At 34.0% G+C, this 66217-nt stretch overlaps 1 protein-coding gene across 1 annotated transcript; it reads right to left on the bottom strand.

Moving 5' to 3' along the window:
* Nucleotides 1-5865: 5865 nt before the first annotated feature.
* On the bottom strand, nucleotides 5866-60679 carry LOC106672723 (dynein heavy chain 10, axonemal-like). The gene is made up of 74 exons (XM_024227370.1): nucleotides 60642-60679; nucleotides 60363-60553; nucleotides 60095-60293; nucleotides 59762-60009; nucleotides 57486-57609; nucleotides 57265-57414; nucleotides 56705-56843; nucleotides 56543-56644; nucleotides 55224-55717; nucleotides 54966-55112; nucleotides 54466-54653; nucleotides 52061-52255; nucleotides 51835-52002; nucleotides 51651-51774; nucleotides 49915-50027; nucleotides 49542-49701; nucleotides 49322-49483; nucleotides 48697-48937; nucleotides 48334-48638; nucleotides 47417-47556; nucleotides 47136-47331; nucleotides 46821-47054; nucleotides 46523-46761; nucleotides 46350-46449; nucleotides 45983-46152; nucleotides 42384-42475; nucleotides 42135-42260; nucleotides 41818-42071; nucleotides 41572-41760; nucleotides 41327-41499; nucleotides 40705-40870; nucleotides 40206-40364; nucleotides 39819-40073; nucleotides 39462-39722; nucleotides 39081-39381; nucleotides 38829-39013; nucleotides 35737-35766; nucleotides 35621-35650; nucleotides 35380-35472; nucleotides 35148-35300; nucleotides 34971-35082; nucleotides 33297-33511; nucleotides 33017-33205; nucleotides 32712-32894; nucleotides 32479-32656; nucleotides 31926-32069; nucleotides 31728-31845; nucleotides 31393-31588; nucleotides 31115-31312; nucleotides 30907-31051; nucleotides 29973-30159; nucleotides 29721-29913; nucleotides 29494-29646; nucleotides 29230-29417; nucleotides 27781-28002; nucleotides 27340-27442; nucleotides 27097-27274; nucleotides 26856-27010; nucleotides 26419-26637; nucleotides 25822-26095; nucleotides 24692-24855; nucleotides 24489-24581; nucleotides 24254-24432; nucleotides 24038-24194; nucleotides 23727-23958; nucleotides 17629-17771; nucleotides 17314-17475; nucleotides 17052-17223; nucleotides 15903-16034; nucleotides 15481-15692; nucleotides 13967-14134; nucleotides 13729-13908; nucleotides 6087-6236; nucleotides 5866-6012 (listed from the first exon to the last, which is right to left on the bottom strand). The coding sequence occupies exons 2-74, from the start codon at nucleotides 60521-60523 to the stop codon at nucleotides 5866-5868; spliced, it is 12807 nt and encodes a 4268-aa protein (XP_024083138.1). The 5' UTR covers nucleotides 60524-60553; nucleotides 60642-60679.
* Between the last annotated feature and the right edge of the window lie 5538 nt (nucleotides 60680-66217).

The following is a 66217-nucleotide window of genomic DNA, read 5'->3' on the forward strand; positions in this document are numbered from 1 at the left end:
CTTGACCAATTAATATATTACAATTAATTAAGGTTTTTAGTTGAAATTAAAAAAAAGTTTAAAAATGGCAAAAAGGAGGGAAAATTCAAAAGGTGGGGTTGAGATGGGAAGTTAGTGTCTGAGTGGATCGAGGTCACCATAGCTCAAGTGGCAGAGCAGCGGCGTATCTAGCCGAAGATCATGGGTTCGAATCCCGCTCGTGCCATTGACTTTTTTATTTCAACTAAAAACCTTAATTAATTTTCTTTATTGTGCCAATGCTTCGATCTTAATTGAAAATTGTTGTATAAATCTCCCAGGCCCTGAAGATGATCTCAATAAAGATCGAAACATTGGCACGATAAAAAAAAGAAAAAGAAATATGCTAAATTAAATAAAAATGGTAAAAATTAATGGAAAATTATCCATCCTCGGTGTTAAATAGTAGGGACAAAAGGAGTCCAAAAAACGGGACTTAAAGGTCGAAAATGAGGCATAGTAAATGGAGTTAGGTAGTTAATTCCAAAGGTTGTAGGAATAGATAAGGAAGGAGCGAACCTAAAAGTGGTGGATTTGTATGAGAGGGGATAAAGTCCACAAGGGCAGGAAAAAGTGTTGCGAGTTTGTATAGAAGCCATAAATGTTAACAGATTATAAATTTGGAAGGGGAATAGGAGGGAAATGTTCAACAGAGAAAGGAGCCTATAAAGTATAGCCTGCAATAGAAGGGGTACAGCCATTTCAAATCATGATACATATTTGACCCATGATATCTCTTTGGGAAGCTAAATATAAACCGAAGAAAGTAGTTCATGATTTTTTTGAGTCTGTTAACAAGCTTGCAGCTGAATCCACCATGGACCAAACAACTGGAGGAGACCAAAAGTTTGTGGGTACTGATTGGGAAGAGTTGGCTTCAAGACGTAATTGTTGGAGGGTGGAGAAACAGTGGCAGGAGATTTGAGAAATGTGGGGTTTACATGATAGGATTTGATCAAGGTTGATATAAAGGTTTTTGACAGATGGTTAAAAGATCAGTTGGTTGTTAATGCAGAATAGAGGAATTGGACATAAGGATTGGAGAAGGGGTGGGATCCATACCCTATAGCTTGGGACTTATTGATATCTAGAGAAAGTCCATTTTCAACGGCCCAGGAGCTGATGGAATTTAGGTCCTTTTGGATTCGTGTGCTTACGATTTGAAGGTTATGAGGTGAAAAGGATAGATAAATGTGGAAGTCATTCTTGTAGAGGTGATAAGTGCAATATTTAAGGATTTTATGAAGATCATTAATGTAACAACAAAAGAGGAAGGCAGATAAACTGGAGCCTTGAGGTACACCAGTAATGATGGGCAGGGGAGAGGAAGGGGGCTGTGTGGGATGAGGATTATTTGCAGATGGGCTGAGAGGAAGGAATGAAACTATCGAAGAACACTGTAGAAGAAGGAAAGGGAATTGAGTTTAGAAAGAAGAAAATAATGGTTTATGGTGTCAAAGGTTTTAGAAAAATCAAGAAGGACAAAAATAGTAATTTCACCTGGATCCATAGCCATCTACACATTGGAAGATAGTTTTAAAATTGCCAAATTCATAGAGAAAAGAGAACAAAGCTCACATTGTAGATGTACAAGTAAGTTTGAAGATTCTAATTAATTGGGAATTTGAGGGTTAACTAATTTTTCAAAAGGTATAGCGAGGTTAGAGATAATGGAAATGGGGCGGAAATCATTGGGAGAGGAGGGATTAGAGACTTTATTTAAGGATTTGACAATTGCTTCCATCATTTGAGAAAAAGGGAATTTTGTAAAGAAAAATTATAAATGTAAAGGAGTACAGGAAGGATGGTTGGAAGACAAGCCATGATCACTTTTACTGGTATGCTGTCTGAACCAACTGTTGGTCTTTATGCTCATGATGGTATCTATTAATGGGGACAGCTAGGGAGGGATATTGAATTATAAAGACCAGAGGATTAATATATTCTTAGATAATATATGAATTTATAATTGAAAACTGAAGTGACTAATATATTCTTAGTAGTGTGGACAGGTCATTGTTCAAGAATACCTCCTCTTTCAAGAAAATATTCTAATAAGACATAATTATTAGGAGTAAACCAATGACACTTTGAGATAAATACTTAGCCAGACCATAATGATCAGAGATCATGCTGTTCGGTCATCACCATACAGACCTCGTCACAATATCTCACATATTAATTATTGGTTGATTCTAGCACAACCAAATGTTTCTAATTATCTTTAAGAGTGAACAATGAATGCAAAAAATCTATTTTTATATTTTGATACAATATAAAATTAAAACACAAACTTGTATGTTTATTTGCAGGTGTGCAAATTGCTTATTTTGCAATAATTGGGACACAGCTCTTTATGGTCGTTCTCAGTATCATTTTGTTAATTGGGATTATTAAAGTAAGTAGGAACATTGATAAAATCATTTATTCTGATTATATTAAATGATGTTTTTATTTTGTTTGGTATTATTAGGAAAAGACAAGCCTGATTTCACCATGGATAGTTGGATTTATAACGTTCATGGCGTTGGAAGCAGTTGCCATGGTTTATTCTAATGTACTGCGAGATCATGTGAATAAGGTAGAATTGCAAATCATATCTTAACTATTAATATTTTGAACGATTTTTTTTTATATTGTTCATGCAAAATGTTCAAGCAAACATTTGAACAAAGCAATAAATAAGTAATACTGTTTCTTTTTACTTTTACCATTTTATTGGTGTTTACTGGATTATTAGTGATTGAGAAAATACCGAACTGATCAACACTGATCGCTTTACTGAGTCCGAGTAAAGAGATCAGTTTTTCTTTTTGTTGTATCAGATTAAAAAAGTTGAAATACACCCGGTTTTTCAAGTTAAGTACGTGCTATTGAGATACTTGTGCCATAGAAAATCTTAAAAGAAAAAAAACAAAAAAACAATCCCCATAAGATCAGACACCCAAGCAGCCTTAAAAGCATTAGCATGTAAAAAGATCATATTATTCAAAATAGTTGGTGAATGCATTCAAGATCTGAACTGAGAAACTAGTTAAAAGTACAATAAACCAAAAGGCTGTAGTACTTGGCTAATCAAACCCCTGCTTTCTAAAATCTTGCTCATCATGTTCATTCAACTTAGTAATAGTAATTTATAATTAGAATGAAAATTATTGCTTATAATGGAAATTATTGTAATCTTTGGTGAACATGACAATCAATGAGAATGTTCAGTCATATTAAATGAAAAGAACAGCCTTGAGAAACATTACCTTTTATGCCTAAATGATTAGTAATTAAGCAATATGTTGTGTTTATAATTAATTGATGGATTTTTTTTTTTACTTTTCTTAGCAATTTGATGCCCTTTGTAAAGCAGAAGTAGCTTTCTACATTTCAAGATCTGTTCTCAATGTAAGTTTTTTAAAATAATTTCTTTTCTGTTTAAATAATTAATAATTCCTAAATACTAAAATACTCATTTATTATAATATTTTAAATTTGAAGGTATATTTGATCACTTATTTTTGTTTGAACTTTTTTCTATTGAATCTAATTGAGGATATTTTCTCCACTTGCTTTAATAATATTATTGCAATAAACTGTTAGCTTGATTAGTTGACAGTTCTTGCTGATATGGACATGTGGAATGGTCATATTCCATCATACATAAAATATTAACATTAATAAAAACATTTTAGCCATAAAAACCTGTCCTTAACCCTATACCTAACTAACTCAACCCTTGTAAGGAAAAATAGTGTTTGAGATTTATTAAAAGAGAAGAAAAATTATGTTAAGAAAGCAATTGGAATTAAAATTTTGCATATCAAAATGTAATGTGGGGCTAGCTGAGAAGAACTGTTTAACAGACTTCTGCATAAAATGAAGTTCCTAATGTGGTCAGTACAAGAGGAAAGAAGTCACAAATGGCCCAGAGGCCTTCTTTTTATGCCAGAGCTGAACTCCCATTTTGTTGTTGGAAAAAGGCCATTGGGTTGTTTTGCGAGTAGTAATTTGTTTGCGTCATGCCTGGTTTATGTCAGTTCAGTATTTGTTTGTTCTTTAGTTACCCAGGATTTCAGTTCATTTTTAATATTGCTATAGTTTATGCCACAAAATGGTTTTGGACCTATGTGTTGTTTTAGCAAGTATATCTAATTCCTCATTGCTTGTAGATCTCAGCTTTTTGTCTAGGGCATTTAGGCAGTTCCAGACAAGTTTTGAGTTGATGTTGTAAGCTTGGAGAGCCTTTAAAGCTGTCTGACTATCTGAAAGTATTACTATTGTTGCACCTTTGAAATGTTTATGATTTATTGCATGTTCTCATGTTTCTAAGGCTAGCAGTTTGGCTTGAAGGAAATGGTCGGGATAGGGCCAAGGGCCATGATGCCCATTCCCATATCATTTTTTATCTTGGAGCCATCTGTACTATAGAAGACCTACAGGTGGTTTTTCTTTTGATTTATTTTTTCAATTAGATCTCTTTTCAATAACAATGTTGAGTTTTTTTTCAAAGTTTAGTATTTTCTGTGATGAGTCAGAGATCGTTCTAATCATGTAAGTTATTTTGACTTTGTGAAGATTTTGATATAGTCAGCATTCGTTAGTGTACTTTCTTTCTACTGTCCAAATAATTCTGAAGTCCTTCATCATCACAGTCCTTTTCAGGCATTAGGGTGCAACTCACAGCTTGAATGTACATTTTATTTCAGCTCTAGGTGTTGTTTTAATAGTATGCCGTTCTTTGGACGTTTTGTAGTTTTCCTCTGCCTTTTTGTTCTATTTTTGACTACCATAAGTACTTTGAATAAGTTATCATGGGTCTGACAGTCTTAAGGTATGGATCATAAGGTTGTAGGATTTAGCTCTTTTCCATAGTCTTTGGCATACCAATGCCTTTAAGGCTCTATGGTCGGTTGTCTTAAGATGTGTATTCATGTTAATTGGTCAATAATCACTCCTAGGTGATTTTTCTATCTTTAATGCCTCAGGTTTGAGAACAATTTCACAATGAGGGTTTGTGATACCTTAATCCTACAAACCTTGTACCTGCTAAGAATACAAAATTGTTCAAGCAAAATAAATTCTGTAATGCATTTATAGAAAATGAAAAAAATTAATGCCCAAGTGATTTCATAAGTGCAATCAATTTACATAGCTATCATTTTTTCTCAATTTATCGTTTGTAAATTATTATACCAAATATTGAAAAATTGTAGATTTCATTTGCCCACTCCCTTCAAAATTGATTATTATTATTATAATTTTTTTATTTGTTGTGATGTTTATGACATTTTTCTAATTGTTATAGGTTTTGGCAATATATGGAGTAATGAAATTTTACAATTTGGTCAGATCCGGAATAACCTGGAAAGGTCCAGAAGCAATAGAACTGTGATGCCTTATACTATCTACACCAATGCTTTGTTTTTACTTAAAGGAAATGCCCTGGATAAATAAATGTTTTCAAATATAAATATTTTGGAAAATATGCATCTCATAACCAAATAGTAGAGTAGCCTTTGTATGTAATAGCTTAGAATTTGGAAATACAAAATGAAAAATGTATAACAATGTGTTGAAAGATAAATTGCTGGAATTTGTATAAACTGAAAATCATTTGTTTTAGTGTTGTATTAATTTGAAATAAAATGTTGCTTGTTTACTCCAGCTGAATAATTATTTTTCATTATCCTATCATTTCATTGTAGTAATTTAATATATCGATTGGCCTAGGAATCAATTTATATCTTCTTTTTTTAAATTATCTTGTCTATAAAAGTGTTTTAGATGGGTGTGATACTCAGTTAAATGAAAATATGCATAATTGCTCAATTTTATTAAAAGAAAACTAATACAAATTTAATCAGGTAGCATAACAAGACAAACCCCTTGAAGTATCCAGAAGCTCTGATGAGAAGTTATGGGCAGTTCAACTTCAAAAATCAAACCTTCACCAGCTGCGTTCCTTCGACGAGGTGTCATATAAACTGGAGTTAGTAGCAATGACTGAATAATAAAAATATTAAATATATATTAATGCATGATCCTCCAGCATAAATCTATTTTTTGTATTCAATTACATCACTTGTAGAATATCTAGGTTTAGCAATAGGCTTAAAATGCAGTAAAGGAAATGACTCAATTAATATTTTGGCATGTGATGGTACAATACATTTTCTTTCCTTATCCCATCTTGCTCCTTCAAGATATAATCCATACAAGTAACACCCCTGTGAAACAGTGAAATACATGATTATACAATGAATCATACTTAGATTTTAACAATCAAATGCTTTTTTGTTATATTTCAGAAGGAACACTTTGTATTGACAAAAAACAAAGTTTAGCTTAATCCAACCACTACTGCAAATATTAGCTCAAGTCCTAGCAAAACTTACACTTCGCAATGATTAATCCTAATTCCCCAGAATTAGTAATCTGCACTTGGAACGCCAAAGGTGTTACCAACAAAATCAATGAGCTTGAGCACTTTCTACATTCTAACCATATAGATATTCTGCTTCTCATAGAAACAAAGTTAGCCCCTCATGTTATACTGGGGATAAAGGGATATTGTGCCTATAGAGCTGACCATCCTTCTGGAGAACGGCAAGCAGGTGCTGCTATCCTCATAAAATCCTGCATATCTCATTATGAACTACCACCAGTGAGGGAAGCAACAGTTCATGTCCAGATCAAAACTAATTTTAATGGCCACTTCTATGTTTTCGGGTACTTCTACTCCACTCCCCAACACCAACTCTTTGCAAACCACCTTAATCACATACTTCACACATCAGGAACACACTTTATCTTGGGAGGAGACTTCAATGCGGAACACCAGAGATGGGGCTCCAACACAGCTAACACAAGGGGAAAAATGGTGCATGACTTTGTTAATCGCAAAAACTTAGAAGTACTTCATCCTATAGTGCCTACTCACTTCCCAATGACAGGTCAAACCCCAGATGTTCTTGACATTTTCCTCGGTAAAAACATCTACCACTTAGGGAATCGCCCAGAAGTACACCATGACCTCTCATCGACCATTTTCCAGTGAGGCTAAACATTTCCATCACACCCCAACATGTCAAAAACCCTTATCCCTAATCCACTATCCTTTCAACTGGGAACTTTATCAAACAACCCTAGAAGCTCTGACCAACCTTAGAGTGCCCCTAAAAACCCCGGAAGACAACGACAAGTCTGTGGCTGAACTGAAAGCTAACATCCAAGCAGCAAAAATTGTAGCAAGTTCCCAAAAGATAGCTCAACCAAGGAACAAATCAAAGTCAAAAACAACACCTCGTATAACACAACTGTGCAACACCAAAAAAGCAGCCTGAAGACAATGGGAGCGCACCAGACATCCAGAAGATAAAACTCGCTATAATAAAGCAACGGAAGAGTTAAAGAAGGCATTGCAAGAAGAAAACAACAAGCGCATGACTGAAGACCTACAGACTAGAACCAACAGATGGATCCCTGTGGAAAAAACCAGACAGCTTACTAAATGCTCGGCCCACATTCCCACCTTTCCTTTGCGGCAATAAATGGCAAATCCTGCCGAAAGAAAAGGCTGAAACATTTTCGCAATGCCTAGTTGACCACTTTAAGCCAAACCAAACCACGTATAACAACAACGATAAGCAAATGGAGGAAAAACTATCACAACCGCTACATCCTTTTTCCCTTTTCGGACTTTTTCTCTCCTGCGCACGTTAAAAGAGTGATTGCAAAAACACCAACTAAGAAATCACCAGGGGCAAACTTGATCACCCAATCCCTTCTGAATAACTTACCAAGGAAAACACTTGTACAGCTCACCCAAATATTTAATGCCATGCTCAGGACCACTTATTTTCCCTCCAAGTGGAAGCTTGCCCACATAGTGATGATCCCCAAGCCACAAAAGGACAAATCAAATCCAGAAAATTATCGGACAATAAGTTTACTTAGCATTGTTGCTAAAACTTTTGAACAGCTTATTCTCCCAACCCTCCTGAAATACCTGAAGCCACTGATCCCAGATCATCTATTTGGTTTCCGAGAAGGACACTCCTGCCCACAACAGCTCCAGAGGGTAATTGACAACATCCTTGATGCCTTCGAACATAAAAAAATCACGCTGGGGTTATTTCTTGATACAGAGAAATATTTTCTTTGGTGTTTGATCAGCCTTCTCAGTTTAAATATACTTTCCTAAAGGTAGATTGGGGATGAGGCCATGAAGACAGAAACAACATTTATTTTCTTGTCGAGCTTTCGGCAGAATATATCGCCTTCATCAGGACTTCGAAAAAAAAAATCGTTATATTATATGAACAGGTACTTGTGTGTAGATAACGGATAGCCGGTAGAGCCCACCTTCGATAAACCGAGGTTTATTTTTTTTTTTTTTTCGAAGTCCTGATGAAGGCGATATATTCTGCCGAAAGCTCGACAAGAAAATAAATGTTGTTTCTGTCTTCATGGCCTCATCCCCAATCTACCTTTAGGAAAGTATATTGATACAGAGAAAGCTTTCGACAGAGTATGGCATATAGGACTATTAGCAAAAATAAAAGACAGCCTACCGGACACCTACTATCGACTTATCCTTTCCTACCTTTCGGAAAGAACTTTCTGTGACAAAGTAAGTCAAGCTAAACCCATATAAATTAAAATTAGTCCAGTTCACTTATCTGAAAAAGCCAATGAACAACAACTGGTACTAAATAATAAGAATATCAGTGATTTGACACACACAAAATATCTGGGTGTTACTCTTGACTGGAAGCTGACTTGGCATCAACACATAAGCGATGTGCTAAAGAGATCACGATGCAGACTAATTGACCTCAAACCATTACTTAAGAGCCCAACTATCAGTCTGAGCAACAAAAGACTAATATATATATGTCCCTCATTCGACCCATATGGCTCGGGTGTTTGGGCCTCAGCGTCGAACAGCCAAATTAAGAGAATCCTTACATTTCAAAACAGGGCCTTACGGATTTTAACTGGAGCCCCCTGGTATGTGCAAAATACCACACTGCACTGAGACCTGGACATTCCTCTAGTGGACCATGCACTAAGAGACAGCTACCGGAAGATGTTTAGCAAGTTCCAGTCCCTCCCAAACATAGAAATCTAAGGAATACCGGACCACCTACCTCCTGCACGTCCACACCGCAGACTCAAGCGCAAGCGACACACCGATATGATAACTAACTATAATTAACTATGATAAACTGTGATTGAATTAGATTAAATCATGTATAAATAATTAATGGGGGGAGCTGCTGAGCTTAAAGATCCAAGAAAGGTTTGCGGAGGGGTTCCTTGCCAAACCGGGACATCCACTTTTGGGTGCCTTAGATGCCAGTTTAGTACAATATACGAGCAACTTCAGACCTGGACACGACCTCTAGGAATACGCTTTGGCGAAGCCTTAGGGAGGGCAGGGATGACACTTGCAATGCTACTCAAGCTGGACAACTGGCCGACTCCGCCTTGGGTCCTTCCAGCCATACTCGTCTGGGGAGACTTCACCATGTTAGCCAAGTCGTCTACTCTGCCATACCTTTACCAAGCTAAGTTCTTGGAGCTTAGATTGAGGTATGCTGGTTTTCGACTCATGAGTCTTCCTCGAGCCGCGGTAGTGTGAACATCGCTCTCCACCGCTCCTCAGCAGAATCCACTTTTGAGTGGTTTAATGAAAGCCTTTTACTTTGAAAATTGGCAGGCATATACAGGTATGTGTTGTGTGCATGTTATCAAGTTTTTGCATGTTTTAATTAAGGATTAGTGCGCTTATGAGAAAGTGTTACCTAATCGGTGAACAACTTCGCGAGTGATCGTGAAAATTTGTCATCGTGTGGGAGACATTGTCTTACGGAGCTGTGTGAAATTTGAACAAATTCTATCGAACAGATTTTCAGTTATAAATAAATATATCGAATCCGCGTGTTCGAATTGGACCACGTGGCCCTCGTCTTTGTCGGCTCACTTCCGCCTGGTTTCCCGCCAGATTTGGCATCTTTTGTCATCTCTGGTGGGCATCTCAGGCTTCTTCTTGTTTGACATCTCTTGACATTCTTTGTCCCTCCCCTTCTCCTCTATCTCATTCATCACTTACTTCATTTTTATATTTACTTCTTGTTGGCATCTTCATCCCCTTCACCGTAATTTTGTTCTTCACCCTCAGTACTTTAGGCATCTTTTCGGTAATCTTTTTTACCTGACATCTTTTGTCCCTCCCCTTCCCCTCTATCCTTTACATTACCTACTTCATTTTTAGCTTCACTTCTTGTTGGCATCTTCATCCCCTTCCCTTCACGATATCTTCATTCCATCCTTTTTATTCCCATTTCCATTGTTCTTGGCCAGTCTTTATTTTCATTTTCATTATCATTTCAGCTGCCGTCCTATTTGGCATCTTTCTTCTTAAACCTATGACATCCTCCCCCTTCCTCAGACGTTACCGTTTACCTACACGTTTGCTCTCTAAATTATCCTTTTAAATTTACAATTAAATAAATTTCAGTCTTAATTTTCATCTTCTACTAAAATTGACGATGACGGAGAATACACAGGAGTTGCCTTCTGATGCACTGGACTCTCCAGAGCGTCACGCGTACGCTGACGCACTGGCACAGGCTAGTGGAATCAGGGGAAAAATGGCGCTTTATGTCGTGGAACCTGCCAATAAATGCCCTAAAGCGGCTGCCTCCATCATTATTGAATTGACTAATAATTTGTATAATATCGCACAAAAGATTGCTCAAGAAAACGCCTTCCTCTGGGGGCGGATTGAGCAATCGAAGTCGAAGAAGGAACAAGAGAATGCAGAACAATCAGCGGTTGCTAAAGCTTTCCCTGTGGTTGTAATGCCATTTCGGCTTTACAAGAAAGCTTAGCCGAATTACGTAACTGCAATGGGCTGAAAATTAAACCTACTACGGAACACAGGAAAGACATTAACCAGGCTAATCCTCTTGCCTGGAATGTGGGAGTAAAAAAGAATAAAAAACTTGACGACGCAGTAAGCACACATGACACCCCTAACAGGATCAAAGGACATAGGCGCAAAATAGGGAGTGGCGAGAGATTTGTTGGAAGCGAGGCTAGAGTGGATCCAGACAGGGTTAGAACCAAAGACCATCCTAAGACTAAGAGCCGAAACCAAATAATAACGAGCGACCAGATACTGAGATCCACAGAAGAACAGCGCAAGCTGATTATGGTGGACCTCCCGGAGGGCATGCAAACCAACGACCTTCTAACCAAGGTTAAAATGAACCTAAACCCTAGGGAAACTAAGCTACGTTTAGAAGGTATACACACCACAGCTAAAGGAGGTGTGGCCATCATGGTTAATGATGCAGCCTCGAAATCAGCAGTCTTGAAGACATTAGGCGCGACTGACCTTAAACCTTGCGTTCTCGGCAAGAGAAACCTGCGCATATTGATATTACGAGTCCCTAAAGAAACCAACACTAAGGAGCTACACGAGGAGATCATAGCGAACAATGCCCTAGAAGAACACGCGCATAACATACGGCCCCTTTACACCATCAAATATGGACAAGGACCCAGGCAAACGAATCAGTTTGTATCGTGGGTAGTTGTCCCCCCAAATGTTGGGAACAAAGTAGTCCAAAATAAGAAAATCTACCTGGACTACCAGTCTTGCGCTGCTAGGGACTATATGGACATCTCAAACAGTCATTGTTGTCTGGGTACCTGGACACATACCTATGTGGGAGGAGGGTAATGGAGGTGAAGGGGGCGTCTCAATCTCTGGACTTAACCACCTCAATCCAGCCCTCTGACATTAAGAAAGCTACAAAGAAACATGATTAAAAGAAGGTGGCAGCATCAATGGGCTGGGTTGACAGAAAAGTTTTCACTTATCGAGCACTGTCAATGGGTGACCCTCAGAGGATCTGACTCGTAGAAGAAGAGTCATTCTCACCCAATTAAGAATAGGCCATGCAAGGTTGACACACGTACACTTACTTTTGGGCCAAAGCCCCTCCCCCCCATCATACATGTATGTGTCCGGCATGCAGAGAAAGGTTGCTCGATGTGTCCCACCTAATTGAAGGGTGCAATTCCTTGGCACCATACAGAGACGTGCAGGAATGTGACCAGATTTGTGAATTGTGCTTGAGCACAGCAGCAAGTATTTGGGTCCCCTGTTCCGATTCTTGGAGGAAATGGGGTTGTCTTACTGTATATAGTAGTAACAGTTGTGAAAAGCTAGTTTGTGTCGAGAGTGAATGTATTTATTAGCAAGATTGACCTAGCTGTTGACCCCCCGATCCTAACCTAGGTGGCTGGACAGATTGGCAGTTTACTGTAAATAGCAAAACCTGGAATTGCCAGTAGACTAAAGGAAATTAATAGGATTAATTCAGCATATGTGTGTATGTATGTACATACATGTGCAGATTTGAGCCTATATAGATCCAAATCCAATCCAAAAACAAAGTTATGCCAATTAGTTTACCAATTGATTCAATTATCTTCAGGTTCATGGCTCCATATAGAAAGGTGTAGGAATTTGTCGAGTATTTGGGTCCTCTGTTTTTATTTTTAGAGGAAACAATATTGATAGATAATATTCTAGGCCTAACTGGCTAGTGTCCATGGTCTAAAGAATAGACAGCTGCTTCATCCAAGGTCTCATCAACTAAGGTCACTACAAATCCTCATCAAGGACCCAGTTTCCTCGTTTCCTCATCCTCTGTGGTCTTGTTATCCAATGTTCACAACCTCAGGCCACTCCTGGTTGAGCCTGGTTATAAGACTGGCCTGTACCAGAATTCAAGAGTCAGTTTCTGACAGTCATAGATTTAAGAGTCAGTCTCAGAGAGTTGGTGTCAGAGAGAAGATATTTCTAAGATCACCAAAACAGTTCTGTGTTCAGAGTAAACAGTTCAAGTCCAGCAGGGAGATCAGTCACCTGTCCATACCAAGGAATTCATCAGAAAAAGAAGGCCTCCAGTGATCCGATCACGCTTAAGATCTACGACCCAATGCAACAATGGTTTTTCCCAGCAAGAAGACTATTTGCTGAGCCACCATATCTTGCATTTTTTGCATTACCTTTTGTGTACATTGAGAGTGAATGTATTTATTAATGTCGTAGTGTGAGAGGGCCAATATGGACAATTGAGTACCCAATCAATCCTCAATTAGATTAGATTAATTACATAATATTTGTAAAGGCTCATGGAGGAATATTGAGTACTCCACTCTACTTGAGTGTATGGTATGTAAATAAGAAATAATGTACTTAAAAATGAGTGAGAGAGATATTGTGACGGTTTAAAAATTGAAAAATTGTGTATGTTGGGGGCCGAGATGTTGACAGTCCTGGAGCATAACATAAATGGTGGGACTGATAAGATAGATGTTTGACCCTAGACACCCAAAACCAGTCATAAGCTCTATTCAATACATTTGTGTGAGGAGGTGAGCTTATATCTACAAATATAAATAATATCAGTCTTCAATTTAAAATTGAACAATGTAAAATTGAGTTTATAGCCAGTTATATGACAGCCATGAAAAATGAAGATATGCAAACCATGTCTGACCAGAAATAAAGGTACATTTTTTAACAATGTATATATGACCAAGGAAAATCGAAGTTAGGTCAAATTTTCACAGGCCAACTGGCAAATTTTATGAAAAAAATGTTATACAAAATTTTTGAAATGTACTACATACATCATCTGGTTTAGAAACAACTTCGTCTTCGTGTACAAACGAGGTTATTGAAGTTGTAAATGAAGCATCTTCTAATGGCCAGCCTTGTTTTCTGCACGCTTGTTGAATAAGAGCTGTTAAATAAGCTTCCGGAAATGCAAGGCCAGCAAGCCAAATGGCAATCGGTTCACCCATGCTAACCTGAAAATTTGTTTTCTTTAAGCATTAGTATTTCTCAAGCATATGATTGTCAATTTACCCATTCGGCAAGCTGTGCACTCTGCTTCTTGAAAAAGTCTAACCAACTTCCCAGATTTTTAGTTGTATGCTGTGATAATTTACTCCATTCATCTGGAAGTTGACCTCTCTTTAGGCTATCAGAAATATCTTCTAAGACAATGTCCATTCCAATTTCTCCTTTAATTGCCTATTGTGGGAGGAAAACAGGAAATTAATTTTTTAATTTTTTTATCAAAAAGTATTAAATTTGAGAATATTGCTTTCTCATTGCTCTGTAAACTAATACTAGGGTTGTATTTTAAAATTATAGAGTATATTTTAATGCACTCCGTCTTTGCCTAATAAATTATCATTTTTCAGTAATATTATTTGTTCATTTATCAAACCTTAACTTTTTCGGGACTGATTTTATGATTCTATTGTAAAACGAATTCCCCTGCCCATTCATATATGACCCCAGCCTGATTTAGTTTACATTGTGCATCAAAATTCAAAGTTTTCACTTCAAATCACTTCTTACTCTTTTTGAGGCACACTAACTGCGTTCAAAATTTGATAGTAGTGCTAAGACAACAGTTTTCAACAGAAGTGGAATGGAAGGAGACAGTTGTGTTTAATTTAAACGTTATTTGTAACAAAAAGTATTAAACTATAATAACCAAAAATGCAAAATAAATACTGATTACTTATTTAGCTTAATTATTACAGCTCAGCTCTGTTCATGTACTTACATACACACATACAGATTTGAAAATTTATATATATATTTTATATTGTATGTATACATACATAAATATAATAAAAACATATACATACAAATATATTATTATATATAAGGACAACAAAAACAAAAATATATTCCAAAAATTACTGTGTGAGAGTACTCGGCAGAGAAAAGGTGAAAAATCAGAAAGACAATAGGGTTGATGGTAGGGAAAGGTTGAGCATTAGGAAAGGCAGGGGCAAGAGGAAGAGGTAGAGGAGAGTAGGACACTCCCAAAGAGACGGAGATATTGTGGCTGACAGGTTTTCCAGAAAAATGATTGTCACAATTTTGCAAAAGTGAGAGAGAAAGAGAGAGAGAGTGAGGGAGAGAGAGAGTGAGAGAGTGAGGGAGAGAGAGAGTGAGAGAGTGAGGGAGAGAGAGAGACCAGATTGTGAACAGAAGAGGGAAAATGAGTGGTTTGCTCATGGTGAGGGACAGGAAAGGAAAGGTATGGGAGGTGTTGAGAGTCGTCCATTTACTACCGAGATATTTCCTGCACAATGGATTTAGCCTCAGCTCAATCAATGCTGTGAGTGTGCAGACACCTAGAGAGTATATAAGCCCGAATGAGATAACTTGTCACTAGTCCCAAAAAGATTAAAAACATTTTTATGTTTTGTTGAATAGTATAAAATTGTGATGTTATTTCCATAAAAATATTTCACATAAGATATAACACTGTAGACTGTTACTATATTTGGTTTTATCTTTTGTTGAGAGAGTCTTCAATCTATTCATATAAAGTAATATAAATAAATGTAACTTGCCTTTTTTAAATTAACAAGGTTTGTCTTCAATTTTAACAAAAGAACATTGAATTTGTCCAGCTCGTGAGCCAATACTGTAGTTAATGGTGAAGAAATGTTCATGTTGATAGTTCTCACTTTAGAAATGTCAAATGGGTCACGAATCAATTCCATAATATCCGTTGCCATTTTATTAATCAAATCTTCATCCCTTATATCAAGGGTACTACAACCTTGAATGAAATTGAACAAATTTTTCAATATAAAGAGACAAAACATAATAAAAGTAAAACTTTAGATTATTCTGTACATACACCTGAATCATAATGTCTATGGTGTGTAAAAAGAAAAAAAAGAAAATGAACTTACAATGGGGGGCATGGAGGGGCTACTTATTATGCTTTATATTTGGAAAATAAGAGATATAAGGAAAATTCTCTTACGAGATTGAGGCTGCAGTTTATTAAGATTTGACAACAATTCTTTTGTGGTTTCAGTGTAGTAGCCAAGTTGAGCATTCCAATGAAGTCCGTAGCATTCAGGCGGGCTTATTAATGGTAACTTTTCAATGTATTCTGAAAAAATTGAAAGCAAATTGTAAATATAATGATTATGTCTTATTAACTTAATTATGTTATTTGATCCTATGTTTGTGTTCCCCAACAAAAATGGGGAAAGATAAAAACACTATTTGGACATCGACGTGGAGAAAAGTCTCAAGGAGCAATAGGAGGTGTGGAACCGCACTTTTCTTCTATGAATGAATGTGAATGAAGATATTATTCAGAAAATTGAAAATCAGAAAAAAACAGGAGACATGTTAACACAATGACTTCAGAGAGACTGAACCCACTGATGACAGAGATAAAATCACTTTGGTTTTTCTTTCTTTGTGAAACTACCAAGAACCTCTGATGGTTTTTTTTTCTCGAAAATTTGGCCTTCTATTTTTCAAATGAACCATTTTCATGCTTTCTTGACTTCCAGAGGTAACTTTTTTCATATGTACTGTACTACAAGTCGCTTTTTCTAAATTTGTTTTTTATTTTGTATATTTATGTTTTTTGTATATTTTACATACTCAGACCGCATGTGGGTGTTAAATATCATTTTCGAAATAAGCACTCAAATGTTTTTTTAATAAAACCAAACAAATTGAAATTTATGCAGCAATAATAAATAATAGTTTTAAATTTGAAAGAAAGACATAATAATAAATAATAAAAAGGAAATAATAATCATCAGGCTACAAAATATGTAATATTTTAACTTCTATCCTTGGGGGCGGCGGTGGCCGCATCGGTTGAGGTGTTGACACGGCGCTCATCACTGTAAGGTAAAGGTACGAGATTCGAATCCAGCAGCCCTGCATTCGAACCCGACATACTTACAAATGGGCTTTTTTTCAAAAACACCGGTACCCTGAGGGTTTACATGACCTCTGCTGTTGTGAATTCTCATAAAAAAGAGAAAAAAAAACTTCTATCCAAATAATAGATAAATAATAACAGAAAAATAATGGATAAATTGGAAACTATCTACTTCCTACACTATAAACTACATTCATTTATCCAAAAATGTATTAAGCTTACTAAGATAATCATTTTTGGAACCTTCAGGAGGAATTTCATATATGTGCTCTCCACCCCAATAAAAGTAAAAAGGTTGGAAGACATCAAAAGCAAAATCGCCCATGTAGACATTCATATAAGTATTGATAATTCTATTGTCATAATGGTCTATAACTCTCCCTCCATAGACAACCTGTGAATACGTTAAATCATTTAGGATACAAAACAAAATTTAGACATGATTAATTTAAAAAAGTAAAAAAAAAATATTTTAATGATTTACCTCTCCTATTAGACATTTTAAACTGTTCCAAGGGACCTTTTTCTCTTTTGTTTCCAAAGCTCTAAAGAGATATTTCTTTATTATTTCAAGGCTAATAGAAAAATCACTCTCACTAAAGTCATAATTGATATTCCATCCAACTTTCCCATACTTTCGCCTTTCCTAAATTGTTTCAACAAAACTGTTAATATCTGTGAAATATACTTAGTACCAAAATTGTGAACTACATGCTTATGTCATGATTTATAACAATAAAGTGGTGTTTCATCGCATTATAGATGTTACTCTTTAAAAGTAAACTATTGAAAATATTACCTGCACTACTGCATGGAAAAATGTAGTGATGTAAATTAAGCTTTTGAATGCTGGATGATCAATGCTGTTCAAGAATGACTCTTCGATCTTAGAAAACGAATTTCGGAGATTCAATTTCAACCCATTTGGTGACTCCATTACAACTAAAAATAATGTATTACTGTTTGCAATTTATTTTCTAAAAACTCATGAAACTGGTATAATGTCAAATTACAAGTACACCTGGGGGCGTCGGTGGCAACAACGGTTAAGGCGGTTAAAAAAAAAGTAAAATATATGAATATATAAAGTGTAAGCATTATTAAGTTGCACTTTCTCCCCCTCCAGTAACATTAGTAAATTATAAAAGATTAGTTGCATTGAGGAAGACTCTGCAAGGATGAGTGGGCATGGTAGACGTATTCGCATGAGTCAACAATTTTATTTTTATTGTAAACAAAAAATAACATCAAAGTAGAACCCCCCAGGCCAAGAAAAATGATAATCCAATGCATTCAGGAGTATTGGCATTCAAAAAACTATTGCCACAAGCAGAGTCGCTGTGTAAAATGTGATGGAACACATACAACCAACCAATGCAATAAGCCAGTCGATGTTCCTCCTATGTGTGTGAACTGTAAGGGGGCACATACAGCAAATTACAGGGGATGCACAGCACATATAAAATTACTCAAATCATCTTAACCAGACTCTAAACAAGTTGCCACAAACAAACCAATAAAGGATGTCAGCTTTCTTACCCGCCTTGCCCAACCTAGCCCTTCATATGCATCAACCCTTACACACCAAGACAAGATACAAGGCAGTGTACCACTAGAAGAAGAAAGCCCCCCTCTCTCAGCACTCCTCAGCAAGATCGATTCACTCATAAGCTTAATCCAACCACTAATGCAAATATTAGCTCAAGTCCTAGCAAAACTTACACTTCGCAATGATTAATCCTAACCCCCCAGAATTAGTAATCTGCACTTGGAACGCCAAAGGTGTTACCAACAAAATCAATGAGCTTGAGCACTTTCTACATTCTAACCATATAGATATTCTGCTCCTCACAGAAACAAAGTTAGCCCCTCATGTGATACTGGGGATAAAGGGATATTGTGCCTATAGAGCTGACCATCCTTCTGGAGAACGGCAAGCAGGTGCTGCTATCCTCATAAAATCGTGCATATCTCGTTATGAACTACCACCAGTGAGGGAAGCAACAGTTCATGTCCAGATCAAAACTAATTTTAATGGCCACTTCTATGTTTTCGGGTCCTTCTACTCCACTCCCCAACACCAACTCTTTGCAAACCACCTTAATCACATACTTCACACATCAGGAACACACTTTATCTTGGGAGGAGACTTCAATGCGGAACACCAGAGATGGGGCTCCAACACAGCTAACACAAGGGGAAAAATGGTGCATGACTTTGTTAATCGCAAAAACTTAGAAGTACTTCATCCTATAGTGCCTACTCACTTCCCAATGACAGGTCAAACCCCAGATGTTCTAGACATTTTCCTCGGTAAAAACATCTACCACTTAGGGAATCGCCCAGAAGTACACCATAACCTCTCATCGACCATTTTCCAGTGAGGCTAAACATTTCCATCATACCCCAACATGTCAAAAACCCTTATCCCTAATCCACTATCCTTTCAACTGGGAACTTTATCAAACAACCCTAGAAGCTCTGACCAACCTTAGAGTGCCCCTAAAAACCCCGGAAGACAACAACAAGTCCGTGGCTGAACTGAAAGCTAACATCCAAGCAGCAAAAATTGTAGCAAGTTCCCAAAAGATAGCTCAACCAAGGAACAAATCAAAGTCAAAAACAACACCTCGTATAACACAACTGTGCAACGCCAAAAAAGCAGCCTGAAGACAATGGGAGCGCACCAGACATCCAGAAGATAAAACTCGCTATAATAAAGCAACGGAAGAGTTAAAGAAGGCATTGCAAGAAGAAAACAACAAGCGCATGACTGAAGAGCTACAGACTCTAGAACCAACAGATGGATCCCTGTGGAAAAAACCAGACAGCTTACTAAATGCTCGGCCCACATTCCCACCTTTCCTTTGCGGCAATAAATGGCAAATCCTGCCGAAAGAAAAGGCTGAAACATTTTCACAATGCCTAGCTGACCACTTTAAGCCAAACCAAACCACGTATAACAACAACGATAAGCAAATGGAGGAAAAACTATCACAACCGCTACAACTTTTTCCCTTTTCGGACTTTTTCTCTCCTGTGCAGGTTAAAAGAGTGATTGCAAAAACACCAACTAAGAAATCACCAGGGGCAGACCTGATCACCCAACCCCTTCTGAATAACTTACCAAGGAAAACACTTGTACAGCTCACCCAAATATTTAATGCCATGCTCAGGACCACTTATTTTCACTCCAAGTGGAAGCTTGCCCACATAGTGATGATCCCCAAGCCACAAAAGGACAAATCAAATCCGGAGAATTATCGGCCAATTGTTGCTAAAACTTTTGAACAGCTAATTCTCCCGACCCTCATGAAATACCTGAAGCCGCTGATCCCAGATCATCAATTTGGTTTCCGAGAAGGACACTCCTGCCCACAACAGCTCCGGAGGGTAATTGATAACATCCTCGATGCCTTCGAACATAAAAAAGTCACGCTGGGGTTATTTCTTGATACAGAGAAAGCTTTCCATAGAGTATGGCATACAGGACTATTAGCAAAAATAAAAGACAGCCTACCTGTCTTATCGACTTATCCTTTCCTACCTGTCGGAAAGAACTTTCTGTGTCAAAGTACAGGATGGCATTTCTGACCCAAAGCCTCTAGGGGACCATGCACTGAGAGACAGCTACTGGAAGATGTTTAGCAAGTTCCAGTCCCACCCAAACACAGAAATCCAAGGAATACCCGACCACCTACCTCCTGCACGTCCACACCGCAGACTCAAGCACAAGCGACACACCGATATGATAACTAACTATAATTAACTGTGATAAACTGTGATTAAATTAGATTAAATCATGTATAAATAATTAATGGGGGGAGCTGCTGAGCTTAAGGATCCAAGAACTGTTTGATGCCGTTAAACATTATGCCACAACTATAAGGTACTATGTACAAAAGTTTAAATAAATTTATAAAAAAAATAACTGTATACAATAAATACTAAATTAATTTTTTCTAACTTCATTTTACAAAACTTAATTAAGTAAATTAAATGTTACTATTTTCTAACAAGGCAACTCCAGAATTTAGAAAAGAATATTTAGAAATAGTGCCAGAATTTACTGGTGAACCAGAAGGTTTAAACAGATTTCTATAAATATCTCAAAAAGTTCATTTGCAGATTTAAACAGACCTAATTGATTTCAAAACAAGTACGTATAATCTAGTACGAGGAATGAAATTAAAGGCGAAGGATCAAATATATTACAAAATTCCACAACTACCAGTTGTGCAGATTTAAAAAAGCGCTCCTAGATGCTTATGCTGATAAAAGAGATGCATTTTCTCTTCAAATTGAAATAACTCAATTAGCCCAACAATCAAACGAATCACCATTTGATTATTTCAAAAAATCCAAAATTTATTAAATCTACAAATTGCTTACTTTAAAAATCACTCATCGATTCAAGCAAATACTCTAATAGAATACGCTAGAAATGTAGCATTGAGGATACTCCTTTGTGGCCTTCGGGAACGTGTAAAATCCTTGATGAGAACCTGAAGCCCTACAGATTAAACCAGGCACTCAACATACTGACGAATGATTTCTAATATCCCGTGTTTAAACCTGTTCTAGCTAAATAACCACATTCTAAGTTCAATCTTCCACCAAAATTTATATTTCAAATTTTTACTCAAAATCATATAATTTTCCAAAAACAAAATGGCGCAAAACCCAAAGAAACATGTTCACACCAAAAGTACAAGCCATAAACGGACAACCTACCACATAAACAAAAATTAAAATTTTATATTTAAATATCCCTCATAATAAAAATTATGTATACGACATAGCAGGGAATGCTCGGTTTTCCCAGTTATAAAAATACCTTTTAATAACATAAAAACAGGAATGGCTATCATTCCACCTATAAAATATAAGAATTTAGAAATTAAAGAAAGTCTTAGTAAATGTCATCAATCATGAGGCATGTTGTTTTTGACCAACAAACACCAGATATTTTCACAATACCAAAACCAATTGAATCAGAATCAACTGATCAATTGAGTATAGTAGATTTCAATAAACAAAATCCTTCCCTAAAAATTAATAATGACTCTATTGATATTAGATTAGATCGTATGAATGAAGAAGAAAATTTGCAATGTATACATTGGTAAAAAATTATCAGGACATTTTTCATCGAGAAAATGAACCTCTTACATTTACCCATCAAGTGAATAATCCAAACTAAGGATAAAATACCCATTTGTACGAACATATAAGTATCCTGACATTTAGAAAAAAGAAGTTAGAAAACAAATTAATGAAATGTTAGATCAAAAAATAATACAGCCATATGCTTCTGCGTGGAACTTCCCTATATGGATTATCCCAAGGAGACAAGTACGTCAGGGAAGAAAAAATTTCGATTGGTAATTGATTATTAGCTTCTGGGTTCCACCAAATCGAAATGGATCAAAACAGTGCAAAAAGCAGCATTTAGCACTGAAAATGGGCACAATGAGTTTGCAAGACTCCTTTTGGTCTTAAAAACTCATCCCCTACATTCCAACATGTGATGGATAATATCCTTAATGGTAGTATCAACTGTATGGTCTATTTAGATGATATAATTATTTTCAGGATCAGGCTTCAAGAACATATTGACAATTTAAAAGAAGTTTTTCATCGATTAAGGAAATATAATTTTAAAATACAACCAGAAAAAAAACAAAACAGAATTTTTAAAATAAGCTGTTGCATACCTTGATGATATTATATTGATTATGCATATTAACAAAAAGGAATAAAACCAAACCCAGATGAAATAAAAGCGATTCAAAACTATCCACCTCCAAATACAGCAAAACAAATCAAAGGATTTTTAGGATTTCTGGGCTACTATCAATAGTATAATATATAGTAAATTAATTCCAAATTTTGCAAAATTGACCACAACATTAACAATTTGTCTCAAGAAAAACAGAAAAATTGATATTAATAACCCTGTCTATATTGAGTCTTTTAATACATTTTAATACGAATTTGCACTTGGCACTGTTCTAAGCCAAAAAATTAAAGGAACGGACCTTTCAATAGCCTATGTCATTATTAGCATTAAACGTCACTGAAATAAAACTTTTAGTAATAGAAAAATAACTACTAGCAATCATATGGGCAATAAAATATTTCAAAATGTATTTATTCGGCAGGAAATTCAAAATGTATTGTGACCGTCATCCCCTTCATGGTTATTTTCAATGCATGAACCAAATTTGAAACTTTTTACGGTGGCGATTAAATTTAGAAGAATTTGATTACGAAATAGTTTACAAGAAAAGATGTGAAAATGTTGTTGCTGATGCGCTATTGCGATTCAAGATTAATGTCAATGAAACGCAAGACAAGCTAATTGTTAGCAATGACGACTGAACGAACAGCTGAATGAGTTTTTATCGACTTTGCGATGCATTCTAATGTAGAAGATAACATGGTCATGAAAATTATCGATGGCCCTTTAAACAAAGGAAACAACCAAATAATAATTTCCAAAGTAGAATTTGGTCTAGCAAAACAAAATTTGTACATTTATTTAATAAAACAAAAACAAGAATTCTGGCACAATTCTCTAAAAATCAATTTGCAAATGCTGTAGTCAATTTTATAAAAACTTATATAATTCCAAAAGTCAAATATAGCCTATACTTTGAAAACGATACATGCGAAAAATTCTCCAGTAGTTTTGAAAATTTTTAAACATTCTGAAATAGGCTTTACTAACTACACAGAAAGTTAATTGACGTTGAAGAAATAGAAGATCTAGAACATCTAGTAGTATAAATAACCTATAATATTAGCCAAATTAAAGCATATTTATTGAAATCGAGTCAAAGTTTTGAAATTGTACATGTAATAGTAAGTATAAATTAACTCTTCGTACTCAACTCTTTGAGTATATATGTGTCAAAGTCACACCTTTGAATGAAGTTTGTAACATTCCAATGGGGAAATCCTCAGATTGTTCCGTAGTAATCCATAATCGGAAGTCTTCATGAGGGGATGTGATTTTTTCTAATTTCTTTTCTAATTCTCTCACGAATGGTATAAGCAAATGGCAGTTTTGCAGCATAATCCATTCTCCAAGATTTGTAGCCTCTTCTACCATTTTACTAGCTAGCTAGAAATAATATACAAATTATTTTTTTATGTTATTATCATAATTTTAGTACTTTTTTCATTATTACAAAATTATTTACCTTTTCTTGCCCTTGACCCAAAGAAAGGCATTTAAATTTATCATTCATCTTTAGTTTCTCAGCTAACTTCATAAGATTTGCAGTAGGATCAGAACCAGGACTTAAAATAAATATCACTGGTGCAAAATTAGAGCTCTTTTCATATATGCTCATGAAGCTGGAATATTTAAATAAATTAATAATCTGCCAGCTCTAGTCAAATAGCATTGAACATACGTTGTGAATGGCACAGTAACATAATGCGCTCCAATTTCATTTTTAACAAAGTTTATTACACACTGGTAAACACGATCAATTCTTAGGCACCGCATCAGCATTAAAAGCTCAAAAGGTGTTATTCTATTGCTATAACCATTAGGCATGTCGAGTATTTCTGGCACATCAGATTCACACCACTGAAATCATTGATTTATTACAATCAAAATTAAAATTGAAAAATTGTACAACTTACTTGCTTCCATTCGTCAGAATGAGAACTGATTTCACTGCCTATATTGTGAAATATGTCAAACTGTTGAGACAACAGTTGAAGATTATTCCAACTCTGGAAAAAAAAATTATTGAAACACTAAAGCTTCCAATATGTATATGTACATCCACACATAAAGATGTAATGAGGGATAATGATAGAGAATGAAAAAGAAAAGAAATTACCTCATTATTCATCCATTTGAAAGGTGAATTTTCTGCTTCAGAACGGGCTAATATATTCCCACTGATAAAAAAATCCAGCTCCTTTTGTGTTATTACAGTTTTTGTCCTTTCCAGTTTAATGACTAATTGAAGTGAAAGTAGTAATTTATGTTTTTCAAAAATACCTAAATAAAAACAAAATAGAAAATTACTATATAAAATAATGTTTATGTTTTAAGCAGGAAAACTTGTTTAGCTGCTATTGTATTATACGCAATGTATTATATATATATTTTACATCTGTGTGTGTGTCTGTCTCTGTGCCTCAAGATGAGAGCTAATGCACCTCCGCATACGACAGGATTGTGATACTGCCGCAACATTGGTGTAAGGGCTGAGCTGCCTCTACACCAATGCTGCGGCAGTAACACAATCCTGCCGTATGCGGAGGTGTGTCAGCTCTCATCTTGAGAATCAAAACGTCTGACAAGGCCGAATAGGCTAGGTGCGGACGTTAAAGATCCTCAGAGTCCTTTTTAGGATGACCAAGTATGCGGGAACCTCATGTCTGTCTCTGTGTATGTGTGCACACGCGTATATGTAAGTTAGGACATGGTGGCTGAGTGGAATCAGAATTAATAATAATAAACCATATAATAAAATATACAAAACAATAAAGACAATAATATATTCTTTAAAATATTAATTATTTATAATTGAATGATGAAACAACGCTAAGAAAGAAAAGCAGAAAGAGAAAAAAGAAGAAAGAAAAGGAGATGATTCATGTCATTTTTAAAAACCCAGATGCCATGGACCTGAAACAAACCAGCGTAATAATATGTAAAAGGTATTGTACAGTAGGGGGCTCTATTTTGATTAAATGGAGATAATATAAACTGAATCAATGGGTAGTATTCAGTGACCGTGAATCAATAATGGTTATTTAATTAGGGTTTGCTTCCATCTTTTCTTTCTGAGAATTATTTTCATTTAGCCCTGCAAATAACCAAGATAGGCCTTTTTCAAATGTTAAATATTTGCCCATTTTTTTCCATGAATAATGAAAACCGCAAATGACAAACCCGTGAATATTAAGAGATTACTGTACTTATTTTAAACAAAAAAAAAACCATTTCTTGACAACATACCAATGCATCCATAATCATAAACTGTTTTGATTAACACTGCAATAATGTTATTTATTCTTTGTTGAACATCATCGCTTGTTGCTGTTTCTTTAATTGAATTCACATACAAAGCAAGATAGCAGTTTAAAGAAAATTGGTACATAGTATGTATTGTGGCCATTTCAAAAAGAAGGAAAAACAGTCTCACTCCACACTGTGCAACTGGATTGTAAATATTTCTTTGTTTTTCCAATTCCGCCTTGTTATTCATAGCTAATTGGAGCTCTGAATGAACCTACAATTTTATATTTATTTAACACTACAACAAATATGATATAAAATTATAAAGTAATAAAAGTAAGACAATTTTGTAAACATGATACAAATTGGATGTCTTTGTTGGGTTAGCCTATCAGACATGTTTTGGCATTTCAACGTCTTCAGTTGCCTGATAGACCAGCCAACAAGCAGACTAAATCATTCAGTAATAACCAAACTACAGGTTCATCACTGTACACAAAGAAATCTCACATTACAGTGAATAGATATCAATAATGCTTATGTGCTTGATTGCACAATAAAATAAAGTTTATGTCATTACTGAGACTCATTACTTACCTCCATAACCTGCTTTTTGCTGCCCTCTAATTTTTCGACAAGGTCTTCACTATCCAAAATATTTCCTTCTGATGTGGCCATACCAATTATAATTGAATTTTCCAAATCATTCAATAAAATCTTTTTTGACATTATGTCTTGTGTCAAAGAATCTCTTGTTTCTTCTATTTCAGGATGTTCATTTTTAGATATTAAACTCAATAATTGTTCTTCGAGACTCTGCAAATATCATATTTACAGCATAGCAATGTTGTTTTGCATTTATTTAGGATGAATTTAAGAATCAGGGTTGCGGTTTGAATCATGCACTATATTTACCAAGCTTTTGGAATTTAATTAAACTTTCACCAGAGTTTTACAGGATAATAAATATAATTGTTATAGTGATTGTGACTTATGGCTACTCACAACAAATGTTCTACTATTTTTGTACTTACAAATTTCATGACCGAATAATAAACAATTGTTCCTTTTGAGTATAGGGCTTCATTCAAAGCAGGGTTTGGAACTTTTGTAGTGATGTACAGTTTGAATTTAGGGTCGTATGGGATCAATTTTCCACCAAGCTCAACAAATGTTTCACCAGAAGTAACTAAAAATGCAAAATAATTTTTAAAAAATCTTTTGGAATGAACAACAAACAAAAATATAATTTTTTAGTAAGTGAAACTTTCCTACCTTTTAACTTTTGTTCCAAAACATTTCCTATAATAGGGTCAACATAGTCCACATCAGGCAGTAGAACTGGAAAACCGTACATAACTGCTGATTGAAAAAGTTTTAGAAATTCTGCGTCATTAAATGATAAAATTTTTAGATTTCGTTTTATCTCTTTCCTTTTAATCCAATTAAGAGCCTGGGAAAGTTTTATTTTTTTTAAATTGCAACTGTTATTTTCACACAATGAAAGAATCAACATACCTGCTGTTGTGGATCAATGCAAACTGGAAAACGGGAAGGAAATGTTGTTAATATACCATTTTGCAAAGAATGTTCATCCAGACCCAACCCTTCTGCCTCCCATCTAAAAACATACTATGTGTATACTTTAAGGTTTACATAATCTAAGAAATGTTTGTTCTATCTATTGTGCTCAGTCATCCCATATCGTCTCTCGAATCCATAATCCTAAGAAAAATCCTTAATGGTCCCTTATGTTGCATATATCCACACAAACCTACATTGTGAAAACTTGTTAGAAGAAATCACACTACACATCCAAACTCTCTTGTCTAACTCAAAAACACTACCTGAAAATCCTGCACTTTGGATGAAGGGCAACCAGGGATGTGTGTCAATATTTAGAAAAAAATATTTTAAAAAAAATTCTTAAATAACATTAAAAAATTGTTGAATACTTACACCCTTAGTGTGGTATCATCAATTAAATATCGTTCAATGCATAAAGCCATTGATACTGGAATGTTGGCATCAGTTACCAACATGAACCACTTTTCATAAAGCATCTCTTGTCTAAATTCCCATGGGAAGGGACCGGCATAGCTGAAAAAAGCGGCACACAGGAGGCAATTTCCAAGAACTTCATTCTTCTCTTGTTTTATCTCATCCAAAGACCCAACCCATCTGAAAAAAAGAAATTAACACATGACTTTAAATGTATTAGGTCCCAGAAACAATCTTCACAACTTCCTTCAAAGTCTCAATGAACTATAAAGGTTAGGAAGAACACAGGAGAGCATCAGATACAATGATATGGCACACAGGTGGCTCCAAAACAAACGAAGGAACCGGATCAGGCATTTTCTGTACGGGCCCAAAACATGAGCAATCAAACTCATTAGGGAAGTACACTTGGTCTTTCAAGCAGAAATACATGCCATCAATGCTTGTGCCCTGGAAAATCTTAAAAGAGGTTACACTGACAAAAAAATCCTCATAAGATCTAATAGCCAAGCAGCCATTAAAGCATTAGCATGTAAAAGAATCAAATCAAATTGTCAGTGAATGCATTCAATTCAAGTCAGTGAATGCATTCAATTCAAGTCAGTGAATGCATCCAAAATCTCCAAAACCTGGTGATATCTTGGCTGCCAGGGCTCGGGGGAATTTTGGCACGAGAAAGCAGACAGTCTGGCCAGAGGAGGATCTGCAAGACCGTACATAGGCACGAACCTATTCTTGGGATAACAAAAACAAATATAGAATCCTCCTTCGCAGAATGGATCCAAACAAAACAAAAGGAGAAGTGGATAAACTCTAGCGGTGCTAGCCATAGTAAACTTATGATGAAACAACCCTCACCAAGACTGGCAAAAGCATTGCTGCAATTGGAGAGGCCAAACTCAGAGTAGTGGTAGGACTACTAACTGGTCACTGGCATCTGAGAAAACATCTACACAACATGGGTATATACAACAATGATCCCATTTGCAGATTATGTAATGAGGAGGAGGAAACAGCCACTCATATCATCTTCGAATGCTAAGCTACAGCTCAATGGAGATTTAACCTAACGTACGGAAAAAACTTGGGGAATCAAATTGCAGCAGCCACAGTCAATGACCTGATACTTCTAAGAAGAAGGATTGAGTCTATTGCACTGAACTAAGGAACTGGGAAGTTACAATAAGTCAGAAGGCTGCAGTGCCTGGGGAGCGCAAACCCCGCTTCCTAGTATCTGTTTTTACCATACCATACCATAAATTTATTAGGAATTTGTAAACAATTGTATGAGGAAAATTATATTTCTCCCATTACCACATTCATGACATTCTAGCAAAACTGTAATAAAGTTTAAGGGAAATCAATGTATTTAAATTATATAATAATAACTATAAAGTATTCATCAACCTTTCATTTTCCTTCATAAGTCCTTGGAAGAGTTGATCAGCAGCTTCTAACCTCCGTTCCATTTCATCAGTTTCTTCAATATATTTTGTTTGCTCGCTTAATTTATCACAGTGTTTTTCATTAAGTTCACCAAGTGAAACTTCTAATGAGCCAATTTCCGTTTGAAGATTATAAATGTAGGCTTCAATCTACAAGAATATATTTATTACATATAAATGCTTTGAACATTGTTCGTTGCAGTTTAAACAAAGTTTAATGTTTTACTTGTTTACAACTTTCATCCAACTCCAGGACTTTTTCCTTTTTTGGTTTTATCTCTTTCAAAACTGCACAGTAAGCAATAACACCTTCTATGAACCTGTGGAAGCTAAATCCTGCTGAACTAATTTTGTACAGTTCATTCAATTTTTTTGATATCTAAAATAACCAATAAAATTAAGTATTGATTTTTTTATTAAACAAATGTTTCAATTGAAAACACTAAACCTTACTTTTAAGTGCATTCGAACTTGATGGATAGTCTTTTGAGGTATGGAATCACAATTTAAATCTTTAACATTTTGTAAAAACTCAGGTTCAGACATTAGAGCTTTTGCCGATCGCCAATTAATTTCTTTCGATCCGCATAAAATTGCAATGCATTCACAGACAATTTGAACAGGTTCTGGCGGTGTTGTTAGCAATCTAAATATATTAATGACAATTAAAATGTTACCCTTAAAAACATTAGTTAAAAAACATGCCTTATTTCTTCAATGTCTTCCTCTTGTATTCCTTCTAAAGTAAGTTTGGCATTTTCTAATGTTGGTATAGCTTGCGTTAAAGACAAGTCAACCTCTCGATTAAACTTTTCAATAAGTTTCTTATTGTTAAGTATTTCATTTTGTTTTCTTGTAACAAGCAATTTTTTCTCATTGAGCATTTTTGTTGCTAAAAGATAGATGAAATTATTAATCAATTATAACAAATACAATTCTTTTTGTCATTCTATTGAGTCATGTTTTAGGATTGGGAGACTGTGGCAGCTGAGTAGCCATCAAGATTAGATGTCAGATTCTTAGACCCTGTGCTCATGGGTTCATTTCCCACTGTCAACTCTGGAATGTTTACACTCTCCCCTTTCGCCAATAAATATGTACTACAATGCTCTGCTCTCTGGCTAATATGTTATCATAAGGTCATTAAAAAAATCTTTTTGGAAGATATAAAGTAGGTCATAATATTGCCTTATAAATTAACACTTTATTCCTTAGTGAAAGTTTTGATCGTTTGTTAAGTTCTGTCTTTTCTGTCTAGAGTGGGGGTTCCGTGCCAGTATTTTATCAAGAAACATGCCTAGATATTTTACTTTGTCTACCTATATGAGGCAAGGAAAGAATAATTGTGTATGTGAATTAGTAAGGAATGTTTTAGGATTTAGAGTGCATATTATATATAGGAGAGGACTGGGGATGTTTCCTTGCAATGCTCTAGCAACAATAAGGAAGAAGGAGTAAAGATCTTAGGAACAGGTTGAAAGAAGGAGAGCCTTCAATTTAGAGAGAACCATTTGATGCCAGACTCAATCAAAGGCCTGTGCCACAATACCATATATATATATATATATATATACATACAGGTTCTTATATTTCTTTCATAAGACAATTATTTGTTTGTAAATAAGTAAGTGTTATATACCTTCGTCTACCTCATTTGTTAAAGCATCTGTGATTTTTGATTTTCCAACGGTTATTATTTGCTGCTGTGAAAAATTATACTTTAGTTCATCTAAACGGTCTCTAGCATCTTTAATTTTTCTCAGACCTCCATTCAAACTTTCACTCTAAAATAAAGATTTAAAAAAAAAAAAATTAAAGTTACAATATCAAAACGTGATTTTTTATACCCTTAAATCTAGTTCTTCATTTTTCTGATCCATCAGCTTCAAATAATCTTTAACAAATTCCAAATAATGTTTCGGGGTCAAATAATTGTTCCTTCTTAATCTCAACCACAAATTTTCCGTATAGTCTACCATCGATGAATGGACCTGTATAGTACACTCGATAATTGGTTCTTTCAGTTCAGACGGAATATAAGTCACCTGTTAACGATTTGTAATTTAAAATAAATAATAACTACTTTAATTGTATTTATATGAAAATTGCAACTCGAAAGCCTTACATCTTTAAAATATTTGGTTGCCACTGAGACCAAAGCCTGGTTCGGCCAAGGGAAAATCCAGTCTAAGTATGTATTATTAATGAGCCCAGGAAAGTTTCGACAATGTTTACGGAAAGCATCACCAATTGGATTCATTGAAAGAACTACATGCAAATGGTCCTGGCAACTTTTTGTGAAAGTTGACCACCAATCAAGCCTACACACATATATCATTTCTATTATTTTTTATTTATTTATTTTGCAATATGTATTGCAATTGATGGTCTCTCTATACTTGTTTGGCTTTGTTCACCAGATCTAGACAAATCCAGTGGTTCAACCTGAGAATTACTTACTTTGGCCCATTTCCATCATCAGTTTTAATCTTTTCCTTAATATCAGCTTTTTCGTTAGCAGAAAACAGTGAATTTATAACTCCGATTGTAAGCAAACTGTTTGTGAAGTCCAGAAATCCTATGACATTGATGAATGAATACAGTAAAATGTGAACATGCTACACTGTCATGTGTATGTACTACACACTGTGTATGTACCTTCATTAACTATTTGTGACGCTGTTAACAGAAAAGTTGTTTGTTTTCCTTCAATTCCTATCAACTTGAGCATTGTTTTCATGTCTTCTTTAAAATTATTTTCGTCGTAACCTTTAGTAGCTATAACAGTAAATAAGTGACAACCTGAAAATGATCAATAAAAAAGTGTAAATTACAAACTTACATAAAAATACGTCTGTTTAATTTAATTTTTAATCTGAAATTTGATAAACAATCACCCTGAAATGCTTATTCTCACTGAGATGGTCTATCAGACATGTATTGTCATTTCGCCATTTTCAGCGTTTGATTTTGTGAATCTCTTGGCCTTATAACAGAGACATGACTTAACAGAATCACACAGACCTGACAATGATGATGGGGAAGCACTGAAATACGTCTAGTAGTCCAACACAGTGAGGACAGGCAAACCGGAATGATTGGTAATGACCAAATTATAGGATCATCATCACAGACCACAGAGAGAAATTGTTATTGCTTGATACTATTGTGTGATTTATAGAGAAAAAATGATAGTACTAATTTATCTTACCAGCTGCAAATGTTGCTAATCGAATTATAGAATCCTTGCCACACCCACTCACACCTACTACTATACAATGTCCTCTGCTTATACGCAGGATCCTATGCACTCTTGTCAAATGATCCAATGCATGTTCAAATAGCACCAGATTTATGGTAGTGAAATGCATATTATATTCCATTGATATCTGAAATTTGACACTTTAAAATTGAAGTGATTGAGAATTGTGATTTTTCATTTACCTCGGTGAAGAGGTGAAAAACTGCATTGTAATCTAGTAAATCTTCATAAAATCTAGACTGATTTCTAAGCATTGCATTTCTATAATCACCAAAGAGCATCGGCTCTCTTAAGACATACTCTGAAATATCAGGGAACTTGTGTTTGACATTCTCAACCATGACTTCAAACATCTTGTCACAATCCTGTCAAATAATAATATTAAGCATTGTATAATAATAACAATCATAAAATCAAAATAATTACATAAAATTGAAATTTTATTAAGTGAAATATCAACTGTCTACTGACTAAAACTAAAATTCACCTCTAAACTGGCTAGGCGATCAAACATCACTCTTGTAAATTCATTGCGCCATAGTCGGACAAATTGAGCTCCAGTGTTGAAAACGTGATTTTCAGCAAGTAGTAAACCTGAGATGATATTAGACAAATCTCTAAGGTTAAAAGTGTAATGGAATTTACTAGGTGTGGGTCGTAAAGATGCAGAAACAGCCTACAGTAAAATACAAAAGCAGTTAATCAAAAGTACCCAATACATTAATAAGATGAAGAATGAATTTATTAAAACTTTCAAAAAAATTTACTTTAAATAAATGCATTGTTAGCTGCATTATTTTGGTAGCAGTGTTCTTAACATCATCAGAGAAATTCCTAATGTGACCCTGCAGCATAGATAGAAATATATGAGTCACTGTATTATCAGAAGGATATGTCATGTTGAACACTGAAAACAGTGAAATAAATCTTGGATCAACAACATTTCGTCCACCACCAGTTTTTCCCATAGCCGCAAAAATAGCTGTAAAAAAAATAAAGCTCATTAGCACGTAATAACAATCATAGAAGAGACAAATTGAACTGATTAGGACAGTCTCTAATTAAATATTGTATTTGAATTATTCTTTCATACAAATTACATTTGTTACAAGAAGCTTTTTTGTAATCAAATGTGTTTAAATACTGGTATATTTGTATTTTTGAATATAGTATATTGCAAATGTAGTAGCTACATGTGAGAGAGAGTTCAGAGTTCAGAGAGTCCTGTTTCAAAATTCAAAATGTTCTCAATCTAGTTTAATAAGTATTTTGTCTTACAATGTACATGATCTAAAAGCAAAATTAAATGACTGATTTTTCCTTAATTTTTTTTAAAGATCTTGATATTTTCATTTTATTAGTAGTAAATAGTTAGTAGTAAATTAGTAATAATGAATAGTTTTGATTCTTTTAGTGCATTTTTTAGTGAATTAATTTACATTGGATTAGAGGCATTTAAAAATAAAATAAAAATACTTCTAGTGTTAAAATGTTCAGAAAGAGTTGTATGTTTATAAGATGAAAAACAAAAATGATTTTTTAACCATTCAAAGTGATGTGCTCCCCTTAAAAGGATCTTAGAATATAATCTAGTTTCCTGGTCAAGAATTGGTTGTTTCTCTCATCGTTTCTTCCCCTGAGGGACTATTCCGTTTGGCCATGTTTTGATCTTTTACCCACGTTCCATGTGGAAACACCTGTCACCCATACATTTAAGAATTCCTTTCCTTGAGCTTTGCTTGAGACCATACCCAGTCTAGTCAAGTGATGATCTTCAATTCTCACTCGGTGTGGAAGAACCTCCTCCCCTTCCTTCAGGAGTAACCTTCTTTGAGCGTCGCCTGATACCCTACCTCCTCTAAGCAAGTGACAATCTCTCATCCTCGCTCTGTCCAGAAGGCCAGGCTTCCCATTCCATTAGGAGTTCCTCTCATCAAGCTTTGCCTGAGGCCCTACCCAGTCTGGCCAAGTGATGATCTTCCATACTCACTCCGTGTGGAAGAACTGCTCTACTTCCTTCAGCAGTCCCATTCCTCGTGCTTCATCTGAGGCCCTACCTCCTCTGACCAAGTAGCAATTTTCCATGCAAACACTCTATGGAAAGCCCTGTCACCCATTCTGTTAAGAGAGCCTCACCTTGTGCTTTACCTGAGGCCCTGCCCCCTGGAAAACTAAAAAGCATTGGGGCAGAAGTATTGGTACAGTCTCTCCAGAATGGCGATATTGACGCCAAAAGGGCTGAACATTTTAAAGGGTTATTATTTTTTTAAAAAATTTTTTGTGGTATTAATATAAAGAAGGGTCGCAGTGAAAGAAGGGAGATTACCACCACTAGCAACCACCCAAAGGAAAAACTGATATGAACTGATTACCCTCCCCATTAATTTTTTATTTTATCGTACCGTAATAATTTATTATATGCAGTACTTGCTATAACTTACATATATCTTCGATATTTTTCCATTTCAAATCTTTCTTCCTCGAATAGAGACCTTTCTGTTCAATTAAAAGTTTCAAAAGTGCTGTTGGCTGTTGTGTTCCATAAGTATCAACCTGACAACAATTTAAGAAAACATACTAGCACCATTTCTATAAAATAAGTAAAAGTTTTGAATTACCTGAGGCATATTCATATCATCTATGAATATAATTAATTTCTTTCCATTTAGTGGTTTATACATGTCTTTGGATTGTTTATTAATCGATGATTCTATGATTCTTTGTACATCCAAAGAAGTTGTTTTGTGCGAAAATGACATCAGTAATTGGGCCTGTTGTAAAAGTGCAGTATGTGTAGATACTTTTTTTAATAAGTTACAATAGAAGAAACAAAAATATCATTATCCTCACAAATTCTCCAGCATTAAGTTTGCGTAAATATTCCATCATGGTTGCAGTTTTTGAAGTCCCACATTCTCCAATGAGCAAGAGGGGCCTTTTCATCTATACAAAAGTATGTTAGAATGGTATTTATTTTTTAAAATTTCTAAGCTTTTAGAAAACGGAAAAAAAGTTGAATTAGTTTTAAAGCAGGCATGGTGTAGTGAGTTGAAATTAAAGTGTTCCAGCATACTACACAATTTTTACTTACTTTTGGTTTGCAGTGAAGTCTATATTGATGCTGATTGAAATGCCACATGAAAATTGATATTTTATTATGAAATTTGCTTTCAAAGTGATAAAAAAAAGTATGTTCATTTGACTTACACATATGTAATGTACATCCTCACAATTTTGCTTTAAAATAATGATTAAAAGAAGCATTAAAAATCTCTCATAGAATATAACATACATTTATAAAATGCAAATAAAGTCTGCAATGGATTTACTGTATTACATGATCATACAGCTTTAAAGTATTTGTTTTCCTTTTTTAGTTTCTTTTAATACTACCTCCCTTACTAATTATTTTTATTTTTAATACTACTTTACTAATTATTTGTAATACTACCAAGGCTACAAATGTGGGATCACTGATTGAATTTTTTTTTTTTTTTTTCAGGAGATAATAAGTCCAACAATATTAAAGAAGACAGCCCCTATAAGCCAAAAACAAATTTACTTTAAATATATATATTTTTAAATATGGTTTCCCCTCTTTGTTGTGTGAACTTATTTCAAAGGCATTTTATACAAATCTAATTGCCTATTTGCTTTTTATGTAGGATAAGAAAATAATATGAAGGATCATATTAAGTGATATTTGATCCAAAAGAGGCTTCCAATAAAGTAAGCAAGCGGACCACGAAACCTAATAAAACGTAATAAGCAAAATGAAGTATACATCACTAAAGCTCTCCGTGGCCATTTCATTTGTCGCCGAGAATCAAATATATTACATGACTTTTGAAAAATGGCAAAAATGAGGGAAAATTCAAAAGGTTGGGTTGAGATGGGAAGTTAGTGTTGAAGTCACGATAGCTCAAGTGGTAGAGCAGCGGTGTATTTAGCCGAAGGTTGTGGGCTGGAATCCCGCTTGTGACACTGACTTTTTTTTATCTCAACCAAAACCTTAATTAATTGAAAAGAATTTATTTGGTCAAGTGGACCATGAAACCTAATAAAATGTAGTAAGCCAAAATATTTTATCTTTAAAAAAAAATCTGATTGGTTTAAACAGATTATTTTTTATTTACAGAGGTCATATTTTTTTCTTTACATGATGTTTACAGAGCCTTAAAAATTTGAAAATTTAAAAACCATATTGAAAAAATATATATAGGTAACAGAGAAGACGAAGACATTTTTTTGTATAACTAATTAGGTAAGTAACTCTTTAATAATTAATTGTACCTTATACATGTACAGAGAGTAGTTGAGTAGAGTTAAGTTGACACTGGTCAGTTGGTCTCGACTCAGTTACAGTTAAGAGTCTGCTGAGATAGAAGTTTGATTTTAAATGCGACATCTTGGTTGCAAAAATGGAGACAAAAGGGCTAGATTTTTATAGAGTGAGCGAGCTTAGGTGGGGGAGTGTCTGGCTTTGCCTTATTACCCCCTTTGTGGATTTTTAGCAGTTAATAAATTTTGTTTTGAAATGTGAAAACCTGTATACTTTCTATTGCCCCAATGACAGATTTAAAAAATTGATCAAAAGTATAAATTATTAATCATATAAGTAATTAAAAAATAATGGTTGCTGGAGAGGTGGGGGTCGGCACTGGAATTCGAATTTTGTAAGTCATCCATCAGCTATTGCGTATGTCTCTTACACGGAAAAGGAAACTAGATAACATGAAAGAACTCACACTCAACAACACTGTGATAGAAATCAAAAATGAAGTCAAATATCTGGGCATCACACTAGATAAAACACTAACATTTAAGAAACACATCAGCTCCATCATCACAAAGGCGACACGAGCTTTGATGGTGTGCAGAAGAATAGCAGGAAGAAACTGGGGATGCAGGCCAGAAACCCTGTTATGGATGCACACCATAATAGTAAGACCTTTACTTACATACGGAGCTATAGCCTGGGCCGATAAAGCAGAACAAATAACCAAAAGGAAAGAACTCACAAAAATACGGAGACTTGCATGCAACTGCATAACGGGAGCAATGAGAACATGTCCTACAATTAGCACGGAAAAGATATTGGGAGTAATCCCCCTACATCACATGGTAGAAAGGACAGCACAGAAAACCATAATCAACTTTATCAGAGAGAAACCTCCAACAGGAATAAAACTGAAATGGAGAGACAGAAACAAACTGTGGAAAGACCATTTATCACTCATGGCTCCAAGAGACGACATGAACAGGATGTTTGAATTTAACCAAAAATTCCGAATACATCTGGGCATCAAGAAGGAATGGGAAGGAAAGGGAAATAACTCCTTTAAAAATGGCACCATCCTCTGGTACACAGATGGATCTAGAAGAGAAGAAGGTACAAGGCCAGGAGTATTTGGACCGGGAACCAAATACTCAGAACCCATGGGAAAATAATGAGAAGAACACAATTTTTCAACAGAATTTTTCACTACTATTATTGAAGGTGTTGTATATAATTTACTCCCCGAACTACAAATCAGTTTGGAGTTAAAGGAACTATTCCTTAATTCTCCTAATTTTATGAATAATATATGGAGTTACGCCCAGTTTTGAAAGCCTTTGGTGGAAATCTGGCTAAAAATCTTTATACTGAAGCATACAGGACTGCAGCTGAAATAACGCAAGACTAAATTTTTAATGGTTATTCAGATATCGTGAGATGCGGTCGGGAGTGATGTAGGTTTCAGAAAAACATTTTCTTTATCGTGCCAACGTTTCGATCTTTTATTGAGATCATCTTCAGGGCTCAAAGTGTTTGTCTTCTGTGTAATTGTGCCATCCTTGTGTGTCGTGTTGATCTCAATAAAAGATCGAAACGTTGGCACGATAAAGAAAATGTTTTTCTGAAACCTACATCACTCCCGACCGCATCTCACGATATCTGAATAACTATAGATTAACGGTCACTAATCTCTACACACACCTAAATTTTTAACTTGAACCTACATTTTGTGGACAGTTTACATAGTGTAAGCAGTTCAAAGTTAATTTATGATTTAAGCCCTCATTGTGATCCCATGTTCTACCCAGTGATCTATCCCTATGGTGAGCCAGGATGAGACTCCAAAATGATCCATTATGGCATGAGAAAACAAAACCATCGTTAACGGCTAATAATGTTGCAGTTTGCTTGCTATCGACTTGCTTTTCACAATACATTTTCCCACATTCATATTGTTCCATGATTGTTACTACAAAATGGGGCTATTGCCCCAATATGCCACAGATTTATGTACATTTACCTTTGTTAACAAGTTTAACAGCCATATAACTTTAACCGAATCTTCAGTTGGAACTAAAATCTCATTAAACTGTTTTTCTTTATCATGTATATATTGAGGTACAAGACTTTCCCATGAAATCCAAGAATTGCTTTTTCTGTCTAATTTATAATTGTACAATGTTGGCTTGTTTGTAGGGATGCTGTCTAGAACATTGTAAAAAAAAAAAAAAAAAATCAAAAAGATTAGCAGATAATAACAGAGTGCGCATACTTATTTCAGCTCTTCGATTATCTGAATCTTCTACAATCTTCATGGCACTAATTTTTTTAATATAAGCATCAAATAAAATTGTATCATCCTTTAATATGCATGAGCCAAAAGAATAATATAACGATTCTAAAAATACACTTTCTAGAATTTTGTAATACTCGTCTTTTTCAGATTTGTGAGGTTTCAAAGATTTTTCCAATTTCTTCAACTGAGCAGGGGTGTACCTTTCAACTTTACTGTCTCTTTTGTCTGCATCTGCCATTGGTAAGAATGCTTCTAGCATATAGCACAACTGAGTAACCTAAAAAAAAACAATGTAAATCAATTTAAAAAGTCTTGTTTTTAATGTTTTCAAAATAACGTTAAAATATACTTCCTCACCATATTTAATTCATTTTGAGGTATAATCAATCTGAGCGGAGGACTTTGTTGAGTTGCATCTTTATAACCCATAAATATGAAAGTCAAACATTTAGGAACATACTTTTTGAAATATTCCTGTAGCATTTCAATTTCTTTATCGTCTAAACGTGTATTAAGCCATCTCTGCCAAAATGGTTCATAACCGAGCATTTTGGGATCAACATAAACTACACCAGCACGTGATAGAGTTGATGGTGACACATGTTGAAAGTCACCCACCTGGAGTTATTAGAAAATACATAATTTTTTCATGGGATGAAAAATACAAAAAAGAGTCATGAAATTCAACTTCAAATGTTACGAGTTTAATATCACCTCAAACAACACAGCACATTGTGGAGTAAGTTGGATTCTTTCACTGTTTGCCAGTGTGAGTATTTTGTTATCATCGATAACTGAATTTATACTTTCTATCCATATTCCATCAACATCGCCATCGAAGATGATGTAACTCTTTGAATTTTTATGCTTTGATTTATTCACATCTCTAAAAATTTTAGAAAACAACCCATCTGTCCATTCTCTTGATTGCAGATTTAAAACTCCAAACAGTTCGTTTATAGTACACGCCTAGAAAATGTATGAAATTTCATTTGTTAGTTTTTATGAACGAACACTTTCTTATGCCAAAAAAGTTTGTAGCAATAATAAATTAAATAATTAAAAATTAATACTGCAATTAATTAAATATAAGGGAATCACCTTCGGATTCAGAATATATAATTGTGCATTGTAGCCAAGTAGAGATTGAGCTACAGATAAAGTTTTAATAACAACTGATTTCCCTCCGCCTGTAGGTCCAACTATCATAGCTGAATGACGAGTAAAGAGTGTTTCATAAAGTTGAATAATTATTTTAATCTAAATCAAAGAGAAAAAGTTGGCCATGGTAATAAAACAAAACAATGATAGACTTGATGTATAATTAAGCATGCAATATTAATATAATTAATTATATGCAATAAAATTGACTGATGAAGATGGCAAAATGCTGAAACGTCCTGACATATCAAATGAAAGGTTAAAAAAATTTTTTGAACAAGCAGAGAACTTTTTTGACAAAAAAAACCCTCTGTCACGAAAAACCTTCATCCTCAGTCTTTCATTTTCCCTTTTAATTTATTTATTGTAAAACATAGTAAGTGACTTTTTAATGCAAACATAAAAAAGTGTCACTCTTGCCGATTATAAATGCTGTTACCTGACTTGGAAGAATTAAATATCCAAGTTTTTCCAAAGATTTTTCAACAACTTCTGCAAATTCTGGATATTTTATGTTCGGACATTCTAAACCAGGAAATATATCAATCAAGATTTCCTGATATAGATCAATATCTTTTAAAATGAGCTTGGGAAGTATTAAATTCCTGAAAAATTTTTAACTTTAATGATGAGTTTGATAAATTGTTTCCTAAATGATAAACTATTATAATCTCTCATATTTAATCAAATTATACACATTTTGAAGTGGTAATTATTTTATGAGAAAGGAGTAACCAAGGGATAGGTAGAATTTAAGGAAACACAAGGCCAATCTTATCCATATAGGAAAAACCCACATTTGTGCACTTTTCTTCAAAACCATTTAGTCAATTTGAATAAAATTTTATGTGCTTGTTAAACAGTTATGCTAACATAATTATCATTAAAAAACAGTTTTAATTTGAAAGAATTTGAAATTTCATAAAAAAATTGAAGTCCTGAAAAAGTCCCAATAGGTTGAGTTAATGGTAATTGTCCCCCTTAGTTACGGCTGGTAAGTAAATGGGAAAAAAACAATACTATTTTTTTAAACTCTGCTAGAAAATATTGTAAAAAATTACCTAAGGCAAGCCAACAAAACAAGGCTTTCAGGCATGTCTCGAGCACTACGTCTTAATTCTCCTGCCATTGTAAGCACTGATTTTATTTCTCTAATCCCAAAGTTATAGTGATTCTGCTTTGACAGTAGCTTCTTTGACAAATTTAACAGGGCGGTGATTTTCTTTGCAAGCTCCTTGAATGTAATATGAAAGCAATTACATTTAATAGGTATTTATTGTTTATTTTTAACTGATTCGTGAATTACCTTAGCTTCGAAAAACCCTTCGGAAAATAGTATGATGTAGCAGATTTGTTCTACATCAGGTACTATGCACGCTACAGGGCGAAACATAGATTTAATAGATTCTGGTAATTCCGTTCTTCCTGAATAGCCAGGATTCATTGTCATAAATACTCCAAAATTAACACTTAGGGGTATTTCATGTTTGTCAAACTAAAATCAACATAAACTTATTAAACAGCTCATAGGTCAACAACCACCATATCTTACCATAAATCGGTCACACTTCTTTTTCAAAGCATTACTTATTGTGTGGAGTTGAGTAGAAATGACAGATAAAACAGTAATTTCTATTCTGTTAAACTCATCAAAACAACCCCATGCACCACACTGGCTTAGCCCATTTAACAGTTTACCAAAATAGACATGATCTATTCCTTTGCCACAATTTGTAACAATGCAAAGAAGGCCCAGCGCTTTCGCAAGATCTTTTATTGTTTCAGTTTTACCAGTTCCCGTAGGTCCTTGAAAAATAATATAATAAAATTATATAATAATATAAGCATTTGCTGTTGAAATATATAAACCTGTAGGGGCTGCACCTAAGTGCATTGATAATGCTTGCGTCATTGTGAGATAAATTCTGTCTGTTAAGGGAGTTATTACAAGCCTTCCATGTAAACCCATATATTCATATCCAAAACGGAATTCCCCTGAAATAAAAAGTCTTCAACTATTTTTTAACAATCCATGTCTTTTATGAATTGAAATATTTAAAATTTAACAATCAAATGTTCTCTTGTTTTTATTAAGTTTTATTGGGATATCAACTATACCTGAGCATTGTTTGACACAAACGGTATCAATAGATTTTATCCAGTAGTATCTCAATTGGCTTTCCCATTCAAATTCCTCTCGGTCAGTCACACTAGGGAAAGAAAAAAAAACATTATAGGAAATACCAGCAATATCTCAATTACAGTAGTGATTATTTATAAAATATTAATACAAATATCATATACTTGCTGACATAAAAATAAGTCAGAATTAATCCATATATGTTTAGTGGTCATAATTGGCCATATTAATTATTTCAATTAATGTGTGGTGATTGGTGACCGTTAGTCGATGATTATTGGGAAATCATGAGATGCGGTCTGGTGTGATGTAAGTCAGAAAAACATTTTCTTTATCGTGCCAATGTTTCAATCTTTATTCAGATCATCTTCAGGGCCTGGGATTTACAAACAATGTTTAAATTTAACAAATATATGTAGGATGTGGAAAAAAGTGAATTTATACAATGCAAAAAAGTATTTTTTATATTCAATCAAAGTATTTCTACTCACTCAAAGAGTTTGTTTTCTGGGTGTTTGTACGCTTGTAATGTACCAGAAAGCAAACACTTTGAGTGAGTAGAAATATTTTGATTGAATATAAAAAATACTTTTTTGCATTGTATAAATTCAATAACAAATATATGTAGGATGTGGAAAAAAGTGAATTTATACAATGCAAAAAAGTATTTTTTATATTCAATCAAAGTATTTCTACTCACTCAAAGAGTTTGTTTTCTGGGTGTTTGTACGCTTGTAATGTACCAGAAAGCAAACAGTTTGAGTGAGTAGAAATATTTTGATTGAATATAAAAAATACTTTTTGCATTGTATAAATTCACTTTTTTCCACATCCTACATGTATTTGTTAAATTTAAACATTGTTTGTAAATCCCAGGCCCTGAAGATGATCTCAATAAAGATCAAAACATTGGCACGATAAAGAAAATGTTTTTCTGAAACTTACATCACACCAGACCGCATCTCACAATTTCCGAATAATCATTTCAATTAATTATTGATTTTATGTAAGCTCTTGGTTGAGATGAACAAGTTAATGTCACGAGAGGGATTTGAACCTATGACCTTCAGCTCAATACGCCACTGCTTTAACCGCTCACAAAATCGTTAAGTGACGTTAGCTCAAGTGGTTAGAACAGTGCCATATTGAGCCAAAGGTTGTGAGTTCGAATTCCACTTATGACACTAACTTTTTCATCTCAACCAATACCTTACATAAAATCAATAATTAATTGAAATGATTATTCGGAAATTGTGAGATGCAGTCTGGTGTGATGTAAGTTTCAGAAAAACATTTTCAATCACTTTGAATTTTTGTTAATGGAGGAGTATCTCCATCTAAAGTTATTTTGGTTCCTGTAACCATAAGATAATTTTATACAATGGTAACATTAATTTTGGTGTGTTGTATGTTGTTCTTTATCAAAATTCCTACTTCTCCGTAGGAGCCACTTTTACCCTGTCATATAAAATTAAATCCTGATAGTTTCCATTTTGATTCGGGTCATGACCATGAGATCATGCAAGAAAGAATGTTGGAAATACTTCTGTTCATCTCTCAATAAATCCATCCCAATAAGGACAAATAAAAAAAAAATTGAAAATCATTAAAAATATGAATTCATCTCTAAACCTTCCACTATGTGAAGGTCCATGGTTGGAAGAGTTCATTAACAATTACTGCCCCCATGTGTTGTTACTCAGCCATTAGACTATAAAGGCATTCAAACAACACATGAATGATAAAACGTTTTAATAACACTGCCCCAAGCATGGATGGAATCCATTATAGTATGCTTTACAATATGCTGCAATAGCTGCAATAGCTGCAAATAAGGCTAAAAACCTATTTAATTCTGGACAAATGGATTAATGCCAAACACCTGGAAACAAACCATGATTGTACTGATCTTAAAAGTGTCAAATCTACAGAAAGCACATCTTCATATCGTCCTCTGATGTCCTGTGTTCAAAAAATGTACAAAAGAATGATCAAAAACAGGCTTTAATGGTGGTTGGAGCACAAAAGAAAATTAACTCTGAGACAATAAGATTTTTGAAAAAGTCGGTCTGTCGCAAATGCTCATATGGATTTAGTCTGTGATATGATGCAGAGTCCTTGCTGATGATAAGTGTGCTCTTTGTTTATTTTTGGATACACAAAGGATGTGCAAACTAAAACATTGGACTCCCAAATTTGTGTGTGCAAAATACAATGACTTTAATCACAGTCAGAGAAATGTATGTTTACATGAATAGTGCAATACGTGGTCCCAGATCATCTCGCAAAGGACTCCCACAGGGAGGTTTGTTTTTATTATTTGCAATTTACTTAACGGTCATAGTCAATATTCTTCCAGATTTTGTCAAAATCATACAATATGCTGATGACATATGCCTGTACGTCACGGCCTATAATGTATACGAATGCAAAATCTTGTTAAACAGTTCAGTATCTATTTTATCTCAATGGATGTTCAACATTGGATTCAAAATTTTCTAGGCCAAGTCATTCATATTCACTCAGAAAAGACAAACTGATTACACAACAATTACAATTAGATCACATTTTCCTCGTGGTCCCCAAGTCAAATTTTTCAGCTTATAATACATAGAGAGGAAGTTAACTGGGAATTCACACATCACAAACACATTAAATAAATGTGAGAACTTACTTAACATTTTACAGTGCATAACAAACAGTAAATTGGGGAGCAGACCCTTATATTGGAATGCTATTTTGTAAATCCTCTATCAGATCTGTGTTGGTTTTCAGAGCATTTTTTTATGCCCAGGCTGCTAGCTCTACATTTCAATGGTACACATTTCAAAACAAATGCTTGAGAAAAAACAAGATGCTTTCCGAGTACACCTATTATGGCATTGTCAGCAGAGACCTGTGTTTTAGGAGAAAAAATTAACAAACGTAACAATAAGTAAATTATACAGCAGTGACAGCCCAGTAATGCAGAAAATTTTCTTACTGTCTGTTAAGGTGCTTACAAGCCAATTATTTTTTTTCAAATGAGTTGCAGTGCCATGCTCTGAGGGATTATTGTGAATTTTCTCTTAGCATAGTAGAAATGATGTTCCGAGCAGATGTGATTGGATTGTTCCCAAATTATTAGTTAATTCTATCAAAGTGTTTTTTGAATGTTATTTGCCTCATGTGATCCAATGTTCTTTTCAGTGTAAAAACAACTATGGTTGTTTTATTATGGTTGATTCCTAAGTCAGCAGTTTTACACCATTCTTCTGTGATTTTTAGCCATTCTTGGATTGTCACAGAGAGTTTCCTCAAATTTTCCCCTGTCGGTCAGGACTATGTCATCCACATAGCCCTGACACTTTATCCCTTTACAGTCCAGAATTTTGAGCAGTTCATGTTAGCTACTTAGAAGAGGTGACAGGAACCCTCCTTGAGAACATCCTTTGGTTGTTCTGACTTGAATAATATCTCTTCCTATATTTGCTTCAGCTGTTCTATACTGTTGTTTTTAATTTTCAAATTCATCACAGAATATAAGAATATTTTTTGTTACATCATTCACATAGAATAACAATAAATTTGTACTTACTTATTACCAATTAAAGTATTGATTATATCCCTTGCATGAATATCAATAATAAGCATTGTAGTAAACTTTTGTCTGTTGATTTTAGACAGTTTACCCTGAATTTTAGAAGAGATCTCTTCCATTTGAGAATTGAGCCTCATCAACATGCTTTTTAATGCCAAATTGTCTCCCTGTAATAAACTAAAATCATAATGCTGATAAATTATTAAACATCTCATCTATAAAATCAATTGTGTTAACGATTTTTAATTTTTTTAAGGAATTTGTTAAAAAAAGAACTTTTAAAAATAACCGGTTGTTACTGTGAAGAATTGTCATCTAATAAATAATAATTGAAACCAAATGTCAAAATTTCTGAAAAATATACCTTTTTAAGTAATGAAAATACATATTCTACTTCTGTTGTCCACCAAATTTTGTTTGCAACAAAAACCACCATGCCAATATAGTCCAGAATCCACTCCGATCTTTAAATACATAGAAGAAACTATATAGAAAAATTAAACTTGGGAATCTTGCTCATTGAGAAAAATATAATACCTAGGTCTTCTGATTGTACCATAATCATGGATTGCCTTTTTAGTCAGCATTTTGTTTGTTTTCAGCATCTCTTCCACAACACACCCCATCCATTCTTCTACTCCTTCAACAGCAAGTATTGGCTGTAAAAATCTTATGACTTCTTCTTCGCAAGATATTAGGCCTTGTATTTCTGCCGGACATTCAATGTCTTGAGGATCAGACCAATGGTATTTGAGCTGTTCCACATTATAGAAAATCTGTAATTATTTTAATTAGATTAATTTATAGCTGAAGAAGTAAATCGCTTAAAAACTACCTTGTACACATAGGATTGAATCGAAGTAACTCTATTAGATCCCAAAATAGACAGCAGTTCTTCATCAGATATAAAATAAAATCTGGGAAAGCAGTTACGTTTTCTATTTAAATACATTCCTAGAGAATTTTCGCAAGCGTCTATTTTATGAAGTAGTTCATTTATTTCATCCAAACGCCCTGGTTTAAGGCATTGTGTTAAAAAATCTGTTTGTATGTATGCATTATTCATCACCTGGCAGAAAAGAATTCCATTGCTGTACTGACTTATATAGACACTACATTGTGTCTACTGAAATCATCTCTTAGATACTACCTTACAAATATCAGAGTCTATTTCTTCAAACTTTCTAGCCTCTGCAGCCAACTGGGACTGTATGTCTCCAACAACAAATATGCCTTGTAAATACAACCATTTTCTCTGCAGGGAAATCCATTCGTTCAATACTTCATCAGCAAGTGACAATTTTTTCAGCCAATTTTGGATTTCATCAATAAAAGGAGTAGCAAATCTGTTTTACAACAAATCCTATTGAATAATTTGTACAAAACATTTCTTTGTTGTAATTATAACAATGTAAATATTATTTATTTTACTGTGATCGTGTGGTGTTTTGTAGGTGTAAACAGCAGTCGTTGAGATCACTGAGGATATCCTGAAAATTACCAAGTCTGTAGCTGTGACACTCACCTTGTTTATGATGCTCAAACATCGGTAATTTTTTCTTTGACCACTTCTACAAATTAAACATTGTTAAATAATAAACAATAACTAAACATATGAGTAAAATAATCATTACAAAAATATGTGTTTAAAAGAATCCATTTGGAAGTTTTAGATAGAAGACAAAATTGTAAATACTTAAATTCACTAATTTCGTAGTCGCTTGGCCAATTAATTCATTACAATTAATTAAGGTTTTTAGTTGAGATGAAAAAAGTTAATAGCACGAGCGGGATTCGAACCCACGATCTTCAGCTAGATACGCCGCTTCTCTACCACTTGAGCTATTGTGACCTCGATCCACTCGGACATCAACTTCCTATCTCAACCCCACCTTATGAGTTTTCCCTCCTTTTTGCCATTTTTTATGAAGTACACTTCACTAAAGCTCTCCGTGGCCATTTCATTTGTCGTCGAGAATCCAATCTGATTACACGACATTTGAAAAATGGCAAAAAGGAGGGAAAATTCAAAAGGTGGGGTTGAGATAGGAAGTTGATGTCCGAGTGGATCGAGGTCAATAGCTCAAGTAGTAGAGCAGCGGCGTATCTAGCCGAAGATCGTGGGTTCAAATCCCGCTCGTGCCATTAACTTTTTGTCATCTCAACTAAAAACCTTAATTAATTGTATTATAAATACTATTGTTCACATGATTGTTTTGTGATCGGGAAGTGGTCCAAAAGTCATTTCATCATTTATTGTGACTTCTTCAGGGCTCTACATTCATAATAAAATATTAATTATTAATAATCAATCGTTGTGTGATGCTGTCAATTATTGTTCATAGCTAAGAAGATGACTTTTTTGGCCAACCCTCAACATTTAATGGCTCAGCCTTTACTGGATCAACTATTTGGCGCCCCAGATTCTTCAAGTTCTTTAAAAGCTGAGCGACTATTGTAATATGCATTATAATCAGAGTAAATAATTTGTCAAGAAAAATTACCTCATTAATTTGTTTTACTGAATTTTCCACCTCGAGTTCTTTTTTAGCATTGCCCAATAGCTCACTGACAATATCACTGTACAGGTGTAGATTAATGTCAAACATATTTTTCAAAGTGAACGTATCCGGACTCATGTCAAAGTGTTGACCTGCAAGTGAATAGTCCAAAATAAATTTACTTCTAATGGTAATAACAATTCATGGTACCAGTTCTGTTCATCAATTCTTTCCAGTGTCGAGGACGAATTGCATCATCCTTCAGATATTCCATTAGAGGAATAGTTTTTTTGAAATCTTTTAAACGATTTTCAACAGCCTGTGCAACAGGAAGTTTTTTACAGATGGCAGATAAAGTTTCAAATTTGTCCAGGAAGTCATCAATACCTTTCATGAGTCGATTAGGTACCAAGTTTATCCACAAATACTTACCCCAATGATTACAGAAATCCTAAAATAAATAAATTATTAATTGGTTAACTGAGGAAGTGTCATATTAAATTTTTATGGAGGCAGTGAAGGTTAAATATATGCAAGCATAAATATTTATGACCATACATAATTGTAATGAGCTGAAATTTTTATATGGATCTATGGTGGCTCATCAGAGGGCCGTCCGAGACCCATATTTGCCACCCAAGGGTTTTGGATTCCATTCCCAGGATACCCAATGAGAAAGATTTTAATTGAGAAGAATTAAAAAAAAAAAAAATTATGGGTTCTGACACCCAAAGTATGACAGGAGTTAATTTCTTTAGTTTAATCTTAGGGCGTGATTATGAAATTTAGACATTTTTGAATTTATTTAAATACTTATTTTAGTTACTACATGTACCTTTAGTAGCTGATATATTTCATAGATTTTTTCCACATTTACAAATTCCTCATAAGCATTGATAAAGGATGAATAGTCTGTTGGTATCAAGTTAAAATGCTTTTCAGCTTGCATTATTTTAACTTTTCTTTCCATTAGATCTCCAAATTTTTTCCTATACACCTAAAGATTAAAATTGGTTATAAAATGTATGTTAACAATCAAAATTTAATTGACTTACTGGCATTAAACTTAAACCATGTTCTAGATCGTCTAAGTACGTTTCTGGTCCTTCATGAAAATATTGATCGGTGAATGACAGACATTCATCAGTAAAATTTCTAGCTAATTGAGCAGTCGTTTTATAAAATATTTTCTTTATTGGAAACAGTGATAAGCTTCTATAAATTGCCAATAAGTGTAATTTCCCATATTTCCTTTTTAAGGAGTTGCAAAATTTCAATGTTTCATGGTTTACCTGATAGTAAATAATACATGATGAAAGGTAAATTATAATAAATAAATTGGTTTTTAAAAACATTAAATTAATTTCAACTTTAATACCCACATTGCATTTCCACATGGTGACTAAATGCACTCTCTCAAATATGTACTTAAAACTACATTCTGCTTCAGGTTGAAGGTCACCAATTTCCTTAACTGTCTGAAGAACTTCTTGAAAGGATGCTAAATTTGGAATAGTTTGAGCCACTCGCTTCATTAAACACTGCAAAAGTTTTACATTAGTGTTATCATTGATTAAATGTGAAATATTGAAAAAATAATAATAAATGTAAATAATTCAACAAATGTCTAATAATTATAAACTCAAAAAGAATAAAAATAAAATGATATGGCTACAAAATTGTCTGACAAAATGAAATTTAAAAAAAATTACAGACACTTTCAAATAACATAACAAGATACATTTCCAAAAATTAAAAAACCCTGAAACTAATAGGAGGGTGGTATTATGGTATGCAGCAGGAGTCAAAGGACCAAATTTTTATCTAGAACCTTTAGGCCCACACCATCAATTATCCTCTCTTTCCAAAATCGTACACAAGAAAATTAAAAAGAGGTGCACAGATATATTCTCAGTCAGCCAAGCAACATTGAAAGCTTTAGACTTTTTCACTTTCAACTCAAAGCTGGTTTGGGAATGACCTACATATCTCCAGCTCCTGTAAAAAGTAATAAGGCAACTCTGAAGTAGATGCCAGGACACAAAGGGATTGAAGGCATCGAACAGGCTGACTAGGAAAAATGGAGCAGCCCTCACACTCTTTGTCCAGAACTCTAAATCAGCACGTCCCAAAGCATGTTAAAACTGGAACTTTAACCTTCTGACTACAAAGAAATGAACACACACGGTATAAATCCACTAGATGCAAAAAATCAAAGAAGGTCCTCAACATCTCTACCAAGAAAAACAAAAGTCTGCCCTTCTCTCTGAAAGCAAGAATTAAGTAAAATAATAGGAATATATATTAAGAAGCCAAGAAATAGCACAGACATCAGTACTTATGTGGCTGCAAAGCATTAGCCTGTAAACAGTACAGCCTATTTGAAATGTCAACACTAATTCCTAGAGAAATTTGCAAAGAGGAACCATTGAAAGTTCTTAACTACCTTAAAGGACACTTACAGTAGACTTTTTGGCCGCAATAAAAGAAAGAAAGGGAGACTAAAGTCACCAGTGCCTCCAGTAAAAAAATGCAGGATGATGTACCAAACTATAGAAGTAAAGCAAAACTAGAGCTCTCTCTCTCTCTCTCTCTCTCTCTCTCTCTCTCTCTCTCTCTCTCTCTCTCTCTCTCNATATAAAGAAAAAAGACAGGACTCCAGACGCAGACACTGTTGCAGAGCTTATTTAGCTTATTTTTCCTCCAACAGGCTAAGACATGTTGAAAAAGTATTCGAAAAAGAAATTGAGAATTGTTTACATTATTGCAAAAGATATTTTTATTGTGGTTATTAACCAAAAACCCTAAATGTCCAAGTCTAACTGACTTAGATTGTTAGATTTTCACAGAAAATGTCTATTTCTTTATTTCTTTTTTGTGCATTATTAATTATGAACCATAATACTTGTATCTTTAGGCACATTTCAAAATAAATTATTTTAAATTGACTTTATTGATAAAATTTGCCCTTATTTAAGAATGTAAACAGAATTTTTTTTCATTGGATTCTTAGTGTCACTGGACTTGAGAATGCATCCTTAGAGGTACAAATTTAAAATAATATTTTTAGCAATAAGGATCACATCAGGAATTTTGTAAATATTTTTCCTTCATTTACTTATTATTTTTGCATAATTTACTTATTGTTTTTGAAGACAACTTACTTCAAATTGAGACAGCAGTTCATTGGCTCTTCCTGCAGCTTCTTGGATGAGATGTTCTGATAATGTGTTCTTCCACTCGCTGGATATTGAAATAATTGTATTGACAAGGGGCCTTACCACTAGTCTGGTTGAATAAATTACAAATTGAATCCCATTGAATAAATTTATTTAATAAATAACTCACCTAACACAAAATACGTCAATAAAACCTTTATGCCTGAACATACTCTTCTGCAAATTGTGATAGAATGAGAAATATTCATCGAATTCTGCCAGTGTTGGATTCTCCTCAAAGAATTTTAACATTGTCTTGCTAGGGCTCATTTTCCATAAATGGGAATATTTTTGCCAGCTATAAAACAATTTTAATCAGGGGGTTGGGTGTGTATATAAATATTGTGCATACTTACTGAAGTATGTATTTGTTAACCATTTTCATTATAAAAACTATGGTTTCATAAATTTTATTGATTGTCTTTTTAACAAGATTCACTTCAACGATATCATCGACATATGCATATTGATGCACTTCCTCAGTATATATATTTTTAACTATGGACACTTCATGGCATGTTCCATCATACCATCTTGGAAAATTCCTTAATCTGTTAAATAAACAATTAAACAACTTCAAATTAAAAAGAAAACAGAACAAGTTTTTAGATAAATTTAAAGCATACTTATCCAGGAATTTATGTATAAGCAATGATAGTGAATATCCAAGAACATGTGCAGAAGGTTCAACTTGAATATCATTTATTCCAAGGCTAACAATAATGGTAAATTTGCACTCAAATTTTCCCAAAAGGAAGTCTTGAAATGAAAGTAGATTATGGAGCACCATACTGTAAAAAAATTAGCTTCTAAATGGAAATGCAAAAAGCACAGAACATATTTGTAATTTGGTCATTACCGCCCATCCTGGTCTCTCTCCTCGCTGTGTTGGTTTGTCAGTCACTAACCCCAACAAAATGTTGAAACACATCTGACAGACCAGCATAGCAAGGATAGGCAGACCAGTAACAATGAATTTACATATTTATCACCTCAAAGACCTCACAGATAAATCTCACAACAAAATGTAGCGTAATTTGTCATTTGATTGACTTAGGAGTCTCTGATCTGTTGGTACAATGATGGATCTAAGACGCAAGAAGGTACAGGGGCCAAAATTAAATAGAATCCAATGGCACATACCAGTATCTATCCAATATCCATACAGTTAAGAAAAGTGTTCAATTCAATTTAAACAGAGGGTATAAAAACAATGATATAGCTCTTATATTGGATGGCCAGGCTGTCATGACAGCAACTCAAATCTCATTAGCACAATAATGGTGCTGAATTGCAAAACCAAACTAAACAGGTTAGGTGCAGAAAACAAAATCACTCTCTACTGGGTCCCCCAGGAGATACAGGAGAACATGCTCTAGCAAGGAAAGGGGCTGCAACAGATGATAGATCCTGTACACTTTCATCCCATAGTGATCCATACTATGAGTGCCTTAGGAAAGAAGACATGTAGTCCAGTCAATTTATATTTCCAACCTTACAAAAGGTAATAAAAAGTCTACTATTGTTGTAGCATTGTAGCAAGAAAATACAGAAGTGACATCAAATGCTAACAGGATTTTTAATAAAGTTCTGCAGACTGGGCAAAGATTGGTATCTACCAGCATAGCATGTACAGATTCTGAGAGGCAGAAGAGACCCCGGCCTATTAGCAATCTGGGTGCTACCCTTATCTGCAGGAGACCCCCCCCCCAACCCACAAAACCTGGCCTAATATTAAATTCCTTGATGATTTAGGATTCGCTGGTGTACTGTAGGTATAGAATAGGAGATATAATAGTTTACAAAGCATGCAGTACGCCAAATTTTTTCTGAATTTACATCTACATCTACTTTGGCATCCCCCATGGATCCAGGGTATCACGGCTGTATTTGAACCTACCCTGGCTCTATTCCCCTTTCTGAAATTATACTTCCTTGATTCCTTTCTTTACCAGGCCATTAACACCCATCGTCCTCAATACATTATCTAGTCTATCCAATTCAAATCCTCTTTCCACTCCTGCAATGCCTGCTTATCTCCTTGTGACCTAATCCTTCCCTAGCATAAAATCTGCACCTTTAAACAGTCTTTCCTTGTCTGAGCACCAAAACTCGAGAACTCCCTCCCTCTAACTATCCGCAAAGCCGCCTCACTTACCTCTTTTAAACATCTCTTATACATGCACCTCCTCTCCCTCCGAACAGTCTATTTAACCACAGTTTAAATTCACTTGATAATTATTATTTTCTATGTTAATTTTCAGAGTAACTTATTTTCATTTTAACTCCTTGAGTTTTGTTTTTTACAAGTCTGTTATTTTACTTTGATCACCACAACAAGGCTTATTTTTGTGTCAAAAAGTTTACAACTCTTACTTTAAACTATGTATTATTCTAAGGGAATACTCCTGTCCCAGAATAAATTATTTCTTCTTCTTTTAGGTGTCTCTGAGGAGGCACCCATTATGTTATTGTAAAATGTCATTAAGTTATTTGTTAAACTTCAGTTAAATTGACCAACAATGCTTCTTGGATAGTAATTAATTTTTAAGAAATAGTTGCTGTTGATTTCACCTATTTAAATAACTAGAGTAGTAAGCAAAAGAATGTAAGTAAGAGTACAGGATATACATTATAAATAATATTCTGTAAGAGCATCACAAATTTCAATGGTACAATGAAAACAATCAGAATAATACATGGAGATTCATTTTGTTGTCAACTGAAGAAAAATATTATTGTATAACTGTGTATTTCATACTTAGTCAGAGCTTCAAAAAATATATTCTCAGCCCATTTGTAGTGTAGTGACATTTGTTCGGAACTACCGGTGCATCCAAGTTCTGCAATAGATTGTAATTTGAACAAAGCTGGTGCCATTTTGTCATACTGGATAGCTAGGAGCGACTCAGCATTTTTCATCATTGTCTCTATTTCAGAACAAATATCCTAAAATGGTTACATTTATTGTTAATTGATAACAATGAAATTCAGGAATTGCTAACTATATTGACAATTAGTATATGATTATTGATCAAGTTTAGACATTTTTAAATACTAAAAGAAAGTTTAAGGCTAAAAATGAGAAAACTAATTCAATTATTAGCCATAATTAATATTTGATTAAAAAAAAAAGATTTCTACATGTTGAAATTTGCTTACTGAAAATGGCTTCACAGATGTATTCTTATGAAGAGAGAAAAAATCAATTTTTTGTACCACTTGGAAAATAAACAGAAATTTTCTTTCTACTTCTTTCACTTGAGAGATGACTATGTTGAGACTTTCTAATTTGGAGATAATTGTTTTGCTGTAGTTAATGACACTTATAGAACTCCAAGTATGCTCTGTCAAACCCATATTTAATGAATTTTCTATTTGCACCAAGAAATTTTTGAGAGCAGCACGCTAAAAAGTAACAAAAATATTACATCAATGTAACTAATGTTTTTTTAACACATTTTTTTGGCATAACTAACAATCTAGGTATTATTAGTTATGGACATAATGAATAATCACCTCAGATTCAGAAAGACTTTTAATCAGATCACCATATAGAGTGACAACACTCTCAATGGCAAACAGTTCAATATAAAGTAGCTTTTTCAGAGATGTCAAGCACCAAATTTCTTTTGGCACTGCAAAACCCAATTCATGTATTGTTTCAGCTTCCCTTACTATCCTTTGGAAATTAGGATCGAAATTGAGCTTTATTGAATAGCCGTGTTCAAATAACAAATCCATCCCAATAAACTCTCTCCATGAAAAGCGATAAACATCGTGACGACAACCTAAATATATTTGTGGAAATTTAATATGTGTCGGGTGAATATCTTTGTCCTTTAGCTTCTTTGTGGAATCAAACACCTGTTTAAGCTCAGCATCAATTTTCGCCAATTGCTGTTGCTTTTTTTGTACCAACTTTCTTTCAAAAATTTTAATCTCTTTTATATATTTTTGTGAGTCAGATATAGTACTTTCTGTTTCCTCTAGAACCGTATCTCTTACTTCATCTGAAAATTCACGTTTATTGTCCTTTTTCAATTTTAACTTATTAGCTTCATCAGTTAATTGTTGCTGTCTTGCTTCAATTTTTTTAATTTCTCCTTCAATTTGAAGTTCATGAGTCTCAAGCTTTTCTTTTTTTCTTTTAAATTTTTTCTCCTGTCTCTTTTGCCATCTCCTTGCTCGACGGCATTTTTTTGGCAACTTTTCAGGAATAGTATATATTTTTTTCTGAATGTTACTTATATTCTTTATATGTCTTTTTGAATTTATATCTGGCTTCTCAGAATGTAGCTTTTCAATTTTGCTCTTTAACTTCCGCAATATTTTTCGAGCTCGTTTCAGCCTTTCTTTTAGTTTTTGTTTATCCCTTCGAATACGGTTTCTTATTTCTTTTTCTGTAATTTTTTTAATTTTTTTCCCTTTGTATAATTTATAAAATTCTTTCAATGCCTCTCCAGAATGAAGCTTTTGAAATTCATCATCCAATTCAGTATATTCAGAAATCATACTTTTTAAATCTTTGCTTGGGACTTTTCTAAATTTTCTTCTTTTGTAAACAACTTTTTTTCTCGATTTCTTCTTTTTCTCTTTAAGTTCAATTGATTTTTGTCTCTTCTTATTCAGTTTGTTCAATTGTTTGGAAAATGATGCTAATTTTTTTATATATGACTTTTTAAGATATCTGTAACGCTCCTTGCCAGTCAATTTAAGCATTTTCATTTGACGTTTTTTCATTTTGTTTGAAAATTGTGGATCGTAATCACCATATGCATATCTTTTTTTCCATTTCTTCTTTGTCCTTTTGTATTTTTTCTTCACCCTTTTTGAACTTTTTCTGTCTAGTTTGTCTTCAACCATTTGTAAATCAGATGCCGATCTTTCTGAAGCAGTATCCAAATTATTCAGAAATGCTGTTACGTCCAATATAGGAACTAAAATTACCAACAGTTATTACAACAAGAAATATAATATAATAACTTGTGCAAATGTACCTCCAAGTTCTATTAATTTTATTACGTTCCTTGTGAAAGCTGTTTTGAGGTAAGGTAAATCTCTTTCCAACCAGTGATGAAATGTAATATATTCATAATCTCTTAACTTGTCTATAAGACGTTGAAACTCCTGGTAAGTCTGTAGAAATGAGAAAATCATTTAGACAAGGAAATCTGACCCTAGACGGATTTTTTTTTAACAACAAACAACAATAAACAAAAATACTGAGATCCAGGTTGTCACAAACAATAATAACCAATATTACAATATTCGTTTAATAGATTAGTGGTTAAAAAAAAAATAAAAAAACGACGTGTGATTACAGCAAGCTCATCATGCAAAATCGCATGACATTGCTCCACTTCACTAGCAGTGTAAACGATCACACACTGATCCACAAGTCAATATCTGTTTCTTTGTTTGAAATATCAGCCTCTTCTCGTGTGATATTGCAATGCAGGCAGTATAAATGGGCCCTTAGTGGTATTTGAAATCTAGTATTTATGGTTATGACAACACGTTAAGACCAAGAAAAGCAAAGACAGCCTAAAACATATACCTGTTCTTTCTTCTCTGAGTGAATATCACCAACTAATTCATCAATTGTTTCAAAATTATCATTCAGCTGCAAAAAATACTGTCTAGTCCAGGTGATTGTACCACTGAAAAATTGGTGCACCCTCAAAATTGTTGGCTCATCTTGTCCCAGCTAAAATTTGTTACATACAATATTAATAAGTGTACATTTTTTTCTCAATTGTTATTTAGTATGAAACTTACTGAGAAAAAATCTGTGATTTCATGAATTTCATCCTTGAATTTTGATAGGACATCATCCAATTTAGTTGTCAATACTTTGGATATTTTTCCTCTTGTTTCAACACATTGGAATTGAGAAAGTAATCTAACAGCACGATCAGATGATCTTTTATACATGCAAAAAAATAAAAATTGTTGCTGATGTGATTATCATTAACACAACCATAAACATTAACATTAAATAACATTACTGAGAATTACAAAAAACATGTTTTTAATGTTCGATAAGATTAAGAAAAAAATAACAGTTTAACACAGTTTAAGATGGTTTAAGAATGTTTAATGATGTAAATATCCACACATTTACATAGAGAATGCTTTTAAGTTTTTGAAAGAACAAGGAATGTTTTCATGTTTAACAGAAAACAAAAGATTGAGAAAAAATATTAAATATGACTCAAAAAAATAACTTGGGGGAGGGGACTTCGTCCAGTTACATCTTTGGGTCCTTTTCTCCTGCTAAACCCTCCAACCGGTTCTCAAACATATAACAATAACTAGATTTGCACCTCAAGTTAAAAACAAAAAATAGATCGGCAGACTCAGGAAGGCCACTCTTGGATTAGCAAGTACTAAGTAAAATCTACTTCACCAATCAAATCCCCAGGGAATTTACAACAGAACTCAAATATTCTAAATACTCAACTCGTTTGGAATAAATTTTTGCCCTAAATGTTTCGGCATATTGCTTCTGATAGAAGTATTGTGTCTTATTAGGTCCTTCCAGATTCAAGATCACAATGATTGGTTAATAAGTATGAGAGGCGGTACAATCAGGTACTATGCGTCTCTAATAGTCTCTAATACTCAAACCTCAAACTCCGACTTTTCACCTTCATGAAACTTACGCGGATGTACTCTGTTAATTAAACAGATGGACAGAGGGGTACGGAGAAACAGGAACTGGACCTGTCATCTCCTATTCCCAACAACCCACACCTTACCCCTCTTCCAACTTCAAACCCAATTCTAATCTCACATTCCAGTCCCAATTTAAGATGTTATGCAACCCATAAGATGGATGGATGGTACAGGTGTAACTGTACCAATAATGGAGCCTCAAGGGTACCAAGTGACCCCGTTGAGTAATCAACCTTACACTGGAGGAACTTTACACTTTAACTTTACACCTTTAGACCCCTCACACTCGTGGGAATCATAGGAATGAACCAAGAGCAAACAAAAAACACCGGGGAACCTGCAAAGGAAGACCCAAAAAACAACTTATGGAAATTGAAGAAGTCTCTGAACCCTCTCAATTATTTTTGTTTCCTTCCGTATTTTAGGAAATATTCCAATGCAATCTGGCCCAGGGGACTTTTATTTGAAAAACTGTCAAATGCATTTTTTAGTTCGATCATTGTGAAATTAGTGTCACCTGTAGTTAATGGAGGGTTTTGGTCTCATTTAGAATGTGCATGTGGTATTCTTCATCTGCTATATTGTCTTGAGGTATAAATTTATTCACCAATACTGAAAGTGTTTCTTCTAATCCCTGAGTAAAACTACAGTTTTCTTTCTTAATGCAACTGAAGCTTACTGGGGCCTTCAACTTTCTTGCAGGGCAAAGTGACACAGTACAGTAATGACAGTAATGACAATTTTACTTTTGCATCTTGATGTTTGAAAAGTAGGTTTTTCATCGTCTTAATTTATTGGGTTAATCTAGTTTAAGGGAAAAAAACTGATCTGATATTTTTACTTGTCAATTTGTTTTATAGTTGAACCGAAAGCTAGATTTTGAGTTACTTTCCATACAAAAGAAAAGATTTTTTTTCATAGAATTTATTAATTATTTTGTTTAACTTTCTTAGATCACTCTCTAATTCTATTTTGTCATTCAGATAAACACTGCAAGTCCAAAAGGTAAAACCATTTTTGAATTTAACTTCGATCAATCATTCAACTTCCTCATATGAACAATCTGATAGTATAACCACGTTGAAATTAAGGTAAGCAAAAATTGTTGCCTTCTTTTGATTCTATTGAGTTTATTGCTATTACTGTACAGATTTTTTTTTTAAATAGTGTAGTTACTAAAAGCTTGCTAGACTTCAGTTTGAACAATAATAGACTAATTAGGGGGGCACCAGTGGGTGAAACCTAAATTTAACTAAATTTGTGTATGTAATAATCATTACAAAACTTAATGGTTGAACAAGTTTTTTGGTGTACTTTTAATAAATACATTACTAAAAAAATGTTTGAAATTAAAACTGTATGTTTATAATTCATACCTAAGTTGCTTGAAAGACTGCTGGATTACATTTATCGCATCTTCTTCTAAATCATGGATTCCTTGCCAAAATCCTTGTACAACGATATTCCAATTTTCAGAATACTCGTAATCGAAAATATCAAAATCTGCTGTCATTATAGGGACAGTAAGATTCCATATCTTTTTGATAATCAACTTTATCGGAGTTGATTCTATAACTGCATGCGTGAAGTTTGGACAAAATATCAATAAATTCTCTTGCATCACCTAAAATATTTGCAGTGCGATTTAATAAATGAGTTAAAAAGTAAATTATTAATTTTTCAATAGATTGTAGTAGATTGAAACATACCATCACCATTTCTTGTAGTGATCTAGCAACTGTAGCAATATAATCTGTTTCCAAAAATAATTTATCTCTGTCGAATTCCCACCTAGGTTCACATTCTGTCTCTTCAATCTTTGCTCTTGTATCAAGGTAATTTTTTTTCCAAAAATCCATAAATTCAGCTGAATTCATACAAATTTTCCGAACGACGTCTAGATCTAACCTGTTTAAAAATTTTATTGAAAACAATAATTGAAAAGGTGGTAATTCACAATGAGAATTTATTACTGACGTAAAAAGATCTTGCACGTCAAGGATTCTTTTAATTTTAGTGCACACCACCCATTTCACTCGATCCAAAAGTAGGGAAAAATAATCTTCAGCTCCCCAGTGGGGTGAAAGTGTCCACAGTACACGAAGATGTTCAAAAATTGGAGGGAGGAGCTCTGCCATTTCCTTGATCTTTTCACTTTTTAAAAGTTGCTTCAAATAAACAGATATTTAAAAACATTTTAATGAAGAAATAAATAAACTTAGGATGTTTTTATTGAAAAAAGACACTTCTTTTTACCTTGATTTCAGTAAATGCGGTATTCAAATAATCTGTATTTTCCAATGAAACATTGTAGTAAGCTTTTATTGCATTTCTTGCTGAAATTAATTCCTCAAGTCTGGGCGATTCTGCCATAGACAAAATTTTGATTATCTTATCTATTGCCGGTTTAAAGAGATCTTCGTACATTGGAGAGAATGCTGTCACACGAATAGACCAATACTGGAAGAGGGGTATAGGCCCATTACCACCGGGCATCTGAAAATGAAGAAAATGATGTCATATTATATCACATATATGTTTAAATTTGGAATTACTCTGTAAACAAATTAAAATTATTTAGAGTTTAAGTCAGACATTGGTTGTCCAGCCTCCAGTGGTTGCCAAACAGCTTTCAACCCCCAATGTATGCAGTTTTTAAATCTAGGCACACTCACACTCTTGCTCAGTCTTAAATACATTATTTTTTATTTTATTCACTCACATAGGGTATTGGAATATTCCATATTTCTATGAAACTGTATAACTAATCTAATTGAGGTAGATAGGGTACAACCATCAACCAACGCAGACTACACATGAATTCTAATAAATACATTCATTCCTTTTAGTCTTAAAATAAATCTTAATAGTAACATAAAATAACAGGCAGTTAAAAAACATATACAAATATCCTACTGTTTGAATGTCGTACCATGTTTCGAACAAAGTCCAAAAGTTTGAATATATATTGTGCCCACTCTTTCACAATGTCTTCTAAAGCCAATATAAAATCTTTGTCCTGAGATATGTCTGAAATTAGTTCAGCCCCCGCATTTTCCAGTTCAGGCAATTCGGGAAATGTTATCATCATTTTATTTTGGTGATTTTTATGGCACCTGTACAAATTAATGTAATTCTCTCAATATAATTGATTTCAGACTTCATTGTTATTATTTGGTATTAAAAAATCAAAGAATGAATGTCTATCCTGTTAATTTTGATACAGAACGAACATGTAGATCTCATTTCACTATCAACTGGGAAATTCACCTTAATTTTCAGTAATGTAAATAAAAGTTCATATTTGTTAACCTTGTGAATTATTAATAATAGTTTTAAAGTACTGATGAAGGTGATATGTTCCTGGAAAGCTAGACGAAGAAACTGAGTTTCATTCAAATTGGCCATACCTCTGATTTTTTAATACAAAATTATAATAGTCTGAGATAACAAATTAATTAAATTACTTATAAAAAAATATTACCTTTAGTTAAAACAAAGATAAATAAATGGGAAAAAAATTTCACGTTATATTATTTTATAAAAAGCTCACCATACAACAAAACTTCTAAATGTTTTCAAGCGCTCTAGAAATAAACTGTACACAGGATGTGATGTGTGGCAAGTTTCCTTGATTAAAAAATCAGGATCCTCCTTAATTTCTTTTATGGACCGTATTCTTTTAAATACGACTCGCACTGCTTCAGGATAATCTGATAAACAGCCTCTTATAATGTCTTGAGAGTTGTACACCAGCGTCTTCACACTTGTATTTGTACTGTCCTCTAAAGATTCTCTGCATATGAAAATAATTTTCATTAATCATGAATTATTAATCACACAATCTATTAATTGTACTCACAATGATTTAAGATCGTCAACAGTGACATTATCCACATAGTCATTTTCATTTTTTATTTGTGTTAATATTTTAATCATTTGCCTTGCAAATCCCCCAGTAGATTTAATAGTATCTAATGGTGGAAGACACAATTTCTTGTTGTTTTGTGTATTATTTGAACAAACAGTATTTTGAATTGTATCAAATGCATCATTGAAAGACTGAGCAAAATGATCTTCTAAAAGCTACATCCCAAAATTTAAATAATTGAAAAATTTTTAAACAAGGGAAATATTTTTTGTACAACATACATTCATCGTGTCTTGAAAGCTGCCAAACAAGCTTTTTTCCATTTGACCCATAATGAAGTAGGATGGCATTTCAGCCTTTGACTCTTCCCAAGAATCCATTATTGGAATTCCAGTGGATGTAGTAAACAAAAAGTAGAAGTATGTTGGCTCCCCAGTGAAGTCCAAATAGACATCTCCCACTCTAGCATGTAGTTGTGGTACCATCTTCTCTTTCTTTATTATCCTCTGAAACCAGTTTGTATTTTAAGGTAATGATAATTCCTAGCAGCATTATGTATAATCTACTTGCCCTTAAAGGCAACCACTTCATTAGGTAATAAAACTCAGCTCTGGATATTGGGGACAAGAAAAATTACCCTTATTTGAGTACATGGCATATTGAGTACCTAAACCCTTTTGCAGCATACCAAATCGCCAAAAATGTTGATCCATTAGACATTGGGTAACACTAAATCTTTGGTTCAATAGCATCATCGCAGAAACTAACAGCAGAACTACTAAACACAGAACTAGTTAGAATTAGAATGATAATACGATATCTGAAAGGGCACTGCAGACTCTGGAGGCAGTATAGACTGAGCAGCAGAAACAAGCCTGTACAGATATTGCCAGGAAGAAGTAGAAACAGCAAAACATTTCCTCTGTTGGTGTGAAAACCTATGCAGACTGAGATTCCTACTCCTAGGAGAGTAAAAGCCAAAGCCTAAAGGATACAAAATGAAGCTCTCAGCAAAGTTTTGGGTAAAAGAGCTGTAGATAATAATGGAGATGAACAAAAGACTAAAACAATGTAGGACCTTGTTTCTGGATCGAAGAGCGAGCCTTGTGACGACTGCTTCAATTTTGAAAGAAGAAAAAGAGAATTATGGAGGACAACACAAAAAGATCTCATTTCCAGGTAGGAGAGCACTATTATTTTTATATAATTGTGAACGCCCGAAACGCCGATCAAAATTACGGCCGAACTACGGAATTGACGGATTTTTGTTTTTGTTGGCTTAAACAAATGCCCTGACCTCAAATTTATTTTGAAAATTATCAAAAGAATAAATTATTAATCACGAGGAGGATAAATGAAAATATAAAGGGTGGGGGACCGGTGCCAGACTTCGTGAGTCAACTGCTTTTGTGCTTTTGTGTACATCTCTCAGATTTGTTGCCACACGAGGTTGAAGTTCAATTATATTTTTTAGAATCCTGCAAAGCTGTGGATGTGCGTTCAGGACATCCAGATAATAAAAAACTAGACCACGCAGTTTTGTCTGGTCCCTTGGTGGCATTTTGTCCGAAGCATATAGGTCTAAAGCTGAAACAATGCAAGGCGAAAGTTTTAACTTGAACTTGTGTTTTGTTGATAGCCCCAACAGGCCACTAGTAATTGTATAATTTGGAAAATTATATCCAAACATCTTTTAAACTATATTTCCATAATGTGTTGAAGACTGACTCCATGTCAAGGAGGACAAGACTTGTGTTTTTTAATATTAAAGTCCTTAAAGACATAGTCTACTGCCCTAGCTGAGCCCAGGGTGGAAAGCGAATTGCTCTTCCTTTATAATGTGCTGAATATCTACGGTTTGGAACATAAAAAGTACGATATTATAAATAAATTAAAATTTATTATATATTTACTTTTAGTGTTACAGTCATCATCTCTTGCTCAGGTTGCGTCGAAGTCTCGGCAAGTGCTGAAATAACTGAACAAATTTATGAATTAATAATCAAATATATCTTGATAATGTTATAAATAGAATGTTTGGGAAATAAATCAATTTTTTAATTCATTTTGTCTTTAAATATTACACCTGATTGTGGACTTTTAACGCGCTTCTTCTTCTTCTTTTTTCTATCTCTCTTCTTTTTTGGGGAATCGCTATCTTGTAAATCAGTTTCAGCATCATTCTTATCGTCGTCCATTTCGTCAGCCGAATCAAACTGATGGAGACTAATAGAACTGTCGGAATCTTGTTCTTTCACTTCCTGTGCCTTTTCGATTATAGAATCTTCCGCTGATTTTGATTCCAATACTTCGCCTTTCTTTTTCTTCTTTTTTCTCTTTCTTGTTTTCTTCTTTTGTAGCAGGGGCATATCATCTTCGGGAGAAACTGACTGAGGTGGAGTGACTGGCTTGGGCACTGAAAAATGAAATAATTTTATTTAATCTATTTCAATTAAATTTTCCCAGAGGTGTAGAACCATTGCTATTAGTAAAGGTTTCAAAATCCTAGAACGAAGTGAGCAGTGCCTAAGCAGGCATCTAAGTTTAGGTCTTCTAGTCTTAGTGACTGATTAATGCTCACGACTAAAGAACGATGGGAAGTCAAACTGGGGACAAATGGAATCAATGCCATAGCTACAAGGTAAGATAAAAAACAAGGATAATTTGCAGCAGAATCCCCAAACGATCATCAAATCTGTTAAATTCTATACAAGTTAGCTCATATACCGATCATCCTATTACTCTCAATTTTTATCTTTCCCCCAACGTCTTTCTTTCACTCCTCTGTTATTGTGCTTTTAAGAAATGGTTTGGAAATAAAACCAAAATAGAGGCCTATTTTCAGTCTATTTTATAAAACCATGAATATACACAGAATTGTTTTTGTTATTATTTGTCGTCTGTTGACTGTTTAGTTTACAATATATAAATTTACTTTTTTAATGTACACCATGCTTGACTAACGAATAATAGCTACTCAAGTATTTTACCTTGTTTCATTATTGTTACTTCTTTATAAAATGTTTTGGGATAGAAAGTTTTATAAATATAAAAAACTTTTCCATCCAAAGGCCTATTACTTGTGGCAGTTCCTTTTTCAAAAATACCCATTAAATGCTTCCTGAGCCAACCATTGTGTCTGTTTAACATGCTGATCACAACGGCTTTTTCAACATCCAAGTTCTGAGCTATTTGTTCTATGAGCCACTGCATTCTGTAATCACTAATTGATTTATGCTCTAAGAATCTCTCTTCCATTGCTGAAAAAAATTTATTTTTATCAAAATTTGTACATTAAAAGAAATAAATCAATAAAAAATGAAAGTATGATATGTATTTCAAAAAGAGAGGAATAAAATGTTGGACCAATTCTCTCAACAATTTTGGCTGTGATGTGCGGGATTAAAGCAACATTCATTACAATTTAATCATACAGCATATGAAAAAATATATTTACACAAAATTTGCATAATAAACTTTACTTACTCGCTATTAAAGGCATACAAGTTTGAAAAATGGTTCTAATTATTCAATTAATGTACTTCTTAAATTCTACCACACCACCAACGGTCGCATTATCGTTTTTATAATTTTTATCCGCTTCAACATAGGCTCCAAATTAAAAAACACGATCACGTTCATGTTAAGATAACATCTGATCATTTTTTTCCCGGCAATGTTATTTGTATGGATACGTTTGTATATGTATGTAAGTACCGTATTTATTAGATGCAAAGTGCCGACGGTGACTAGGCGAGTTGTTTTCTCGTTGTTAGGCTCTTTAGTGTTTACACTCGATATATTGATATTTATTCAAAACGTCCTAAGTTGAGCAGCGGGATAATTTAATCAGTTAAACATATAGCCAAACGGTTAATATAGAACTACTCGGATTAAAAATTAGGTCAAATTGTTGATTAGGTGGGTTGTTTTATTATATATATATATATATATATATATA

Source organism: Cimex lectularius, unplaced genomic scaffold (genome assembly GCF_000648675.2).
Source record: "Cimex lectularius strain Harlan isolate CLEC.00 unplaced genomic scaffold, Clec_2.1 scaffold193, whole genome shotgun sequence".
In the NCBI taxonomy this organism is placed as follows: Eukaryota; Metazoa; Arthropoda; class Insecta; order Hemiptera; family Cimicidae; genus Cimex; species Cimex lectularius.

Bases quoted from the DNA above. Each gene is read 5' to 3' on its own strand.
- LOC106672723 (XM_024227370.1), bottom strand. From the start codon at position 60,523: ATGGCAGAGCTCCTCCCTCCAATTTTTGAACATCTTCGTGTACTGTGG. The intron at 46,153-46,349 runs GTATATTTTTCA...AGTTTATTACAG, and splicing joins TATTTTCATTACTTAAAAAG to GGAGACAATTTGGCATTAAA. The intron at 16,035-17,051 runs GTAAGCTTAATA...CAATTTTTTCAG, and splicing joins TTCCAAAAATGATTATCTTA to AATACATTGAAAAGTTACCA.